At 43.3% G+C, this 60,948-nt stretch overlaps 4 protein-coding genes and 1 pseudogene across 5 annotated transcripts in view; 2 read left to right on the plus strand and 3 right to left on the minus strand.

The window, feature by feature from the left end:
- The window catches only part of LOC115150003 (L-rhamnose-binding lectin CSL3-like), a 3,048-nt gene extending 25 nt beyond the window's left edge, over positions 1–3,023 (plus strand). Inside the window, exons 1-9 of the mRNA XM_029692864.1 lie at positions 1–49; positions 342–377; positions 458–502; positions 650–785; positions 913–1,031; positions 2,300–2,344; positions 2,455–2,590; positions 2,668–2,775; positions 2,854–3,023. The exon at positions 1–49 is cut by the window's left edge and continues 25 nt beyond it. Of these exons, the coding sequence (XP_029548724.1) occupies positions 19–49; positions 342–377; positions 458–502; positions 650–785; positions 913–1,031; positions 2,300–2,344; positions 2,455–2,590; positions 2,668–2,773 (654 nt within the window). The 5' untranslated portion in view covers positions 1–18 and the 3' untranslated portion in view covers positions 2,774–2,775; positions 2,854–3,023. The remainder of the gene's footprint in view (positions 50–341; positions 378–457; positions 503–649; positions 786–912; positions 1,032–2,299; positions 2,345–2,454; positions 2,591–2,667; positions 2,776–2,853) is intronic.
- Positions 3,024–7,166: 4,143 nt separating this feature from the next.
- Positions 7,167–10,236, minus strand: LOC115150012 (L-rhamnose-binding lectin CSL3-like). The gene is made up of 9 exons (XM_029692873.1): positions 10,174–10,236; positions 9,846–9,881; positions 9,721–9,765; positions 9,427–9,562; positions 9,166–9,284; positions 7,846–7,890; positions 7,598–7,733; positions 7,413–7,520; positions 7,167–7,333 (listed from the first exon to the last, which is right to left on the minus strand). The coding sequence occupies exons 1-8, from the start codon at positions 10,202–10,204 to the stop codon at positions 7,415–7,417; spliced, it is 654 nt and encodes a 217-aa protein (XP_029548733.1). The 5' UTR covers positions 10,205–10,236; the 3' UTR covers positions 7,167–7,333; positions 7,413–7,414.
- A 5,198-nt stretch (positions 10,237–15,434) lies between these two features.
- Positions 15,435–45,633, plus strand: LOC115150002 (L-rhamnose-binding lectin CSL3). Of its 2 annotated transcripts, XM_029692862.1 has the most exons (13): positions 15,435–15,508; positions 15,801–15,836; positions 15,917–15,961; positions 16,109–16,244; positions 16,372–16,490; positions 17,767–17,811; positions 17,922–17,974; positions 43,305–43,387; positions 43,515–43,633; positions 44,910–44,954; positions 45,065–45,200; positions 45,278–45,385; positions 45,464–45,633. In XM_029692862.1, exons 1-12 carry the CDS (start codon positions 15,478–15,480, stop codon positions 45,381–45,383), a joined length of 954 nt encoding a protein of 317 aa, XP_029548722.1. In that variant the 5' UTR covers positions 15,435–15,477; the 3' UTR covers positions 45,384–45,385; positions 45,464–45,633. The 2 variants fall into 2 exon arrangements, with proteins under 2 accessions (XP_029548722.1, XP_029548723.1); XM_029692863.1 differs by lacking the exons at positions 15,435–15,508; positions 15,801–15,836; positions 15,917–15,961; ... (2 more) ...; positions 17,767–17,811; positions 17,922–17,974 and adding exons at positions 42,556–42,640; positions 42,957–42,992; positions 43,073–43,117 and having other exon boundaries at positions 43,252–43,387.
- LOC115150013 (L-rhamnose-binding lectin CSL3-like) lies at positions 24,128–27,342 on the minus strand (annotated as a pseudogene).
- A 6,971-nt stretch (positions 45,634–52,604) lies between the features above and the next one.
- Positions 52,605–55,674, minus strand: LOC115150010 (L-rhamnose-binding lectin CSL3-like). Its single transcript, XM_029692871.1, has 9 exons — positions 55,612–55,674; positions 55,284–55,319; positions 55,159–55,203; positions 54,865–55,000; positions 54,604–54,722; positions 53,284–53,328; positions 53,036–53,171; positions 52,851–52,958; positions 52,605–52,769 (listed from the first exon to the last, which is right to left on the minus strand). The coding sequence occupies exons 1-8, from the start codon at positions 55,640–55,642 to the stop codon at positions 52,853–52,855; spliced, it is 654 nt and encodes a 217-aa protein (XP_029548731.1). The 5' UTR covers positions 55,643–55,674; the 3' UTR covers positions 52,605–52,769; positions 52,851–52,852.
- Positions 55,675–60,948: the final 5,274 nt, after the last annotated feature.

Below are 60,948 nucleotides of genomic sequence, written 5' to 3' on the forward strand. Positions count from 1 at the left end.
ACTCCTGTACCCGGCATCATGCACATGTTCAGACTGACGGTGGTCACATGTGAGTATACATTTAAATATATATGACCAAATGTTTGTATTTGAGAGTAATGGAAGTACATATCATATATGACTTGCGGGACATTACATGTCTATTGTTAAAAACAAATTTGTCTAACAAACTGTCACATTGCATGCATGGAATAAGAGACCAAATTCTTAACTTGATGACTACAGTACACTTAGTATAACTCAAATGCTGGAGTATAGAGTCAAATGCTAAATTCTAGCTTCATGGTCCAAGTGCATATGATGTGGAATGTTGCTGAACTAGCTGTGTGATGTTGTTTCAGTGCTGGCTGCAGCTTGCTGTACACTAACAGATGGAGGTACTGTATGTAGTAATGATGATACTACTTAACCAAGCTAATGTGAGTGGTGTGTAATTCCTGTTTATTTGTCCTGGCAGCAATCAGCATCACGTGTGAAGGCTCTGATGCTTTACTGCAATGTGGTAAGCTAGTCAACACTACTGTATAGTCACCTATGATATTTTCTACTGTAGATTAGCGTCACTGGCCCACACCAGTCTTCGCTCTCCTTCATCCCTCACCTTTCTCCTTTTCTTTGTCTCTCTTCCCCCCCCCCCCATCTCCCTCAGATGGAGGTAAGATTCAAATCAAGCGTGCCAACTATGGTCGTCGTAAACACGATGTGTGTTCCATTGGGCGCCCCGATAACCAACTCACCGACACCAACTGCCTCAGCCAATCCACCACCAGCAAGATGGCAGAAAGGTACTAGAACCTGTGGTGTTTACCTGTAGGAACTCCTTGGCTGTGGTGTTAACAACCACCAGCTGCAAGAACCTGTAGTGTTTACCTGTGGGAACTCATGACCTCTACCTGTCTTTGACACAAACAGGTGCGGTGGGAAGAGCCAGTGTATTGTCCCGGCATCCAATTTGGTTTTTGGAGACCCCTGTGTCGGGACTTACAAGTACCTGGACACCAAATACTCCTGTGTCCAACAGCCCGAAACAAGTCAGTCTCTGAATGTGTGCTAATAATAGTTAGTGGTGGGCACCAATAGCCATAATTTAATTCCACATACTATCGGTATGACTGGCATGTTGGGATATTGTTTAATACTCCTACCCATTTTACTCTTTTGTAAAAGAGTGCACTCTGCTGATTGCTAGAAAAGGAATAGAATGGGTTGGTTCCCCTACAGTACCAGCTTGCTAACTTTGTTTTATTAAATGCTGCCTTATGGCCACAACATGTTTCATACATGCATTTGTTTCTCCAAGTGTAAACCACCTCACCTTCTAACTAACACTAGCTGGCACACAACCTGTGGTTATGGAACAATGTAGCCGGCAACAACTTTATTTAGCGTAGGGATGTCGGAGACCAGGCAGTGTGGTGCCAAGATGGACTAAGGAACTGCTTGTGGACTACAGGAAACAGAGGGCCAAGCCCCTCCCTACCAGGAGGCTAAAAAGATTTATCAGCCCTCCGATCCTCAAATCTACAGCTGCATCCTTTGAGAGCTTTTTGACTGGCTGCATCACCACTAGGTATGGCATCTGTCCGCAAAGTGCTACAGAGTAGTGCGTACGGCCCAGTACATCACTGAGGCCGCGCTCCCTGCAATCAGGACCTCGACACCACGTGTGTCGGAAGGCCCTACATTGTCAATGCCTCAAGTCATACTGTCCTGTTACTCCATGACAAATGGTACGGATGCACCAAGTCTGGAACCAACAGGACCCTGAACGGCTTCTACTTCCCCCAAGCCATAAAACTGCTGAATGACTACCCCTGACTATCTGCATTGCTTTTTTTAAATTACTTTTTTGACATATGCTGCTGCTCCTTGTTATATGTACATATCTAGCTCAATTAGCAAGCAAGAACATCGCAGGGAAGTGGCTGAAGCTTGCTACCTAGCGCTACTCCCACAGATTTGTAAGGTATACAGCTAATCTGGCACGGCATAGAAATACAGATGTGGTGTAGTGGGTCGACTTTATTTTTAACCAGCTTAGAGCTAGCCAGCCAGTTTACTTAAAATGTTAGCATTTTTGAGGACTGCTCATAAGGAAGTGGAACTACAAGGGAACGTTGGAAGATGACGCGTCAAACTGTTTATACTTTAGTTCACGCTAACACATTTATAATGACTTTAAACAAATGAGCCTGAAATCAACATTCCCTGTTAGTGCCCATCCCTAACACTTCACCAGGCTAATGTATGTCTTAATTTGTCTGGCCAGTGTGGTGTAACTCCTGTGTTGTCCTTGCAGTAAGCAGCATCATATGTGAAGGCTCTGATTCCCAACTACTATGTGGTAAGCTGGTTAGCACTACCGTACGGTATAATCATGTGGTGATGTATATTAGTCACTAGCCCACACAAACACCCAGATTTGGCCATCCTTTTCTTCTTTCTCTTCCTCAGATCGGGGTGAGATCCATATTCAGCGTGCCAACTATGGTCGTCGTCAACACGATGTGTGTTCCATTGGGCGCCCACACAAACAACTCAAAAACACCAACTGCATCAACCAATCCACCACCAGCACAATGTCAGAAAGGTAGTGAAACCTTTAGTGTGCATTTACCTGTAGGCACTCATTGGCTGTGGTGTTAACCTCTACCTGTTGACACACAGGTGTGATGGAGAGCGCCAGTGTATCGTCAAGGTATCCAACTCCGTGTTCGGCGACCCCTGTGTTGGAACTTATAAGTACTTGGATGTGGCTTACACCTGTGACTGAATGTGAGTTTGTGTGTGTATATATGTGCATGCACACATGACTGGGAACTAGAATGCTGGTGCTGACAATATGCCTTGCAGGAGTTCTTCCTGTGGAACCTGAAGATGTACAAGGCTTCTGGGATATCTTCATCAGGTTGTGCTGTTTTCTGCCAAATCAACTTCAATGACCATTGGGAACCTGTGTATTTTGTGTGGAAGCATTTCTGAACTGTGGTTGGTCTGAATTAAATGAAGTGTCAAAGACGAGACTGGTTGCCTCTTGTATGTTACTAAATGTCACACCAATATTTCTGAACATGTGTCCTTTATTCTTGCCTTTCACCGGACTCATTTGTACCTGGCGCTAACGTGCTTTTGTCTTGCTGTCTGTATTGTGTGCCCACCTTTATGCAGTTGTAAAATATTCATTGTGCTCTGGCCGGGCAAACTATTTTTAAACAATTGTACCTGCCTCTCAAATCACTGACAGGTAGTACTTATGACATCAGCAGGCTTACTTGATCTAATGTGTACACAAAGCAGACCTGGACCGTTAACCTTACAATGTGTAGACCCTACAAACCCTGATCATTAAGTGATTGGCTCAGATCATGAGCCAAACAATACCGGGACGTGGACATTAAGCTTGAGGCTATTTCTAAGGCTGCTTTTGCTTGTCAGATTTTTAGAGAACAATAGGAGAGCTTCAATTGGCTAATGAATGGAGAAATGTATAACGCCCCACAGAATTTATGGGTCATAATGCGTCACACGGTTGCTAAGCTAATCATCATGCAATGCCTTCTCAAAGTCGAGAAACCTGCCTATTTTCCTCGCATACATAATGCCACTATTCCAAAGCAATACGATAATATCAAACATCTCGGCTTAGTTGCAATTTTGTACTTCCCAGAATTCATGCTAAAGTTGGGTTTTTTGAGCTAGTGCCCAATTGGCCCCAGAATGCACTGCGCAGCCCATGGGCAACATACAAAATGGGCGTTAATATGATGCCAGTGGAGTTTCCCCATCTCAATGTATCTCTGGCACTGTCCCACACATTTCGGCGATGCACCAACATTGATCTGTCCATTGAAATCAAGTCTAAGTGGTAGATCTGTAGAGCGCTATTTCTACTGAGGTACGTTATTGTCGAACAGCTGAAAATAGTACTTTTGGTCTGAAAATATATTTTGCAGTTTAGATGGTATAATGATGCAACACTACTTTTGTCGAAATTATGTGAACCAGAATTTCAGCAACCAGGAAATGGCAGCGTGATCTGCATAGTGCATTTTTATTTCTATTATACCATCAATATGTCCTGTGGTACTGCTGTACTCATCCCAAATAAAACCAATGGGCAATAAGAGACAGAATGCGATTGGATCATCTAATTGGCTTTCACAACTCTTGTAGAATTTCCACGTGGATGGGGATATTGTGTATTTAATCAAAGTCCACTGGAGGAAAATCTATTTTTAACTAAGACAATTTAACAGAATTTTTCCAGTACAATAGAGGTTCAGTAAATCCCCTTATTGTTTGGGATACCTTTAAATGTACCTTCAGAGGTCATTCAATTCAATTTTCAACAACAATGAAAAGCAGTTTCTGGCTAAAGAGAAGACTAACAAGGGAAATACATTCACTAATAGTACAGGTAGATAGCAATAAAAACGAAACTATAGAGATACAAAATAAATTAGAGGAAAAACAAGATTTAGAGGAACAACAAGAGAGGAACTTATTCAAGAACCAACTAATATAATCTATTACCAAATGAAAGTAATCTGTGAGGAAGCTAAATGATCTCAAGATAGCGCAGACAGAGATGGTCGCCTCGCTTCAAGTCCTTAGGAAATTATGCAGTTATTTGTGTCCAACATTAGGGCACGAGTTGCCTTCCAGAGAGACAGAGATTGTAACATTCTCTGATTCACGGAAACATGGCTCACTCGGGATATGTTATCAAAGTCGATACAACCATCGGGTTGCTTCATGCGTCGCGCCGACAGAAACAAACATCTCTCTGGTAAGTGGAAGGCTGGGGGTTTATGCCTCATGATTAATGACTCATGGTGTAACAATATCAACATACAGTAACTCATGTCCTTTTGTTCACCTGACTTATATATCGCAAAACTCGGGCAAAACTGAATGCGCGAACCACCGCATTCAACCATGGAAAGAGGTCGGGGAATATAGCTGAATATAAACAGTGTAGTTATTCCCTCCGCAAGGCAATCAAACAAGCAGAATGTCGGTATAGGGAGAAAATGGAGTTGTAATTCAACGGCCAAGACACGAGACGTATGTGGCAGGGTCTACAGGAAATTACGGACTACAAATTTGTTCATAAAATGCCTGGAATTTTACAATTTTGGTGATTCTCTTTTAAAATGGGTAAAAGTACTGTATAGGTGTAAAATAGTAAATAGCGGCTACTTTTCAGAGAGTTTTGAATCATCAAGAGGACTTAAACAAGGGTGTCCGCTGTCACCATATCTATTCGTTATGGCCATCGAAATGCTAGCTACTAAAATCAGATCAAATAACAACATTAGAGGATTAGAAATCCAAGGTTTAAAAACAAAGGTGTCCATGTATGCCGATGACTCAAGTTTTTATTAAGTCCGCAAGCTAGATCCCTACAATGTCTCATTGAAGGTCTAGACACATTTTCTGGACTCTCTGGACTAAAACCTGTGTACAATGTTAGGTATTGGATCTTTAAAAAATACAACTTTTACATTAATATGCAGTTTATCTTTAAAATTGACTGATGGTGAAATAGACATACTTGGTATTCATATAAAAAATATTACATGAGCCCTACAAAATTAATTTCAATAGAAAACAGACAAGGTCCTGCAACCATGGAGAGGTAAATTCCTGTCTATTTATATCAAATTTGCCCTGATTAACTCCTTAGTCATATCACAGTTTACTCACTTTCATATGGCGCTGCCTACTCCTGATGATTTGTTTTTCAATTCATATGAGCAAAAAATATTTATCTTAATTTGGGACGCTAAACCAGACAAGATACAGTGTGCCTATCTATATTTATTAATGTGTTTATTTTTATTTAACCAGGTAAGTTGACTGAGAACACATTCTCATTTACAGCAACAACCTGGGGATTAGTTAGAGGGGAGAGGATGGGAGATGAAGTAGCTAATTGTACACCGGCGATGATTAGGTGGCCATGATGGTAAGAAGGACAATTTGGGAATTTAGCCAGGACACTGGGGTTAACACCCCTACTCTTGCGATCAGTGCCATGGGATCTTTAGTGATCACAGAGAGTCAGGACAGCCATTTAACATCCCATCCAAAAGACGGCACCCTACTGCCCTGGGTCAATGGGATATTTTTTAGACAAGACAGAAGGGTGCCTCCTACTGGCCTTCCAACACCACTTCGAGAAGCATCTGTTCTCCCATCCAGGGACTGACCAGGACCAATCCTGCTTAGCTTAAGAAGCAAAGCAGCAGTAAAATGCAGGGTGGTATGCAGGCCTAGCTCGCTATATAATGAATATGAATTGGGTGTGTTGCGATTATTAAATATAAAAGCACTAAACTTCTCTCTAAAAGCTTCACTTATTCAAAAGTTCTACTTGAACCCTAAATAATCCTCAAGTAGATTACTAAAAAAAGCTAATCCATTGACTAAGATAGACTTTTTGGCCTGTGTACAGATTTCCATGTCTCATTTTGATTAATTGCAAATTAGACTTTTTTCAAAGTATTTCTCTTTTTCAAACAAGCATTGCAGAACTGACTACAATTTCAATTTCATCCCCCTGAAAGGATGAATTGAATCTGATGGTTGAGGGGCTGCTCTTGGAACAGTGTTGGACCACGTTTTTGACATTGTGGAGATCTGTCGATGTGCCCTTGAGCAGGGCGTTGACCCTGTTTGCGTGTGTGTGTTTACGTGTCTTTGGATCAGAGGCTGTTAGATGACTAATGTGATGTAGTTGGCCAGCTTCCCTGCAAGTATGATTAAGAGCAGAAACAGCCTCTAGCTTAATTTACACATCACAGTAACATTTGGTTCATGATCTGAGCCAATCACTTACTGATGTACATTTGTAGGGTCTACACATTGTATAACCTGTCCAGGTCTGCTTTGTCACCAGATTAGCTGTTGATGCATACAAATTAAGTCAAGTAAGCCTGCTGATGTAATAAGTACAACTTGTCAGTGATTTGAGAGGCATGTACAATTGATTTAAAAATAGTTTGACCATCCAGAGCATTTTACAACTGCCTAAAGGTGGGCACAGAATACAGACAAAGGCATGTTAGCGCCAGGTACAAATGAGTCCGGAGAAAGGCAACAATAAAGGACACACGTTCAGAAATATTGGTGTGACATTTAGTAATATACAAGAGGCAACCAGTCTTGTCTTTCACACTTCATTTAATTCAGACCAACCACAGTTCAGAAATGCTTCAACACAAAATACACAGGTTTACAATGGTCATTGAAGTTGGAGGAAAACAGCACAACCTGATGACGATATCCCAGAAGCCTTGTACATCTTCAGGTTCCACAGGAAGATATCCTGCAAGGCATACTGTCAGCACCAGCATTCTAGTTCCCAGTCATGTGTGCATGCACATATATAAAACTCACATTGTCACATTCAGTCACAGGTGTAAGCCACATCCAAGTACTTATAAGTTCCAACACAGGGGTCGCCGAACACGGAGTTGGATACCTTGACGATACACTGGCGCTCTCCGTCACACCTGTGTGTCAACAGGTAGAGGTTAACACCACAGCCAATGAGTGCCTACAGGCAAATGCACACTAAAGGTTTCACTACCTTTCTGACATTGTGCTGGTGCTGGATTGGCTGAGGCAGTTGGTGTTTTTGAGTTGGTTATCGGGGCGCCCAATGGAACACACACCGTGTTGACGACGACCATAGTTGGCACGCTGAATATGGATCTCACCCCGATCTGAGGAAGAGAAAGAAGAAAAGGATGGCCAAATCTGGGTGTTTGTGTGGGCTAGTGACTAATATACACGTCACCACATGATTATACCGTACGGTAGTGCTAACCAGCTTACCACATAGTAGTTGGGAATCAGAGCCTTCACATATGATGCTGCTTACTGCAAGGACAACACAGGAGTTACACCACAATGGCCAGACAAATTAAGACATACATTAGCCTGGTGAAGTGTTAGGGATGTTGATTTCAGGTGCTTTTTTTAAGTCATTTTAAACTTGTCGGCATGTACTAAAGTATAAAGGGCTATGCGCGTCATCTTTCACCGTTACCTTGTAGTGTCAGTTCCTTATGAGCAGGTCTCAAAAGGCTAATATGTTAAGCAATCGGGCTGGCTAGACTGAAACTGGTGAAAAATAAAGTCAACCCGCTACACCAAATCTGCATTTCTATGCCATGCTGTGTCAGACTAGCTGTATACCCTACAAATCTGTGGGAGTAGCGCTAGCTAGTTACCGTTCACTGAAACATATTCAGTCTAAAACCAGATTAAGTGCGCACAAGCATCAAATAAGCTTAAGCCACTTCCCGTCCGTGTTCTTGCTGGCTAATTGAGCTTGATATGTACATCTAAAAAGGAACAGCATATGAGACAAGTCAAAAAGGGTCAATGCAGATAGTCGGGGGTAGTCATTCAGGAGTTATGGCTTGGGGGAAGTAGAAGCTGTTCAGGTTCCAGACTTGGTGCATCCGTACCATTTGTCAGTGGCCAGTGTCATTGACAATGTAGGGCTTTCCGACACGTGTGGTGTCGAGATGCTGATGGCAGGGAGCGCGGCCTCAGTGATGTACAGGGCCCTACGCACTACCCTCTGGCATATGACCGCAACGTGCTACATACCTAGTGGTAATGCAGCCAGTCAAAAAGCTCTCAATGGTGCAGCTGTAGAATTGAGCATCGGAAGGCTGATAGCAAATCCTTTTAGCCTCCTGGCAGGGAGGGACTCGGCCCTCCGTTTCCTGTAGTCCACAATCATTTCCTTTGTCTTGCCGATATTGTCGTCTTGGCACCACACTGCCAGGTCTCCGACCTCCCTATAGGCTACGCTAACTAAAGATGTTGCCGGCTACATTGTTCCATAACCACAGCTTGTGTGCTAGGGTTAGTTAGCAGGTGAGGGTGGCTTAAACATGGATAAATAAATGCATGCATTTAACACGTTGTGGCCATAAAACAGAATTTAATAACAAAGCTGGTACCATAGGGGAACCAACCCATTCTAGTCATCAGCAGAGTGCACGCTTTTACAAAAGAGTAAAATGGGTAGGAGTATTAAACAATATCCCAACATGCCAGTCATACCAATAGTAGGTGGAATTCAATTATGGCCATTGGTGCCCACCACTAACTATTATTAGCACACATTCAGAGACTGACTTGTTTCGTGCTCTTGGACACAGGAGTATTTGGTGTCCAGGTACTTGTAAGTCCCAACACAGGGGTCCCCAAAAACGAAATTGGATGCCGGGACAACACACTGGCTCTTTCCATCGCACCTGTTTGTGTCAAAGACAAGTAGAGGTCATGAGTTCCCACAGGTACACACTACAGGTTCAAATATCTTTTTACCATCTTGCTGGTGGTTCTTACCACTACAGCCAAGGAGTTCCTACAGGTAAACACCACTGGTTCTAGTACCTTTCTGCCATCTTGCTGGTGGTGGATTGGCTGAGGCAGTTGGTGTCGGTGAGTTGGTTATCGGGGCGCCCAATGGAACACACATCGTGTTTACGACGACCATAGTTGGCACGCATGATTTGAATCTGACCTCCATCTGAGGGAGATGGGGGAAGAGATCAAGAAAAGTAGAAAGGCGAGGGACGAAGGAGAGTGAAGACTGGGTCTCTTTGGTGTGGGCCAGTGACGCTAATCTACAGTAGAAAATATCATAGGTAGTGTTGACAGTAGGTACAGTAGTGTTGACTAGCTTACCACATTGCAGTAAAGCATCATGGCCTTCACACGTGATGCTGATTGCTGAAAGGACAAATAAACAGGAGTTACACACCACTCACATTAGCTTGGTTAAGTAGTATCATCATTATTACATACAGTACCTCCATCTGTTAGTGTACAGCAAGCTGCAGCCAGCACTGAAACAACATCACACAGCTAGTTCAGCAACATTCCACATCATATGCACTTGGGCCATGAAGGTATACTCCAGCATTTAAGTTATACTAAGTGTACTGTAGTCATCAAGTTCAGAATTTTGTCTCTTATTCCATGCATGCAATGTGACAATTTGTTAGACAATTTTGTTTTGAACAATAGAAATTGAATGTCCCTCAGGTCATCAATGACACATACTTCCATTACTCTCAAATACAAACATTTGGTCATTTATATTCTAATCTGCATCAGATACAGATTATGTATACTCACATGCGGCCACCGTCAGTCTGAACATGCGCATGATGCCGGGTACAGGAGTGGTAATAACAGAGAAAATGCAACTGATGCTAATTAGACCCAATACACCTGGTATTTATGTTATGGGACATGTCTTAATTAACCCAGGTGTATCTATTTGTCTCCAGGTGCACCTCATTGCAATTAGGGGCCGGTGTTTGCTAGTCTATACCTGGCTATTTGTTCAGTCTCATGGAGTTAGATAGAGGACTCTGGATGGATAAAAATACATTTTGGCATTAACATTGCCATTGAGGGCGGAACATTTTAAAGTAGCCATCTAGGTGGGGCTTCTTCGTTAAGGAAGAATCACACGGGCCACGTTCAGTCTCAAAACCTTCGAGCGTTGCAGATTTCCATGTCATGAATAGAGACAACGTATTTCCTTATTCTAAATGTCGGAGAGACATATTTGTTCAACATAGCATATTTTTTATCTGAACCTTCCAAAACGTTGCATCCTGCTGAACGCACCCTATTATTCAATCCGGGTCATCAGGAGGGATCAGCCAATTAATTATACTCTTGAGCAAACATTGCATAACTGTAGGTGGCAGTAAATTGCCAGCTTTGCCTTCAAATAGTACCTTTTCAAACAACACACTCTGTGGTGGTGTGCAGCCTTTTAGATTGTTTGCCAACTCATAGAAATTATAGAAGAAAATGGACTACTTTAATAAAATGAATATTGCCTCTATTGTCTCAAATGTAATTACATTTGTTATTTGATTGATGTCCGAGCGCTCACGAATGCCATAATAGGACACATATAAAGATGATTTCCTGTGTCCATCATTCTCTATGGTCAGATCCCCATGATGTGTTGTTCTGGTGGCTATGTGTCCTCTTCCTCTCAACTTTCGATTCTCAGGGCTGCTGGACAGGTGCCTTGCCCTTCAACGTGCGAGCCCTTTGGGTGTTAAACTTATCAGGCTTCACCGCTGCGGTCCGGAAATGCTGGTCCCAGTGATTTTGTGCATTTATATGTTCCCAGTTGCCACTCCTGTGAAGGGAGACCACTGAGCTTGAAGGCAGTTTGGTGACCACAGAATCCACAGTAAAGGTAATATACTGTGAACATTATTAAAGTGAACCGTGTTGAATGACTATGTACAGTCGTGGCCAAAAGTTTTGTATGATGGCAATTTGCATATACTCCAGATCAGATGAATTGCAATTAATTGCAAAGTCCCTCTTTGCCATGCAAATGAACTGAATCCCCCAAAAACATTTCCACTGCATTTCAGCCCTGCCACAAAAGGACCAGCTGATATCATGTCAGTGATTATCTCGTTAACACACGTGTGAGTGTTGACGAGGATAAGGCTGGAGATCACTCTTTCATGCTGATTGAGTTCGCATAACAGACTGGAATATTCAAAAGGAGGGTGGTGCTTGGAATCATTGTTCTTCCTCTGTCAACCATGCTTACCTGCAAGGAAACATGTGCCGTCATCAGTGCTTTGCACAAAAAGGGCTTCACAGGCAAGGATATTGCTGCCAGTAAGATTGCACCTAAATCAACCATTTATCGGATCATCAAGAACTTCAAGGAGAGCGCTTCAAATGTTGTGAAGAAGGCTTCAGGGCGCCCAAGAGAGTTCCTCAAGCACCAGGACCGTCTCCTAAAGTTGATTCAGCTCCTGACTCAGGGCACCATCAGTACAGAGCTTGCTCATGAATGGCAGCAGGCAGGTGTGAGTGCATCTGCACGCACAATGAGGCGAAGACTTTTGGAGGATGGCCTGGTGTCAAGAAGGGCAGCAAAGAAGCCGCTTCTCACCAGGAAAAACATCAGGGACAGACTGATATTCTGCAAAAGGTACAGGGATTGGAATGCTGAGGACTGGGGTAAAGTCATTTTCCTCAGCAGCCCGCTACCTGTCTGAATCGTCGTGTCTCCAGCTCGCCAGGCTACTCACTGGACCCAATGATGATCATTCGGCTACGCATGCCTCTCCATAATGTCAATGTGCCTCGTCCATTGCTGTTTTGGTTAGTGATTATTGCCTTATTTCATTGTAGAGTCTCTAGCCATGCTCAATACGCCTTAGCTAACCTTTTAGTTCCACCTTCCAAACATGCGGTGACCTCACCTGGTTGAAATGATGTTTCTAGAAACAATATCTCTCTCATCGTCACTCAATGCATAGATTTACCTCCACTGTACTCACATCCTACCATACCTTTGTCTGTACATTATGCCTTGAATCTATTCTACCGTGCCCAGAAACCTGCTCCTTTTACTCTCTGTTCCGAACATACTAGACGACCAGTTGTTATAGCCTTTAGCCGTACACTTATCCTACTTCTACTCTGTTCCTCTGTTGATGTAGAGGTTAACCCAGGCTCTGCAGTGCCTAGCTCCACTCCCATTCCCCAGGCGCTCTCAATTGTTGACTTCTCTAACCGTACGTAAAAGCCTTGGTTTCATGCATGTTAACATTAGAAGCCCCCTCCCTAAGTTTATTATATTCACTGCTTTAGCAAACTCTGCCAACCCGGTGGTCCTAGCTGTGTCTGAATCCTGGTTTAGGAGGACCACCAAAACCCCTGAAATTTCCATCCCTAACTATAACATTTTCCGACAAGATTGAACTGCCAAAGGAGGCAGAGTTGCAATCTACTGCAGCGTTAGCCCGCAGAGTTCTGTCTTACTATCCAGGTCAAAGAATTTGACCTTGTACTTTTAAAAATCAACCTTTCCAGAAACAAGTCTCTCACTGTTGCCACTTGCTATAGACCACCTTCTGTGCCCTGGACACCATATGTGAACTGATTGCCCTCCATCTATCTTCAGAGCTCGTGCTGTTAGGTGACCTATACTGGGATATGCTTAACACCCCGGCCATCCTACAATCTAAGATTGATGCCCTCAATCTCACACAAATTATCAATGAACCTACCAGGTACAACCCCAAATCCGTAAACACGGGCACCTCATATACATCATCCTAACCAACGTGCCCTCCAAATACACCTCTGCAGTCTTCTACCAGGATGTCAGCAATCACTGCCAAATTGCCTGCGTCCGTAATGGGTCTGCGGTCAAACAACCACCTCTCATCATGTTCAAACGCTTCCTAAAACACTTCAGCGAGCAAACCGTTCTAATCGACCAGGCCCGGGTATCCTGGATGGATTTTGACCTCATTCCGACAATAGAGGATGCCTGGTTATTCATTAAAAGTGCTTTCCTCACCATCTTAAATAAGCATGCCCCATTCAAAAAATGTAAAACCAGGAACAGATATGGACCTTGGTTCACTCCAGACCTGACTGCTCTTGACCAGCACAAAAACAACCTGTGGCGTACTGCATTAGCATTGAATAGCCCCCGCGATATGCAACTTTTCAGGGAAGTTAGGAAAGCAAAGGCTAGCTTTTTCAAACGGAAATTTTCATCCTGTAACACGAACTCCAAAAAGTTCTGGGACACTTTCACCACCGATAAATCCATGATAATTGAGAATTTCAATAAGCATTTTTCTATGGCTGGCTGTGCTTTCCACCTGGCTACCCCTACCCAGGTCAACAGCCCTGCACCCCCCACATCAACTTGCCAAAGCCTCCCCATCCTTCACCCAAATCCAGATTGCTGATGTTCTAATAGTGCTGCAAAACCTGGACCCCTACAACTCAGCCGGGCTAGACAATCTGGACCGTCTCTTTCTAAAATTATCAGCCAAAATTGTTGAAACCCCTATTACTAGCCTGTTCAACCCCTCTTACGCATCGTCTGAGATCCCCAAAGATTGGAAAGCTGTCATCCCCCTCTTCAAAGGGGGAGACACTCTAGACCCATATCTATCCTACCCTGCCTTTCTAAGGTCTTTGAAAGGCAAGTTAACCTCTAGGGTAGGGGGCAGTATTTGCACGGCCGGATAAAAAACGTACCTGATTTAATCTGGTTATTACTACTGCCCAGAAACTAGAATATGCATGTCATTATTGGCTTTGGATAGAAAACACCCTAAAGTTTCTAAAACTGTTTGAATGGTGTCTGTGAGTATAACATAACTCATATGGCAGGCAAAAACCTGAGAAGATTCCTTACAGGAAGTGCCCTCTCTGACCATTTTTGTGTGAGATTGAGGGCATCAAGCTTAGATTGTAGGATGGCTGGGGTGTTAAGCATATCCCAGTTTTGGTCACCTAAGAGCACAAGCTCTGAAGATAGATGGGGGAAATCAGTTCACATATGGTGTCCAGGGCACAGAAAGTGGTCTATAGCAATTGGCAAAGATGAGAGACTTGTTTCTGGAAAGGTTGATTTTTAAAAGTAGAAGCTCATATTGTTTGGGCACAGACCAGGATAGTAAGACAGAACTCTGCAGGCTAACGCTGCAGTAGATTGAAACTTTGCCTCCTTTGGCAGTTCTATCTTGTCGGAAAATGTTATAGTTAGGGATGGAAATTTCAGGGGTTTTGGTGGTCCTCCTAAACCAGGATTCAGACACGGCTTGGACAACCATGTTGGCAGAGTGTGCTAAAGCAGTGAATAAAATAAACTTAGGGAGGGGGCTTCTAATATTAACATGCATGAAACCAAGGCTTTTAAGTCAACAAATGAGAGTTCCTGGGGAATGGGAGTGGAGCTAGGCACATACTCAGCCACCAGAACAACACATCATGGGGATCTGACCATAGAGAATGATGGACACAGGATATCATCTTTATATGTGTCCCATTATGGCATCCGTGAGCGCACGGACATGCAAATCAAATAACAAATGTAATTACATTTACATTTACATTTGAGACAACAGAGGCAATATTCATTTTATTAAAGTAGATTGAATAATAGGGTGCGTTCAGCAGGATGCAACGTTTTGGACATTTTCAGATAAAAATATGCTATGTTGAACAAATGTCTCTCCGACATGTAGAACAAGGAAATACGTTGTCTCTATTCATGAAATGTAAATCTGCAACGCTCGAAGGTTTTGCGACTGAACGTGGCCCGTGTGATTCTTCCTTAACGAACATGCCCCACCTAGATGGCTACTTTAAAATGTTGGAAGCCCTCAATGGCAATGTTAATGCCAAAATTGATTTTATCCATCTAGAGTCCTCTATCTAACTCCATGAGACTGAACAAATAGCCAGGTAAAGACCAGCAAACACCGGCCCCTAATTGCAATGAGGTGCACCTGGAGACAAATAGATACACCTGGGTTAATTAAGACATGTCACATAACATAAATACCAGGTGTATTGGGTCTAATTAGCATCAGTTGCATTTTCTCTGTTACTACCACTCCTGTACCCGGCATCATGCACATGTTCAGACTGACGGTGGTCACATGTGAGTATACATTTAAATATATATGACCAAATGTTTGTATTTGAGAGTAATGGAAGTACATATCATATATGACTTGTGGGACATTACATGTCTATTGTTAAAAACAAAGTTGTCTAACAAACTGTCACATTGCATGCATGGAATAAGAGACCAAATTCTGAACTTGATGACTACAGTACACTTAGTATAACTCAAATGCTGGAGTATAGAGTCAAATGCTAAATTCTAGCTTCATGGTCCAAGTGCATATGATGTGGAATGTTGCTGAACTAGCTGTGTGATGTTGTTTCAGTGCTGGCTGCAGCTTGCTGTACACTAACAGATGGAGGTACTGTATGTAGTAATGATGATACTACTTAACCAAGCTAATGTGAGTGGTGTGTAATTCCTGTTTATTTGTCCTGGCAGCAATCAGCATCACGTGTGAAGGCTCTGATGCTTTACTGCAATGTGGTAAGCTAGTCAACACTACTGTATAGTCACCTATGATATTTTCTACTGTAGATTAGCGTCACTGGCCCACACCAGTCTTCGCTCTCCTTCATCCCTCACCTTTCTCCTTTTCTTTGTCTCTCTTCCCCCCCCCCCCATCTCCCTCAGATGGAGGTAAGATTCAAATCAAGCGTGCCAACTATGGTCGTCGTAAACACGATGTGTGTTCCATTGGGCGCCCCGATAACCAACTCACCGACACCAACTGCCTCAGCCAATCCACCACCAGCAAGATGGCAGAAAGGTACTAGAACCTGTGGTGTTTACCTGTAGGAACTCCTTGGCTGTGGTGTTAACAACCACCAGCTGCAAGAACCTGTAGTGTTTACCTGTGGGAACTCATGACCTCTACCTGTCTTTGACACAAACAGGTGCGGTGGGAAGAGCCAGTGTATTGTCCCGGCATCCAATTTGGTTTTTGGAGACCCCTGTGTCGGGACTTACAAGTACCTGGACACCAAATACTCCTGTGTCCAACAGCCCGAAACAAGTCAGTCTCTGAATGTGTGCTAATAATAGTTAGTGGTGGGCACCAATAGCCATAATTTAATTCCACATACTATCGGTATGACTGGCATGTTGGGATATTGTTTAATACTCCTACCCATTTTACTCTTTTGTAAAAGAGTGCACTCTGCTGATTGCTAGAAAAGGAATAGAATGGGTTGGTTCCCCTACAGTACCAGCTTGCTAACTTTGTTTTATTAAATGCTGCCTCATGGCCACAACATGTTTCATACATGCATTTGTTTCTCCAAGTGTAAACCACCTCACCTTCTAACTAACACTAGCTGGCACACAACCTGTGGTTATGGAACAATGTAGCCGGCAACAACTTTATTTAGCGTAGGGATGTCGGAGACCAGGCAGTGTGGTGCCAAGATGGACTAAGGAACTGCTTGTGGACTACAGGAAACAGAGGGCCAAGCCCCTCCCTACCAGGAGGCTAAAAAGATTTGTTATCAGCCCTCCGATCCTCAAATCTACAGCTGCATCCTTTGAGAGCTTTTTGACTGGCTGCATCACCACTAGGTATGGCATCTGTCCGCAAAGTGCTACAGAGTAGTGCGTACGGCCCAGTACATCACTGAGGCCGCGCTCCCTGCAATCAGGACCTCGACACCACGTGTGTCGGAAGGCCCTACATTGTCAATGCCTCAAGCCACCCAAGTCATACTGTCCTGTTACTCCATGACAAATGGTACGGATGCACCAAGTCTGGAACCAACAGGACCCTGAACGGCTTCTACTTCCCCCAAGCCATAAAACTGCTGAATGACTACCCCTGACTATCTGCATTGCTTTTTTTAAATTACTTTTTTGACATATGCTGCTGCTCCTTGTTATATGTACATATCTAGCTCAATTAGCAAGCAAGAACATCGCAGGGAAGTGGCTGAAGCTTGCTACCTAGCGCTACTCCCACAGATTTGTAAGGTATACAGCTAATCTGGCACGGCATAGAAATACAGATGTGGTGTAGTGGGTCGACTTTATTTTTAACCAATTTAGAGCCAGCCAGTTTACTTAAAATGTTAGCATTTTTGAGGACTGCTCATAAGGAAGTGGAACTACAAGGGAACGTTGGAAGATGACGCGTCAAACTGTTTATACTTTAGTTCACGCTAACACATTTATAATGACTTTAAAGAAATGAGCCTGAAATCAACATTCCCTGTTAGTGCCCATCCCTAACACTTCACCAGGCTAATGTATGTCTTAATTTGTCTGGCCAGTGTGGTGTAACTCCTGTGTTGTCCTTGCAGTAAGCAGCATCATATGTGAAGGCTCTGATTCCCAACTACTATGTGGTAAGCTGGTTAGCACTACCGTACGGTATAATCATGTGGTGATGTATATTAGTCACTAGCCCACACAAACACCCAGATTTGGCCATCCTTTTCTTCTTTCTCTTCCTCAGATCGGGGTGAGATCCATATTCAGCGTGCCAACTATGGTCGTCGTCAACACGATGTGTGTTCCATTGGGCGCCCACACAAACAACTCAAACACCAACTGCATCAACCAATCCACCACCAGCACAATGTCAGAAAGGTAGTGAAACCTTTAGTGTGCATTTACCTGTAGGCACTCATTGGCTGTGGTGTTAACCTCTACCTGTTGACACACAGGTGTGATGGAGAGCGCCAGTGTATCGTCAAGGTATCCAACTCCGTGTTCGGCGACCCCTGTGTTGGAACTTATAAGTACTTGGATGTGGCTTACACCTGTGACTGAATGTGAGTTTGTGTGTGTGTATATATATATATATATATATGTGCATGCACACATGACTGGGAACTAGAATGCTGGTGCTGACAATATGCCTTGCAGGAGTTCTTCCTGTGGAACCTGAAGATGTACAAGGCTTCTGGGATATCTTCATCAGGTTGTGCTGTTTTCTGCCAAATCAACTTCAATGACCATTGGGAACCTGTGTATTTTGTGTGGAAGCATTTCTGAACTGTGGTTGGTCTGAATTAAATGAAGTGTCAAAGACGAGACTGGTTGCCTCTTGTATGTTACTAAATGTCACACCAATATTTCTGAACATGTGTCCTTTATTCTTGCCTTTCACCGGACTCATTTGTACCTGGCGCTAACGTGCTTTTGTCTTGCTGTCTGTATTGTGTGCCCACCTTTATGCAGTTGTAAAATATTCATTGTGCTCTGGCCGGGCAAACTATTTTTAAACAATTGTACCTGCCTCTCAAATCACTGACAGGTAGTACTTATGACATCAGCAGGCTTACTTGATCTAATGTGTACACAAAGCAGACCTGGACCGTTAACCTTACAATGTGTAGACCCTACAAACCCTGATCATTAAGTGATTGGCTCAGATCATGAGCCAAACAATACCGTGACGTGGACATTAAGCTTGAGGCTATTTCTAAGGCTGCTTTTGCTTGTCAGATTTTTAGAGAACAATAGGAGAGCTTCAATTGGCTAATGAATGGAGAAATGTATAACGCCCCACAGAATTTATGGGTCATAATGCGTCACACGGTTGCTAAGCTAATCATCATGCAATGCCTTCTCAAAGTCGAGAAACCTGCCTATTTTCCTCGCATACATAATGCCACTATTCCAAAGCAATACGATAATATCAAACATCTCGGCTTAGTTGCAATTTTGTACTTCCCAGAATTCATGCTAAAGTTGGGTTTTTTGAGCTAGTGCCCAATTGGCCCCAGAATGCACTGCGCAGCCCATGGGCAACATACAAAATGGGCGTTAATATGATGCCAGTGGAGTTTCCCCATCTCAATGTATCTCTGGCACTGTCCCACACATTTCGGCGACGCACCAACATTGATCTGTCCATTGAAATCAAGTCTAAGTGGTAGATCTGTAGAGCGCTATTTCTACTGAGGTACGTTATTGTCGAACAGCTGAAAATAGTACTTTTGGTCTGAAAATATATTTTGCAGTTTAGATGGTATAATGATGCAACACTACTTTTGTCAAAATTATGTGAACCAGAATTTCAGCAACCAGGAAATGGCAGCGTGATCCGCATAGTGCATTTTTATTTCTATTATACCATCAATATGTCCTGTGGTACTGCTGTACTCATCCCAAATAAAACCAATGGGCAATAAGAGACAGAATGCGATTGGATCATCTAATTGGCTTTCACAACTCTTGTAGAATTTCCACGTGGATGGGGATATTGTGTATTTAATCAAAGTCCACTGGAGGAAAATCTATTTTTAACTAAGACAATTTAACTGAATTTTTCCAGTACAATAGAGGTTCAGTAAATCCCCTTATTGTTTGGGATACCTTTAAATGTACCTTCAGAGGTCATTCAATTCAATTTTCAACAACAATGAAAAGCAGTTTCTGGCTAAAGAGAAGACTAACAAGGGAAATACATTCACTAATAGTACAGGTAGATAGCAATAAAAACGAAACTACAGAGATACAAAATAAATTAGAGGAACAACAAGAGAGGAACTTATTCAAGAACCAACTAATATAATCTATTACCAAATGAAAGTAATCTGTGAGGAAGCTAAATGATCTCAAGATGGCGCAGACAGAGATGGTCACCTCGCTTCAAGTCCTTAGGAAATTATGCAGTTATTTGTGTCCAACATTAGGGCACGAGTTGCCTTCCAGAGAGACAGAGATTGTAACATTCTCTGATTCACGGAAACATGGCTCACTCGGGATATGTTATCAAAGTCGATACAACCATCGGGTTTCTTCATGCGTCGCGCCGACAGAAACAAACATCTCTCTGGTAGGTGGAAGGCTGGGGGTTTATGCCTCATGATTAATGACTCATGGTGTAACAATATCAATATACAGTAACTCATGTCCTTTTGTTCACCTGACTTATATATCGCAAAACTCGGGCAAAACTGAATGCGCGAACCACCGCATTCAACCATGGAAAGAGGTCGGGGAATATAGCTGAATATAAACAGTGTAGTTATTCCCTCCGCAAGGCAATCAAACAAGCAGAATGTCGGTATAGGGAGAAAATGGAGTTGTAATTCAACGGCCAAGACACGAGACGTATGTGGCAGGGTCTACAGGAAATTACGGACTACAAATTTGTTCATAAAATGCCTGGAATTTTACAATTTTGGTGATTCTCTTTTAAAATGGGTAAAAGTACTGTATAGGTGTAAAATAGTAAATAGCGGCTACTTTTCAGAGAGTTTTGAATCATCAAGAGGACTTAAACAAGGGTGTCCGCTGTCACCATATCTATTCGTTATGGCCATCGAAATGCTAGCTACTAAAATCAGATCAAATAACAACATTAGAGGATTAGAAATCCAAGGTTTAAAAACAAAGGTGTCCATGTATGCCGATGACTCAAGTTTTTATTAAGTCCGCAAGCTAGATCCCTACAATGTCTCATTGAAGGTCTAGACACATTTTCTGGACTCTCTGGACTAAAACCTGTGTACAATGTTAGGTATTGGATCTTTAAAAAATACAACTTTTACATTAATATGCAGTTTATCTTTAAAATTGACTGATGGTGAAGTAGACATACTTGGTATTCATATAAAAAATATTACATGAGCCCTACAAAATTAATTTCAATAGAAAACAGACAAGATCCTGCAACCATGGAGAGGTAAATTCCTGTCTATTTATATCAAATTTGCCCTGATTAACTCCTTAGTCATATCACAGTTTACTCACTTTCATATGGCGCTGCCTACTCCTGATGATTTGTTTTTCAATTCATATGAGCAAAAAATATGTATCTTAATTTGGGACGCTAAACCAGACAAGATACAGTGTGCCTATCTATATTTATTAATGTGTTTATTTTTATTTAACCAGGTAAGTTGACTGAGAACACATTCTCATTTACAGCAACAACCTGGGGATTAGTTACAGGGGAGAGGAGGGGAGATGAAGTAGCTAATTGTACACCGGCGATGACTAGGTGGCCATGATGGTAAGAAGGACAATTTGGGAATTTAGCCAGGACACTGGGGTTAACACCCCTACTCTTGCGATCAGTGCCATGGGATCTTTAGTGATCACAGAGAGTCAGGACAGCCATTTAACATCCCATCCAAAAGACGGCACCCTACTGCCCTGGGTCAATGGGATATTTTTAGACAAGACAGAAGGGTGCCTCCTACTGGCCTTCCAACACCACTTCGAGAAGCATCTGTTCTCCCATCCAGGGACTGACCAGGACCAATCCTGCTTAGTTTAAGAAGCAAAGCAGCAGTAAAATGCAGGGTGGTATGCAGGCCTAGCTCGCTATATAATGAATATGAATTGGGTGTGTTGCGATTATTAAATATAAAAGCACTAAACTTCTCTCTAAAAGCTTCACTTATTCAAAAGTTCTACTTGAACCCTAAATAATCCTCAAGTAGATTACTAAAAAAAGCTAATCCATTGACTAAAATAGACTTTTTGGCCTGTGTACAGATTTCCATGTCTCATTTTGATTAATTGCAAATGATACTTTTTTCAAAGTATTTCTCTTTTTCAAACAAGCATTGCAGAACTGACTACAATTTCAATTTCATCCCCCTGAAAGGATAGAACAAATATTACAAATATTATGGCTCTACTCAAATGTGATGGTTTATAAAAGACCTATATTTATGGGAAAAAAGTTTGAAAAGTGTATTTGTTTTTAAAGATATTGTCAATTGGAATGGTAGATATGTCTTTCATGGAGTTATCAGAATTATTTGGAAAGGTCTGCTCAATCCAAGATTATAACCAATTGATTACATTACCCCAACAATGGAGGCAGGAAGAGGTAGGGAACTGGTCTGTCTGCCCAATATAAAGGACCAAAACTTGCAGAGGGAAAAAAATAGCTTAAATAGGAATGTTATAACAGTTTCATTTGAGGACCAGGATGTTGACATCTGTGCCATACAGACTGCAAAATTGTTGGGAAGAAATTTTTGACCCTACTGCCCTTTGTTTGGTTTTTTTCAGAAGGGGTGCAACTCTCGCTCTCTTGAAGACGGAAGGGACGTAGCCAGCGGTCAAGGATGAGTTGATGAGCGAGGTGAGGTAGGGGTCAAGCGGGCAGGTTGTTGGGCGGCCGGCCGTCACAAGACGCAAGATTTCATCTGGAGAGAGAGGGGAGAAAGAGGTCAAAGCACAGGGTAGGGCAGTGTGAGCAGGACCAGCGGTGTCGTTTGACTTAGCAAACGAGGATCGGATGTCGTCGACCTTTTCAAAATGGTTGACGAAGTCATCCGCAGAGAGGGAGGAGGGGGGGGGGAGGGGGAGGAGGATTCAGGAGGGAGGAGAAGGTGGCAAAGAGCTTCCTAGGGTTAGAGGCAGATGCTTGGAATTTAGAGTGGTAGAAAGTGGCTTTAGCAGCAGAGACAGAAGAGGAAAATGTAGAGAGGGAGTGAAAGGATGCCAGGGAGGCGATTTTTCCTCCATTTCCGCTCGGCTGCCCGGAGCCCTGTTCAATTTTAGCTAAAAAGACTTGTGCTTTTCAGCTAAAATTGTATAGAATTCTTGCCAACAAAACGCTGAATATTTGGGGCATACAAAGTTCTGCATATTTTGTTGTGAGGATACAGAATTGACCATTTATTTTGGTATTGTCTTCAAGCAGCCTGTCAGGAATGGCTGAAAATGTATAACATAGATCTGAAATGGACCCTAGAAATACTGGAGATCTCGTCAATTACTAACGCTCATAGTAAAAGATTATATCTAATTGAATAGACTCTAGACTGAGTTAAACTGTATTGTTGAAAGATATGCTGCATAGAAATCCGAAGGGTTGCCAGTAGAGACAGGCGGGATGGGCTAAGGGAACTGTGATGTGGAATTGGAGACAAGTGGGAGTGGAGTTGCTGGGCGAAGGATAGAATGACAGATCTAAATTATATATAAAAGGTAAATACTTTGACACTGAGGGGCTGTGTTGATATAGTTGAGGCTGATGCCATGCAGGTGTTTGAATGCATTTGTACACTCATTCAAATGCACCAAGATGGACATGGTGCCATACATGCACTCAAACATTGGCCTTGCTGTTGTATTGTCCTGGATGTTTGTTTTGTTTGTGGTGCAGGGAATGGAATTCTATTTATTCTCTGGCTGGAATCTGATGGTTGAGGGGCTGCTCTTGGAACAGTGTTGGACCACGTTTTTGACATTGTGGAGATCTGTCGATGTGCCCTTGAGCAGGGTGTTGACCCTGTTTGCGTGTTTACGCGTCTTTGGATCAGAGGCTGTTAGATGACTAATGTGATGTAGTTGGCCAGCTTCCCTGCAAGTATGATTAAGAGAAGAAACAGCCTCTAGCTTAATTTACACATCACAGTAACATTTGGTTCATGATCTGAGCCAATCACTTACTGATGTACATTTGTAGGGTCTACACATTGTATAACCTGTCCAGGTCTGCTTTGTCACCAGGTTAGCTGTTGATGCATACAAATTAGGTCAAGTAAGCATGCTGATGTCATAAGTACAACTTGTCAGTGATTTGAGAGGCAGGTACAATTGATTTAAAAATAGTTTGACCATCCAGAGCATTTTACAACTGCCTAAAGGTGGTACAAATGAGTCCCGAGAAAGGCAACAATAAAGGACACACGTTCAGAAATATTGGTGTGACATTTAGTAATATACAAGAGGCAACCAGTCTTGTCTTTGACACTTCATTTAATTCAGACCAACCACAGTTCAGAAATGCTTCAACACAAAATACACAGGTTTACAATGGTCATTGAAGTTGGAGGAAAACAGCACAACCTGATGACGATATCCCAGAAGCCTTGTACATCTTCAGGTTCCACAGGAAGATATCCTGCAAGGCATACTGTCAGCACCAGCATTCTAGTTCCCAGTCATGTGTGCATGCACATATATAAAACTCACATTCAGTCACAGGTGTAAGCCACATCCAAGTACTTATAAGTTCCAACACAGGGGTCGCCGAACACGGAGTTGGATACCTTGACGATACACTGGCGCTCTCCGTCACACCTGTGTGTCAACAGGTAGAGGTTAACACCACAGCCAATGAGTGCCTACAGGCAAATGCACACTAAAGGTTTCACTACCTTTCTGACATTGTGCTGGTGCTGGATTGGCTGAGGCAGTTGGTGTTTTTGAGTTGGTTATCGGGGCGCCCAATGGAACACACATCGTGTTGACGACGACCATAGTTGGCACGCTGAATATGGATCTCACCCCGATCTGAGGAAGAGAAAGAAGGATGGCCAAATCTGGGTGTTTGTGTGGGCTAGTGACTAATATACATCACCACATGATTATACAGTACGGTAGTGCTAACCAGCTTACCACATAGTAGTTGGGAATCAGAGCCTTCACATACGATGCTGCTTACTGCAAGGACAACACAGGAGTTACACCACACTGGCCAGACAAATTAAGACATACATTAGCCTGGTGAAGTGTTAGGGATGGGCACTAACAGGGAATGTTGATTTCAGGTGCATTTTTTAAGTCATTTTAAACTTGTCGGCATGTACTAAAGTATAAAGGGCTATGCGCGTCATCATTCACCGTTACCTTGTAGTGTCAGTTCCTTATGAGCAGGTCTCAAAAGGCTAATATGTTAAGCAATCGGGCTGGCTAGACTGAAACTGGTGAAAAATAAAGTCAACCCGCTACACCAAATCTGCATTTCTATGCCATGCTGTGTCAGACTAGCTGTATACCCTACAAATCTGTGGGAGTAGCGCTAGCTAGTTACCGTTCACTGAAACATATTCAGTCTAAAGCCAGATTAAGTGCGCACAAGCATCAAATAAGCTTAAGCCACTTCCCATCCGTGTTCTTGCTGGCTAATTACATTTACATTTTAGTCATTTAGCAGACACTCTTATCCAGAGTGACTTACAGTAGTGAATGCATACATTTCTTTTTCTGTGCTGGCCCCCCGTGGGAATCGACCCCACAACCCTGGTGTTGCAAACACCATGCTCTACCAACTGAGCTACAGGGAAGGCTAATTGAGCTTGATATGTACATCTGAAAAGGAACAGCATATGAGACAAGTCAAAAAGGTTACTGCAAAAAGGGTCAATGTAGATAGTCGGGGGTAGTCATTCAGGAGTTTTATGGCTTGGGGGAAGTAGAAGCTGTTCAGGTTCCAGACTTGGTGCATCCGTACCATTTGTCAGTGGCCAGTGTCATTGACAATGTAGGGCTTTCCGACACGTGTGGTGTCGAGATGCTGATGGCAGGGAGAGCGGCCTCAGTGATGGACAGGGCCGTACGCACTACCCTCTGGCATATGACCGCAACGTGCTACATACCTAGTGGTAAATGCAGCCAGTCAAAAAGCTCTCAATGGTGCAGCTGTAGAATTGAGCATCGGAAGGCTGATAGCAAATCCTTTTAGCCTCCTGGCAGGGAGGGGCTCAGCCCTCCGTTTCATGTAGTCCACAATCAGTTCCTTTGTCTTGCCGATATTGTCGTCTTGGCACCACACTGCCAGGTCTCCGACCTCCCTATAGGCTACGCTAACTAAAGATGTTGCCGGCTACATTGTTCCATAACCACAGCTTGTGTGCTAGGGTTAGTTAGCAGGTGAGGGTGGCTTAAACATGGAGAAATAAATGCATTTAACACGTTGGGGCCATAAAAAAGAATTTAATAACAAAGCTGGTACCATAGGGGAACCAACCCATTCTAGTCATCAGCAGAGTGCACGCTTTTACAAAAGAGTAAAATGGGTAGGAGTATTAAACAATATCCCAACATGCCACAGTCATACCGATAGTAGGTTGAATTCAATTATGGCCATTGGTGCCCACCACTAACTATTATTAGCACACATTCAGAGACTGACTTGTTTCGTGCTGTTGGACACAGGAGTATTTGGTGTCCAGGTACTTGTAAGTCCCGACACAGGGGTCCCCAAAAACGAAATTGGATGCCGGGACAACACACTGGCTCTTTCCATCTCACCTGTTTGTGTCAAAGACAGGAAGAGGTCATGAGTTCCCACAGGTAAACACTACAGGTTCTTGCTGCTGGTGGTTGTTACCACTACAGCCAAGGAGCTCCTACAGGTAAACACCACTGGTTCTAGTACCTTTCTGCCATCTTGCTGGTGGTGGATTGGCTGAGGCAGTTGGTGTCGGTGAGTTGGTTATCGGGGCGCCCAATGGAACACACATCGTGTTTACGACGACCATAGTTGGCACGCTTGACTTGAATCTTACCTCCATCTGAGGGAGATGGGGGAAGAGATCAAGAAAAGGAGAAAGGTGAGGGACGAAGGAGAGCGAAGACTGGTGTGGGCCAGTGACGCTAATTTACAGTAGAAAATATCATAGGTGACTATACAGTAGTGTTGACTAGCTTACCACATTGCAGTAAAGCATCATGGCCTTCACACGTGATGCTGATTGCTGCCAGGACAAAAACAGGAATTACACACCACTCACATTAGTTTGGTTAAGTAGTATCTTCATTACTACATACAGTACCTCCATCTGTTAGTGTACAGCAAGCTGCAGTCAGCACTGAAACAACATCACACAGCTAGTTAGGCAACATTCCACATCATATGCACTTGGACCATTAAGGTATACTCCAGCATTTGAGTCATCAAGTTCAGAATTTAGTCTCTTATTCCATGCATGCGATGTGACAATTTGTTAGACAATTTTGTTTTGAACAATAGAAATTGAATGTCCCTCAGGTCATATATGACACGTACTTCCATTACTCTCAAATACAAACATTTGGTCATTTATATTTAAATTCTAATCTGCATTAGATACAGATTTTGTATACTCACATGCGACCACCGTCAGTCTGAACATGCGCATGATGCCGGGTACAGAAGTGGTAGTAACAGAGAAAAGGCAACTGATGCTAATTGGACCCAATACACCTGGTATTTATGTTATGGGACATGTCTTAATTAACCCAGGTGTATCTATTTGTTTCCAGGTACACCTCATTGCAATTAGGGGCCGGAGTTTGCTGGTCTATACCTGGCTATTGGTTCAGTCTCATCTCATGGAGTTAGATAGAGGACTCTAGATGGATAAAATCAATTTTGACATTAACATTACCATTGAGGGCTTCCAACATTTTAAAGTAGCCATCTAGGTGGGGCTTCTTCGTTAAGGAAGAATCACACGGGCCACGATCAGTCTTAAAACCTTTGAGCGTTGCAGATTTACCATATGCGTTCTGTTATACTCACAGACACCATTCAAACAGTTTTATAAACATCAGAGTGTTTTCTATCCAAATCTACTAATTATATGCATATTCTCGTTTCTGGGAAAGAGTAGTAACCAGTTTAAATCGGGTACTTTTTTATCCGGCCGTGACAATACTGCTCCCTAGCGCAGACAGGCTCTTACATCTACACGTTCCGCTAGCGGAACGTCTGCTCCAATATCCAATGATGGGCGGGGCGCGAAATACAAACTCCTCTAAAATCCGAAAACTTCCATTTTTCAAACATATGACTATTTTACAGCTATTTAAAGACAAGACTCTCCTTTATCTAACCACACTGTCCGATTTCAAAAACGCTTTACAGCGAAAGCAAAACATTAGATTATGTCAGCAGAGTACCCAGCCAGAAATAATCAGACACCCATTTTTCAAGCTAGCATATCATGTCACATAAACCCAAACCATAGCTAAATGCAGCACTAACCTTTTATGATCTTCATCAGATGACACACCTAGGACATTATGTTATACAATACATGCATGTCTGTTCAATCAAGTTCATATTTATATCAAAAACCAGCTTTTTACATTAGCATGTGACGTTCAGAACTAGCATTCCCACCGAACACTTCCGGTGATTTTACTAAATTACTCACGATAAACGTTCACAAAAAGCATAACAATTATTTTAAGAATTATAGATACAGAACTCCTCTACGCACTCGATATGTCCGATTTTAAAATAGCTTTTCGGATGAAGCACATTTTGCAATAATCTAAGTACATAGCCCGGCATCACAGGGCTAGCTATTTAGACACCCTGCAAGTTTAGCCTTCACCAAAATCACATTTCCTATAAGAAAAATGTTCTTACCTTGCTTGTTCTTCGTCAGAATACACTGCCAGGACTTCTACTTCAATAACAAATGTAGGTTTGGTCCCAAATAATCCATCGTTATGTTCCGTCAAGACGTTTTGTTCGTGCGTTCTAGACACTATCCCAACGCTAAATCTCGGCCATGAGCATGACGCAGAATGTGACAAAAAAATTCTAAATATTCCATTACCGTACTTCGAAGCATGTCAACCGCTGTTTAAAACCAATTTTTATGCAATTTATCTCGTAGAAAAGCGATAATATTCCGACCGGGAATCTGCCTGTCTGTATACTGAGGGAAAAACCGAAAGCCGGGGGCGGGGCGGGTCGCGAGCGTAAGGCTTAGTCCACTGAGTGACCACTTAGCTTTTGCTCTCGTGTGCTTCAGCCAGGGCTTTGAATTACGTCATTCCTGTTTTTCCCGGGCTCTGAGACTCCATTGGAGACGTGGGAAGTGTCACGTAAGAGCAGAGATCCTTTGTAAAAGATAGAGAGAATCAACAAGGGCAAGAAATGTTCAGACAGGGTACTTCCTGAAAAGAACCTTGTCAGGTTTTTGCCTGCCATAGGAGTTCTGTTATACTCACAGACACCATTCAAACAGTTTCAGAAACTGTGGAGTGTTTTCTCTCCAAAGCTAATAATTATATGCATATTCTAGTTTCTGGGCAGGACTAATAATCAGATTAAATCGGGTACGTTTTTTATCCAGCCGTGAAAATACTGCCCCCTAGCCATAAGAGGTTATTGGAATTTTTATGATTAAGGTTTTGACTAAATGATTCCACTCCGAAAATGTATAACTGAATGATTAGAAAACTAATTCTATAAATGTGTGTGCATAGGACAAGCTAAGACTTTACTATTTGGCAATGGAAGTAAGACATTCAAGGAAAAGGGGAACTGTTAACTTCTCGGGGCTGCGTGGGACGCTACCGTCCCACCCACAGTTCACACTATTCAACAGCCAGTGAAATATCAGGGCGCCAAATTCAAAACAACTATTTTAAACCATTTGAAAGATAAACCTCTCCTTAATCCAACCACATTGTCCGATTTCAAAAAGGCTTTACGGAGAAAGCACATTGTTCAATATTCTGAGTACAGAGCTCGGCCATCAATGCAAGCTATACAGTTAGCCGTCAAGCCACAGCTTCGTCAAAACTCCAAAATACTGTTATAAATATTTTCTTACCTTTGCTGATCTTCGCCGGAATGCACACGGAAGGACTCCCACTTCCACAAGAAATGTTGATTTTGTTCGATAAAGTCCATCATTTATGTCCAAATAAATCCATTTTGTTCGTGCGTCCAGATCACTATTCCAAAAGGCATGATGCGCGTACATCCATCATAGACGAAAAGTTATAAAGTTCCCTTCGCGTTTGTAGAAACATGTCAAACCATGTTCACAATCAATCTTTAGGGTGTTAACATAAAACTTTGATAATATTCCAACCGGACAATAGCGTATTCATTACAGAAGAAAAATAAAAATGGCTAGCCCTGCGTGACCGCGCATGAGGTAACTAAGTGACCCCAGCCAGACCACTTATTGTTCCAGTTGTTATTCAATCAAATTGCATAGTAGAAGCTTCAAACAAGGTTCTAATGAAAAGACTACAAGCCTCAGAGTTCCCACTTCCTGGTTGGATACCTATTAGGTTTTTTCCTGCCATATCAGTTCTGTTATATTCACAGACATCATTCAAAAAGTTTTAGAAACTTTAAAGTGTTTTCTATCCAAATCTACTAATGATATGCAAATATTTGACTCTGGGCCCGTGTATTAGGCAGTTTACTCTGGGTACGCTTTTCATCCAAAAGGGAAAATACTGCCCCCTATACCTCAACAGGTTAACAGACAGCAGACAACTTGTGACCACTGTGAAACTGATAACAGGAAGAAGGTCTCCCCACCCAGGGAGGGGAGAAACCTTTAGGCTTGCAGTAGATTATGTAACATGGGGCAGGATATGATAAGCAATGTATGTGATGGAGAAGACTTGTAAACAAGCATTGACAGTGTTAAAGAAGAGGAGGGGCATTTGTAAGGGGTATGACATATGGTATGACCAAAGGTTAGGTATAAAAGGCTGTGTACATTGTATGATATTCAGAGCCCTCATGAAAAAACATTGTTGACTATTGTAGGCTGGGCCTCCGTCTGTGTCATTGAACCAGAATCTTACAAACTCTGAATGCTCTGAGTGCAGACTGAGTAGTTTAATTGAAGTTCAGTTTATGTACATTGGGAACATAATAGTGCCCTCCAATCTCATCACTTTTTTAAAAAAAATTATTTTATATTTCACCGTTACTTAACCAGTTTGGCCAGTTGAGAACAAGTTCTCATTTACAACTGCGACCTGGCTAAGATAAAGCAAAGCAGTGCGACACAAACAACAACACAGACTTAAACATGGAATAAACAAACATGCAGTCAATAATACAATATACTGCATGTGCAAATGAGGTAGAATAAGGGAGGTAAGGCATTAAATAGGCCATAGTGGCTTAATAATTACAGTAGAGCAAATAAACACTAGAGTAATAGATGTGCCGAAGATGAGTGTGCAAGTAGAGATACTGGGATGCAAAGGAGCAAAATAAATCAAATAAATTACAGTATGGGGGATGAGGTAGTTGGATGGGCTATTTACAGATGGGCTACGTACAGGTGCAGTGATCTGTGAGCTGCTCTGACAGCTGATGCTTAAAGTTAGTGAAGGAGATATGAGTCTCCAGCTTCAGTGATTTTTGCAGTTCGTTCCAGTCATTGGCAGCAGAGAACTGGAAGGAAAGTTAGCCAAAGTAGGAATTGGCCTTGGGGGTGACCAGTGAGATATACCTGCTGGAGCTCGTGCTACGGGTGGGTGCTGCTATGGTGACCAGTGAGCTGAGATAAGGTGGCACTTTACCTAGCAAAGACTTATAGATGACCTGGTTTGGCGATGAATATGAAGCGAGGGCCAGCCAACGAGAGCATGCAGTGGTGGTTAGTATATGGGGTTTTGGTGACAAAACGGATGGCACTGCGATAGACTGCAATAAATTTGTTGAGTAGAGTGTTGGAGGCTATTTTGTAAATGACATCGCCGATTTCAAGGATCGGTAGGATTGTCAGTTTTACGAGGGTATGTTTGGCAGCATGAGTGAAGGATGCTTTGTTGCGAAATAGGAAGCCGATTCTAGGTTTAATTTTGCATTGGAGATCCTTAATGTGAGTCTGGAAGGAGAGTTTACAGTCTGACCAGACACCTAGGTATTTATAGTTGTCCACATATTCTAATTCAGAACCGTCCATAGTAGTGATGCTGTACGGGCGGGCAGGTGTGGGCAGCGATCGGTTGAAGAGCATAAACTTAGTTTTACTTGCATTTAAGAGCAGTTGGAGGCCACGGAAGGAGAGTTGTATGGCATTGAAGCTCGTCTGGAGGTTAGTTAACCTGTTTGGGATAGGGGGCAGTATTGAGAATTTTGGAAAAATTATGTGCCCATTTAGAATATGCATATTATTGTTCAGGTTTGGATAGAAAACACTCTGAATTTTCTAAAACTGTTTGAATGGTGTCTGTGAGTATAACAGAACTCCTATGGCAGGCAAAAACCTGACAAGGTTTCAAGCAGGAAGTACCCTGTCTGACAAGGAGTCGTGCGTCTTGCATCTTTTTATTGAAAAGTAAGGATCTTAGCTGTAAAGTGACAATTCCCAGGGCTCCAATAGGCTCTCAGAACCCGCGAAAAACCTGAAGGTTTACGAGGGAGCCTCAGGCTGAAACACATTATCACCTTTTGTAAGTGGCTGCTCAGAGGACCTTTGAATGAGGCGCGTGCACAATTTGCTCCTGAGGAGAAATTTTATTCGGCTGTTTAGGCTCAATGCATATTCCCGGTCGGAATATTATCACTTATCTACGAGATAAATGGCATAAAAATTGGTTTTAAACAGCGGTTGACATGCTTCGAAGTACGGTAATGGAATATTTAGACATTTTTGTCACGCCAATGCGCCATGCGCGACACCGTGATGAAGCATTCTGATAGTGTCTAGAACTCACGAACAAAACGTCGCTGTTTGGATATAACGATGGATTATTTGGGACCAAACCAACATTTGTTATTGAAGTAGAAGTCCTGGCAGTGTATTCTGACGAAGAACAAGCAAGGTAAGAACATTTTTCTTATAGGAAATGTGATTTTGGTGGAGGCTGACCTGGGTGGGTATCTAAATAGCTAGCCCTGTGATGCCGGGCTATGTACTTAGATTATTGCAAAATGTGCTTCATCCGAAAAGCTATTTTAAAATCGGACATATCGAGTGCATAGAGGAGTAATGTATCTATAATTCTTAAAATAATTGTTATGCTTTTTGTGAACGTTTATCGTGAGTAATTTAGCAAACTGTTAGTAAATTCCCCGGAAGTTTGCGGGGGTTATGCTTTTTCTGAACGTCACATGCTAATGTAAAAAGCTGTTTTTTGATATAAATATGAACTTGATTGAACAGACATGCATGTATTGTATAACACAATGTCCTAGGTGTGTCATCTGATGAAGATCATAAAAGGTTAGTGCTGCATTTAGCTGTGGTTTGGGTTTATGTGACATGATATGCTAGCTTGAAAAATGGGTGTCTGATTATTTCTGGCTGGGCACTCTGCTGACATAATCTAATGTTTTGCTTTCGTTGTAAAGCCTTTTTGAAATCGGACAGTGGGGTTAGATTAACGAGATTCTTGTCTTTAAATAGCTGTAAAATAGTCATATGTTTGAGAAATTGAAGTAATAGTATTTCTAACGATTCAAAAATCGCGCCACTGGATTTCAGTGGCTGTTACGTAGGTGGGACGAGTTCGTCCCACATGCGCCAGAGAGGTTAATACATTGTCCAAAGAAGGGCCAGAAGTATACAAATTGGTGTCGTCTGCGTAGAGGTGGATCAGAGAATCACCAGCAGCAAGAGCAACATCATTGATGTATACAGAGAAAAGAGTCGGCCCGAGAATATAACCCTGTGGCACCCCCATAGAGACCGTCAAGTCCTCCTATTGTTCACCATCCAAAGGACACAGGGACAACTCAATTTTCCGACTCAATCTTTTTTATTTTTAGTTTGCCTTCAGTTGATTGGTCTGTCCAGTAATTTAGCCAGTAAATTAGCCAGTAAATTAGCCAGTAAATTAGGTTGTAAACCTTTAAAGACAGAACAAAAGTTACCATTAAACATTTTAATGAACTTAAATTAGTTTAAACATTCTAAATAACATTCTAAATAACTAAGATGAATTAACCATTTAAGCCTTTTACCATTGGCGTCTTTGGACTGAACCTGTGAGTGAACTTGGAGTTTTCCCTCTGAATGCCTTCCTCTGGAGCTTGTTTACACTCTCCCTGGCATGAGCTGCAACCTCTCCAGCTGATTTTATAGGCCACTCCTCCACTGGCCACTTTAGGAACTCTGGTCCCTCTTGCCATGTGGAATTCTCCTTCAAATCTTCAGGAGCACCCCCTCTTGTTATGATGTCAGCTATGTTTAGATTCCCACGGATCCACCACCAGTCTTGCACTTGTCCAGCCTTCTGGATTTCACCCCTTCTGTTTGCAAAGAAGGTTTTGTACCCATAACTGACTCTTTGAATGGCTCCCAAGACCGTTTGACTGTCAAGTAGATGGAACCATCTCTCGATCTTCATTCGAGCATGCTTTTCCACGTACTTCCTGATCCTGGCTGCAACGACAGCACCACAGATCTCAGCTTTTACAGCGTCTCCCTTCTGATCCAGGGGTGTCAGCTTGGCTTTTGATTCAACAAATCGAACTTTAGTGCCTTGACTTGTCTCCCATCTTAAGTACATCACAGCTCCATAGGTTTTATCACTTCCATCAGAGAATGTGATGCCCCACGGTTTCCCTTCCCAGCCAGCTGGTGTGAGGCTCCTGTGGAATTTCACCTCTCCAAGCTGCACATATTCTTCAAAAAGCTGGATGGCTTCTTCCCTGAGGCTTTCTGAGAGAGGTTGGTCCCAGGTTTCTTGGGTTAGTTTCCCACCCCCTCCTTCTTGGAATGCTTTTCGAACAAGAATTGCTCCCTTCTGTTTGGCAGGTGTAACTAAGCCAATTGGGTCGTACAGTCCAGCCACTTGGCTTAAGAGGGCCCTCCTAGTCAGTGGGTTAGGTGTCTCAGTTCTCACCTCCTCCTTGATAAGATTTTTCCCAACTCTCATCTTCTTTTTCCTTTTTGAAAAGTTAACTGAGGTTAACATCAAATCAAATCAAATTTATTTATATAGCCCTTCGTATATCAGCTGAAATCTCAAAGTGCTGTACAGAAACCCAGCCTAAAACCCCAAACAGCAAGCAATGCATGTGAAAGAGGCACGGTGGCTAGGAAAAACTCCCTAGGAAAAACTCCCTAGAAAGGCCAAAAACCTAGGAAGAAACCTAGAGAGGAACCAGGCTATGAGGGGTGGCCAGTCCTCTTCTGGCTGTGCCGGGTGGATATTATAACAGAACATGGTCAAGATGTTAAAATGTTCATAAATGACCAGCATGGTCAAATAATAATAATCATTGTAGTTGTCGAGGGTGCAACAAGCACGTCCGGTGAACAGGTCAGGGTTCCGTATCCGCAGGCAGAACAGTTGAAACTGGAGCAGCAGCATGGCCAGGTGGACTGGGGACAGCAAGGAGTCATCATGCCAGGTAGTCCCGAGGCATGGTCCTCATGTAGAGCTTGTCTTCATCCATTCGGTAGCCGATACCCAAGGCTTTGTTGTCTTCGTCCCTCATTTGATTTGGAAGAATTAAGGTTTTACTTTGTGCCTTTGATAGACCATCCACCTCCATTCCTTGCCTCCCACTTTGCCCTGACCGGACCCATGGTTTGAGGAAGAACCCTCCAGCTTTCAAGATCTCTTCTACATTTGCTGTGATTTTGTCAAGTTTATCCAGGTCATTTTGGGAGGTTAAGAGGTCATCCACATAACTGTCCTCTTCAATGACTCTGCGCTCATCCTCCAAGTGAAGAAAGTTGGGCAGGCGTGCTGTTTCCCTCATAGCCAACTGAGCAATGCAACCAGCAGGTCTGTCCCCAATGTTGACTCTGGTTATTGCATATTCACTTATCTCTTCAACTGGGCTGTCCCTCCAGAGGAACCTGTGAAGATGCATCTCACGCTCCTCCAGCCATACAGAGTTGTACATCTTTTGATGTCTCCTAGAGATGCATACGTCCCCTCTCTGAACCTCAACAAGACAGCTCTTATAGGGTTGAGAACGTCTGGTCCCTTCAGAAGGAGATCATTCATACTCACGCCTTTGTATTTCTGGCTACTATTCCATACAATACGAACCGGTGTTGTTACCGAATGAGGGTTTGGTGCCACCAGGTGGCTTACGTACCACATTGGTCCATTCCACTCGTCCATGATTTTGTTGGTGAGTTTTATGGATGCGCCTCGCTCGACCATTTCATGGATTTGGGTAGCATATGCGACTTTCCAGTCTGGCTCTCTGCTTAGTTGTTTTTCCATCCTTAAGAAACAAGCCTGGACTGCACTTTTGTTATTCGGGAGAGAGGCTGGATCTACCGTCCAAGGATACTTTGCATCCCAATGTGGAGCCGGTGTGTGCGCATCCCCCTTCTCGTAGGTGAGGCCTCCTTTAATGATCTCCAGTTCCCTCTCCTCTGCCAGGGTCATTTCTTTTCCTCCCGGTGGACAGTTTCCACATCGGCATCCTCCACATCTTGGCTCACATGCAGCTCCGATGCTGTCCCAGTGCCACCACTCAAGGAACTCACGGTTACTGGCAGCTGTAAATTTGGTCAGAGTCACATCCTCCTGCTGTAGCTGGGCTGTGTCAGTTGTTGGACTTGTGATTTCTTGATATTTGACAGCTGCTGTCCTCATGGAGCGAGCAAAGTGTGTTTTGGACTCATATAGTGCAACCTCCACTTCTTCAAATAAGTCGGGATGTGCTCCACCCACTGTTTTTCCCAATGGACCCTCTCACAAGACGAGGTCTCCCATGATTTTTACCCTCTGGGGAGCGAGTCTTCCCTCTCGGTGGCTAATGAGAAGTTCGACCTCTTCTGGCCTTTCCAATTCTGTAAGTTTGACTTCTGGGAAGAATTTTTTCAACTTCTCAGGTTCAATTACTTGATGCACTCTGGCGATTTCATCCAAGCCGTAGCAGACCATTTCATGAGCTCTCTCTGTCCCTTTAGGTGTCTTGACTCTGACTTTGAGTAGATACCTTAGTGTGTTCACTTTCATGGTCATACCACCAACCCCATGAACAACTAAAGTTATCTTCTCATGTCTTAACCTCAGTCTTTCAGCAGCCTTATGGGTAATGTAGTTTGTGTCTGAAGCAAGGTCAATTAAAGTCCCAATCTTCTGCCCTGCGTTCGCCGTGACTTGCATCAACATCATGATGACAGGAAGTTCAGTGAGCCCATTTCTCTGCAGTAGCTCAGACTGGCCTGAAGCATCGTGTGTCACTGTGGTTTTGTTGGTGTTGGTGAAAGCCTTTCTGCATCCATCTGCCATTTCCTGTGAAAGTTCAGACAAGATCTTCTCTTGTTCCTCCTTTAGCTTGCTTTCACCTTTGCCATCTCTTCCACTCTTTCTCTCTTCCCCTCTTTTGACTTCTCCTTTTGGGCAGAGGAAAAAATGGTGGTCTGGGGCACCACCTTCCCTTTTACAGTCTTTGTTTCTGCATAGGAAAGTGTCTCTGCAGTATCCATCTTCATCATGGCATCCGAGACATTTTCTGCATGCTACCAGCTTTCTTAATACAGTTTTCTTTTCAGGTAGCTTAAGTCTTTTGAACTTTCTACAGAAGAATATCTTGTTGTTGTGCCCACTATCACCACATACACCACATACCTCATCAAGCTCTTCTTTCCTTGTGGTTTTTGTTGAGGCAATCTTTCTGTCATACTTCTTGTCCAAACGATCCAATTTTTCCACCTTCTCCTCAGTTCTGAGCTGTTCGAGTCTCTCCAGTATTCCTTCTTGACTTTTCAGGAACTTCAAGAGCATGACAAAGTGGTTGTCTGATGTGACATCGTTTCTGGGTTCAACCATGAACATAACCCAGTGTCTTTTAATGAAGTCAGGCAACTTGCTTTCAATGGATCTAATTACCAGTGGGTTATTTATGGCTCCAGAGTTTCCTAACTCTGTGAGATCTGCTAGAGCCTTCTCCACTGACTGTATGAGATCAATGACCTTTCTTGGTTGGTTCCCTTTCACATGTGGCATCTTCTCCAGCTCTTCCAGGATTTCCACTATGATGGTTGACTTGTTGCCATACCTGTTCTCCAGGACTCTGAACATGTCATCGGCAGTGGTGTAGGTTGAAAGTCTGAGGTCTTTTGAGATTTTGTCATCCATACTCTCCAGGAGTTGAATTTTCTTAACTTCAGTTGATCCGGATGGCTCTCCCTGCTTTTGCAGGCTTTCCCAGTCTTTCCTCCATCTGTGATATTCTCTCCTGCTTCCATTGAAGATAGGTAGAGAGATTGGCTTGATGCTCACTATTGGTGTGGATGTTGCCGGTTGGGGTAGTAGTTTCACTCCTGTGCCTCACTCATTGGTCGTCCGTGCAGTGGCAAATTCAGGTCTCCTTAACTCAAGCCTGTAGTAGAATGCTCTTCCGTCCTTGACTCTTCCATCTAATTCGTTCTTTAATTCTACAGGGATCCATCGCTCCCATGATGACATTGCTGAGATGGCCTCTCTTATCCTCTTGTCCAAGAGAGCGAGGTGCACTTCATAGCCCTCTAAATTGGCACTTTCCACTGGTACATAAGCCGCTTTATCATTGGCTTTTTCTGCTTCCAGGATTGCCACAAGAAGTTCACTCCTTCCATACCTCGACCAGAGGTCCGGGCAACAGGCCCTCCGATTTGACCCACTGAACTCTGTCTGAGAAGAAGTTGGTGAACCAGGCTAGGCAGTCATTTGAGAAACCAAGGTTGTTGAGTCTGCCGATAAGAATGTGGTGATTGACAGAGTCAAAAGCCTTGGCCAGGTCGATGAATACAGCTGCACAGTATTGTCTCTTATCGATGGCGGTTGGTGATCTGTTTGTTAACTTGACTTTCGAAGACCTTAGAAAGGCAGGGTAGGATAGATATAGATTTGTAGCAATTTGGGTCTAGAGTGTCTCCCCCTTTGAAGAGGGTGATGACCTTGAAGAGGGGGGTGACAGCTTTCCAATCTTTGGGGATCTCAGACTATGCGTAAGAGGGGTTGAACAGGCTAGTAATAGGGGTTTCAACAATTTTGGCTGATAATTTTAGAAAGAGACGGTCCAGATTGTCTAGCCCGGCTGAGTTGTAGGGGTCCAGGTTTTGCAGCACTATTAGAACATCAGCGATCTGGATTTGGGTGAAGGATGGGGAGGCTTTGGCAAGTTGATGTGGGGGGTGCAGGGCTGTTGACCTGGGTAGCGGTAGCCAGGTGGAAAGCACGGCCAGCCATAGAAAAATGCTTATTGAAATTCTCAATTATCATGGATTTGTCCCAGAACTTTTTGGAGTTCGTGTTACAGGATGAAAATTTCCGTTTGAAAAAGCTAGCCTTTGCTTTCCTAACTTCCCTGAAAAGTTGCATATCGCGGGGGCTATTCAATGCTAGTGCAGTACGCCACAGGGTGTTTTTGTGCTGGTCAAGAGCAGTGAGGTCTGGAGTGAACCAAGGTCCATATCTGTTCCTGGTTCTACATTTTTTGAATGGGGCATGCTTATTTTAGATGGTGAGGAAAGCACTTTTAATGAATAACCAGGCATCCTCTATTGTCGGAATGAGGTCAAAATCCATCCAGGATACCCGGGCCTGGTCGATTAGAACGGTTTGCTCGCTGAAGTGTTTTAGGAAGCGTTTGAACATGATGAGATGTGGTTGTTTGACAGCAGACCCATTACGGACGCAGGCAACTTGGCAGTGATTGCTGACATCCTGGTAGAAGACTGCAGAGGTGTATTTGGAGGGCACGTTGGTTAGGATGATATATATGAGGTGCCCGTGTTTACGGATTTGGGGTTGTACCTGGTAGGTTCATTGATAATTTGTGTGAGATTGAGGGCATCAATCTTAGATTGTAGGATGGCTGGGGTGTTAAGCACATCCCAGTATAGGTCACCTAACAGCACGAGCTCTGAAGATAGAAGGCGGGCAATCAGTTCACATATGGTGACCAGGGCACAGAAGGTGGTCTATAGCAAGTGGCAACAGTGAGAGACTTGTTTCTGGAAAGGTTGATTTTTAAAAGTACAAGGTCAAATACTTTGACCTGGATAGTAAGACAGAACTCTGCGGGCTAACGCTGCAGTAGATTGTAACTCCTCCTCCTTTGGCAGTTCTATCTTGTCGGAAAATGTTATAGTTAGGGATGGAAATTTCAGGGGTTTTGGTGGTCCTCCTAAACCAGGATTCAGACACAGCTAGGACCACCGGGTTGGCAGAGTGTGCTAAAGCAGTGAATATAATAAACTTAGGGAGGGGGCTTCTAATGTTAACATGCATGAAACCAAGCCTTTTACGTACGGTTAGAGAAGTCAACAAATGAGAGCGCCTGGGGAATGGGAGTGGAGCTAGGCACTGGAGGGCCTGGGTTAACCTCTACATCAACAGAGGAACAGAGTAGAAGTAGGATAAGTGTACGGCTAAAGGCTATAACAACTGGTCGTCTAGTACGTTCGGAACAGAGAGTAAAAGGAGCAGGTTTCTGGGCACGGTAGAATAGATTCAAGGCATTATGTACAGACAAAGGTATGGTAGGATGTGAATACAGTGGAGGAAAACCTATGCATTGAGTGACGATGAGAGAGATATTGTCTCTAGAAACATCATTTCAACCAGGTGAGGTCACCGCATGTTTGGAAGGTGGAACTAAAGGGTTAGCTAAGGCGTATTGAGCAGGGCTAGAGACTCTACAATGAAATAAGGCAATAATTACTAACCAAAACAGCAATGGACGAGGCAAATTGACATTATGGAGAGGCATGCGTAGCCGAGTGATCATCATTGGGTCCAGTGAGTAGCCTGGCGAGCTGGAGACACGATGACTCAGACAGGTAGCAAGCTGCTGAGGAAAATGACTTTACCCCAGTCCTCAGCAGTCCAATCCCTGTACCTTTTGCAGAAAATCAGTCTGTCCCTGATGTTTTTCCTGGTGAGAAGCGGCTTCTTTGCTGCCCTTCTTGACACCGGGCCATCCTCCAAAAGTCTTCGCCTCATTGTGCGTGCAGATGCACTCACACCTGCCTGCTGCCATTCATGAGCAAGCTCTGTACTGATGGTGCCCTGAGTCAGGAGCTGAATCAACTTTAGGAGACGGTCCCGGTGCTTGAGGAACTCTCTTGGGCGCCCTGAAGCCTTCTTCACAACAACTGAAGCGCTCTCCTTGAAGTTCTTGATGATCCGATAAATGGTTGATTTAGGTGCAATCTTACTGGCAGCAATATCCTTTCCTGTGCGCCCTGAAGCCTTCTTCACAACAATTGAAGCGCTCTCCTTGAAGTTCTTGATGATCCGATAAATGGTTGATTTAGGTGCAATCTTACTGGCAGCAATATCCTTGCCTGTGAAGCCCTTTTTGTGCAAAGCACTGATGACGGCACATGTTTCCTTGCAGGTAAGCATGGTTGACAGAGGAAGAACAATGATTCCAAGCACCACCCTCCTTTTGAAGCTTCCAGTCTGTTATGCGAACTCAATCAGCATGAAAGAGTGATCTCCAGCCTTATCCTCGTCAACACTCACACGTGTGTTAACGAGATAATCACTGACATGATATCAGCTGGTCCTTTTGTGGCATGGCTGAAATGCAGTGGAAATGTTTTTGGGGGATTCAGTTCATTTGCATGGCAAAGAGGGACTTTGCAATTAATTGCAATTCATCTGATCTGGAGTATATGCAAATTGCCATCATACAAAACTTTTGGCCACGACTGTACATAGTCATTCAACACGCTTCACTTTAATAATGTTCACAGTATAGTACCTGTACTGTGGGTTCTGTGGTCACCAAACTGCCTTCAAGCTCAGTGGTCTCCCTTCACAGGAGTGGCAACTGGGAACATATAAATGCACAAAATCACTGGGACCAGCATTTCCGGACCGCAGCGGTGAAGCCTGATACGTTTAACACCCGAAGGGCTCGCACGTTGAAGGGCAAGGCACCTGTCCAGCAGCCCTGAGAATGGAAAGTTGAGAGGAAGAGGACACATAGCCACCAGAACAACACATCATGGGGATCTGACCATAGAGAATGATGGACACAGGATATCATCTTTATATGTGTCATATTATGGCGTTCGTGAGTGCTCGGACATCAATCAAATAACAAATATAATTACATTTGAGACAATAGAGGCAATATTCATTTTATTAAAGTAGTCCATTTTCTTCTATAATTTCTATGACTTGGCAAATAATCTAAAAGGCTGCACACCACCACAGAGTGTGTTGTTTGAAAAGGTAATATTTGAAGGCAAAGCTGGCAATTTACTGCCACCTACAGTTATGCAATGTTTGCTCAAGAGTATAATTCATTGGCTGATCCCTCCTGATGACCCGGATTGAATAATAGGGTGCGTTCAGCAGGATGCAACGTTTTGGAAGGTTCAGATAAAAATATGCTATGTTGAACAAATATGTCTCTCCGACATTTAGAATAAGGAAATACGTTGTCTCTATTCATGACATGGAAATCTGCAACGCTCGAAGGTTTTGCGACTGAACGTAGCCCGTGTGATTCTTCCTTAACGAAGAAGCCCCACCTAGATGGCTACTTTAAAATGTTCCGCCCTCAATGGTAATGTAAATGCCAAAATGTATTTTTATCCATCCAGAGTCCTCTATTAACTCCATGAGACTGAACAAATAGCCAGGTATAGACCAGCAAACACCGGCCCCTAATTGCAATGAGGTGCACCTGGAGACAAATAGATACACCTGGGTTAATTAAGACATGTCACATAACATAAATACCAGGTGTATTGGGTCTAATTAGCATCAGTTGCATTTTCTCTGTTACTACCACTCCTGTACCCGGCATCATGCGCATGTTCAGACTAACGGTGGTCGCATGTGAGTATACAAAATCTGTATCTGATGCAGATTAGAATTTAAATATAAATGACCAAATGTTTATTTGAGAGTAATGGAAGTACGTGTCATATATGACTTGAGGGACATTACATTTCTATTGTTAAAAACAAAGTTGTCTAACAAACTGTCACATTGCATGCATGGAATAAGAGACCAAATTCTTAACTTGATGACTACAGTACACTTAGTATAACTCAAATGCTGGAGTATAGAGTCAAATGCTAAATTCTAGCTTCATGGTCCAAGTGCAAAAGATGTGGAATGTTGCTGAACTAGCTGTGTGATGTTGTTTCAGTGCTGACTGCAGCTTGCTGTACACTAACAGATGGAGGTACTGTATGTAGTAATGATGATACTACTTAACCAAGCTAATGTGAGTGGTGTGTAATTCCTGTTTATTTGTCCTTTCAGCAATCAGCATCACGTGTGAAGGCTCTGATGCTTTACTGCAATGTGGTAAGCTAGTCACCGACCACCTATGACATTTTCTACTGTAGATTGGCGTCACCGGCCCACACCAAAGAGACCCAGTCTTCACTCTCCTTCGTCCCTCACCTTGCTCCCTTTGTCTCTTCCCCTATCTCCCTCAGATGGAGGAAAGATTGAAATCAAGCGTGCCAACTATGGTCGTCGTAAACACGATGTGTGTTCCATTGGGCGCCCCGATAACCAACTCACCGACACCAACTGCCTCAGCCAATCCACCACCAGCAAGATGGCAGAAAGGTACTAGAACCTGTGGTGTTTACCTGTAGGAACTCCTTGGCTGTGGTGTTAACAACCACCAGCTGCAAGAACCTGTAGTGTTTACCTGTGGGAACTCATGACCTCTACCTGTCTTTGACACAAACAGGTGCGGTGGGAAGAGCCAGTGTATTGTCCCGGCATCCAATTTGGTTTTTGGAGACCCCTGTGTCGGGACTTACAAGTACCTGGACACCAAATACTCCTGTGTCCAACAGCCCGAAACAAGTCAGTCTCTGAATGTGTGCTAATAATAGTTAGTGGTGGGCACCAATAGCCATAATTTAATTCCACATACTATCGGTATGACTGGCATGTTGGGATATTGTTTAATACTCCTACCCATTTTACTCTTTTGTAAAAGAGTGCACTCTGCTGATTGCTAGAAAAGGAATAGAATGGGTTGGTTCCCCTACAGTACCAGCTTGCTAACTTTGTTTTATTAAATGCTGCCTCATGGCCACAACATGTTTCATACATGCATTTGTTTCTCCAAGTGTAAACCACCTCACCTTCTAACTAACACTAGCTGGCACACAACCTGTGGTTATGGAACAATGTAGCCGGCAACAACTTTATTTAGCGTAGGGATGTCGGAGACCAGGCAGTGTGGTGCCAAGATGGACTAAGGAACTGCTTGTGGACTACAGGAAACAGAGGGCCAAGCCCCTCCCTACCAGGAGGCTAAAAAGATTTGTTATCAGCCCTCCGATCCTCAAATCTACAGCTGCATCCTTTGAGAGCTTTTTGACTGGCTGCATCACCACTAGGTATGGCATCTGTCCGCAAAGTGCTACAGAGTAGTGCGTACGGCCCAGTACATCACTGAGGCCGCGCTCCCTGCAATCAGGACCTCGACACCACGTGTGTCGGAAGGCCCTACATTGTCAATGCCTCAAGCCACCCAAGTCATACTGTCCTGTTACTCCATGACAAATGGTACGGATGCACCAAGTCTGGAACCAACAGGACCCTGAACGGCTTCTACTTCCCCCAAGCCATAAAACTGCTGAATGACTACCCCTGACTATCTGCATTGCTTTTTTTAAATTACTTTTTTGACATATGCTGCTGCTCCTTGTTATATGTACATATCTAGCTCAATTAGCAAGCAAGAACATCGCAGGGAAGTGGCTGAAGCTTGCTACCTAGCGCTACTCCCACAGATTTGTAAGGTATACAGCTAATCTGGCACGGCATAGAAATACAGATGTGGTGTAGTGGGTCGACTTTATTTTTAACCAATTTAGAGCCAGCCAGTTTACTTAAAATGTTAGCATTTTTGAGGACTGCTCATAAGGAAGTGGAACTACAAGGGAACGTTGGAAGATGACGCGTCAAACTGTTTATACTTTAGTTCACGCTAACACATTTATAATGACTTTAAACAAATGAGCCTGAAATCAACATTCCCTGTTAGTGCCCATCCCTAACACTTCACCAGGCTAATGTATGTCTTAATTTGTCTGGCCAGTGTGGTGTAACTCCTGTGTTGTCCTTGCAGTAAGCAGCATCATATGTGAAGGCTCTGATTCCCAACTACTATGTGGTAAGCTGGTTAGCACTACCGTACGGTATAATCATGTGGTGATGTATATTAGTCACTAGCCCACACAAACACCCAGATTTGGCCATCCTTTTCTTCTTTCTCTTCCTCAGATCGGGGTGAGATCCATATTCAGCGTGCCAACTATGGTCGTCGTCAACACGATGTGTGTTCCATTGGGCGCCCACACAAACAACTCAAAAACACCAACTGCATCAACCAATCCACCACCAGCACAATGTCAGAAAGGTAGTGAAACCTTTAGTGTGCATTTACCTGTAGGCACTCATTGGCTGTGGTGTTAACCTCTACCTGTTGACACACAGGTGTGATGGAGAGCGCCAGTGTATCGTCAAGGTATCCAACTCCGTGTTCGGCGACCCCTGTGTTGGAACTTATAAGTACTTGGATGTGGCTTACACCTGTGACTGAATGTGAGTTTGTGTGTGTATATATGTGCATGCACACATGACTGGGAACTAGAATGCTGGTGCTGACAATATGCCTTGCAGGAGTTCTTCCTGTGGAACCTGAAGATGTACAAGGCTTCTGGGATATCTTCATCAGGTTGTGCTGTTTTCTGCCAAATCAACTTCAATGACCATTGGGAACCTGTGTATTTTGTGTGGAAGCATTTCTGAACTGTGGTTGGTCTGAATTAAATGAAGTGTCAAAGACGAGACTGGTTGCCTCTTGTATGTTACTAAATGTCACACCAATATTTCTGAACATGTGTCCTTTATTCTTGCCTTTCACCGGACTCATTTGTACCTGGCGCTAACGTGCTTTTGTCTTGCTGTCTGTATTGTGTGCCCACCTTTATGCAGTTGTAAAATATTCATTGTGCTCTGGCCGGGCAAACTATTTTTAAACAATTGTACCTGCCTCTCAAATCACTGACAGGTAGTACTTATGACATCAGCAGGCTTACTTGATCTAATGTGTACACAAAGCAGACCTGGACCGTTAACCTTACAATGTGTAGACCCTACAAACCCTGATCATTAAGTGATTGGCTCAGATCATGAGCCAAACAATACCGTGACGTGGACATTAAGCTTGAGGCTATTTCTAAGGCTGCTTTTGCTTGTCAGATTTTTAGAGAACAATAGGAGAGCTTCAATTGGCTAATGAATGGAGAAATGTATAACGCCCCACAGAATTTATGGGTCATAATGCGTCACACGGTTGCTAAGCTAATCATCATGCAATGCCTTCTCAAAGTCGAGAAACCTGCCTATTTTCCTCGCATACATAATGCCACTATTCCAAAGCAATACGATAATATCAAACATCTCGGCTTAGTTGCAATTTTGTACTTCCCAGAATTCATGCTAAAGTTGGGTTTTTTGAGCTAGTGCCCAATTGGCCCCAGAATGCACTGCGCAGCCCATGGGCAACATATGGGCAACATACAAAATGGGCGTTAATATGATGCCAGTGGAGTTTCCCCATCTCAATGTATCTCTGGCACTGTCCCACACATTTCGGCGATGCACCAACATTGATCTGTCCATTGAAATCAAGTCTAAGTGGTAGATCTGTAGAGCGCTATTTCTACTGAGGTACGTTATTGTCGAACAGCTGAAAATAGTACTTTTGGTCTGAAAATATATTTTGCAGTTTAGATGGTATAATGATGCAACACTACTTTTGTCGAAATTATGTGAACCAGAATTTCAGCAACCAGGAAATGGCAGCGTGATCTGCATAGTGCATTTTTATTTCTATTATACCATCAATATGTCCTGTGGTACTGCTGTACTCATCCCAAATAAAACCAATGGGCAATAAGAGACAGAATGCGATTGGATCATCTAATTGGCTTTCACAACTCTTGTAGAATTTCCACGTGGATGGGGATATTGTGTATTTAATCAAAGTCCACTGGAGGAAAATCTTTTTAACTAAGACAATTTAACTGAATTTTTCCAGTACAATAGAGGTTCAGTAAATACCCTTATTGTTTGGGATACCTTTAAATGTACCTTCAGAGGTCATTCAATTCAATTTTCAACAACAATGAAAAGCAGTTTCTGGCTAAAGAGAAGACTAACAAGGGAAATACATTCACTAATAGTACAGGTAGATAGCAATAAAAACAAAACTACAGAGATACAAAATAAATTAGATGAAAAACAAGATTTAGAGGAACAACAAGAGAGGAACTTATTCAAGAACCAACTAATATAATCTATTACCAAATGAAAGTAATCTGTGAGGAAGCTAAATGATCTCAAGATAGCGCAGACAGAGATGGTCGCCTCGCTTCAAGTCCTTAGGAAATTATGCAGTTATTTGTGTCCAACATTAGGGCACGAGTTGCCTTCCAGAGAGACAGAGATTGTAACATTCTCTGATTCACGGAAACATGGCTCACTCGGGATATGTTATCAAAGTCGATACAACCATCGGGTTTCTTCATGCGTCGCGCCGACAGAAACAAACATCTCTCTGGTAAGTGGAAGGCTGGGGGTTTATGCCTCATGATTAATGACTCATGGTGTAACAATATCAACATACAGTAACTCATGTCCTTTTGTTCACCTGACTTATATATCGCAAAACTCGGGCAAAACTGAATGCGCGAACCACCGCATTCAACCATGGAAAGAGGTCGGGGAATATAGCTGAATATAAACAGTGTAGTTATTCCCTCCGCAAGGCAATCAAACAAGCAGAATGTCGGTATAGGGAGAAAATGGAGTTGTAATTCAACGGCCAAGACACGAGACGTATGTGGCAGGGTCTACAGGAAATTACGGACTACAAATTTGTTCATAAAATGCCTGGAATTTTACAATTTTGGTGATTCTCTTTTAAAATGGGTAAAAGTACTGTATAGGTGTAAAATAGTAAATAGCGGCTACTTTTCAGAGAGTTTTGAATCATCAAGAGGACTTAAACAAGGGTGTCCGCTGTCACCATATCTATTCGTTATGGCCATCGAAATGCTAGCTACTAAAATCAGATCAAATAACAACATTAGAGGATTAGAAATCCAAGGTTTAAAAACAAAGGTGTCCATGTATGCCGATGACTCAAGTTTTTATTAAGTCCGCAAGCTAGATCCCTACAATGTCTCATTGAAGGTCTAGACACATTTTCTGGACTCTCTGGACTAAAACCTGTGTACAATGTTAGGTATTGGATCTTTAAAAAATACAACTTTTACATTAATATGCAGTTTATCTTTAAAATTGACTGATGGTGAAATAGACATACTTGGTATTCATATAAAAAATATTACATGAGCCCTACAAAATTAATTTCAATAGAAAACAGACAAGATCCTGCAACCATGGAGAGGTAAATTCCTGTCTATTTATATCAAATTTGCCCTGATTAACTCCTTAGTCATATCACAGTTTACTCACTTTCATATGGCGCTGCCTACTCCTGATGATTTGTTTTTCAATTCATATGAGCAAAAAATATTTATCTTAATTTGGGACGCTAAACCAGACAAGATACAGTGTGCCTATCTATATTTATTAATGTGTTTATTTTTATTTAACCAGGTAAGTTGACTGAGAACACATTCTCATTTACAGCAACAACCTGGGGATTAGTTAGAGGGGAGAGGATGGGAGATGAAGTAGCTAATTGTACACCGGCGATGATTAGGTGGCCATGATGGTAAGAAGGACAATTTGGGAATTTAGCCAGGACACTGGGGTTAACACCCCTACTCTTGCGATCAGTGCCATGGGATCTTTAGTGATCACAGAGAGTCAGGACAGCCATTTAACATCCCATCCAAAAGACGGCACCCTACTGCCCTGGGTCAATGGGATATTTTTTAGACAAGACAGAAGGGTGCCTCCTACTGGCCTTCCAACACCACTTCGAGAAGCATCTGTTCTCCCATCCAGGGACTGACCAGGACCAATCCTGCTTAGCTTAAGAAGCAAAGCAGCAGTAAAATGCAGGGTGGTATGCAGGCCTAGCTCGCTATATAATGAATATGAATTGGGTGTGTTGCGATTATTAAATATAAAAGCACTAAACTTCTCTCTAAAAGCTTCACTTATTCAAAAGTTCTACTTGAACCCTAAATAATCCTCAAGTAGATTACTAAAAAAAGCTAATCCATTGACTAAGATAGACTTTTTGGCCTGTGTACAGATTTCCATGTCTCATTTTGATTAATTGCAAATTAGACTTTTTTCAAAGTATTTCTCTTTTTCAAACAAGCATTGCAGAACTGACTACAATTTCAATTTCATCCCCCTGAAAGGATAGAACAAATATTACAAATATTATGGCTCTACTCAAATGTGATGGTTTATAAAAGACCTATATTTATGGGAAAAAAGTTTGAAAAGTGTATTTGTTTTTAAATGATATTGTCAATTGGAATGGTAGAATTGTCTTTCATGGAGTTATCAGAATTATTTGGAAAGGTCTGCTCAATCCAAGATTATAACCAATTGATTACATTACCCCAACAATGGAGGCAGGAAGAGGTAGGGAACTGGTCTGTCTGCCCAATATAAAGGACCAAAACTTGCAGAGGGAAAAAATAGCTTAAATAGGAATGTTATAACAGTTTCATTTGAGGACCAGGATGTTGACATCTGTGCCATACAGATTGCAAAATTGTTGGGAAGAAATTTTTGATTTACCGATTCCATGGTACAGGGTGTACGAGTTGATTCAACATTTACATTTAAGTCATTTAGCAGACGCTCTCATCCAGAGCGACTTACAAATTGGTGCATTCACCTTATGATATCCAGTGGAACAACCACTTTACAATAGTGCATCTAAATCTATTAAGGGGGGGGGTTAGAAGGATTACTTTATCCTATCCCAGGTATTCCTTAAAGAGGTGGGGTTTCAGGTGTCTCCGGAAGGAGGTGATTGACTCCGCTGTCCTGGCGTCGTGGGGGAGCTTGTTCCACCATTGGGGTGCCAGAGCAGCGAACAGTTTTGACTGGGCTGAGCGGGAACTGTGCTTCCTCAGAGGTAGGGAGGCGAGTAGGCCAGAGGTGGATGAACGCAGTGCCCTTGTTTGGGTGTAGGGCCTGATCAGAGCCTGAAGGTCCGGAGGTGCCGTTCCCCTCACTGCTCCGTAGGCAAGCACCACGGTCTTGTAGCGGATGCGAGCTTCAACTGGAAGCCAGTGGAGAAAGCGGAGGAGCGGGGTGACGTGACAGGGTCGTGGGGTGACGTGACCGTCAACGACAGGGTGTTGTCCAGGGTCACGCCAAGGTTCTTAGCACTCTGGGAGGAGGACACAAGGGAGTTGTCAACCGTGATGGCGAGATCATGGAACGGGCAGTCCTTCCCCGGGAGGAAGAGCAGCTCCGTCTTGCCGAGGTTCAGCTTGAGGTGGTGATCCGTCATCCACACTGATATGTCTGCCAGACATGCAGAGATGCGATTCGCCACCTGGTTATCAGAAGGGGGAAAGGAGAAGATTAATTGTGTGTCGTCTGCATAGCAATGATAGGAGAGACCATGTGAGGATATGACAGAGCCAAGTGAGTTGGTGTAAAGCGAGAATAGGAGAGGGCCTAGAACAGAGCCCTGGGGGACACCAGTGGTGAGAGCGCGTGGTGCGGAGACAGATTCTCGCCACGCCACCTGGTAGGAGCGACCTGTCAGGTAGGACGCAATCCAAGCGTGGGCCGCGCCGGAGATGCCCAGCTCGGAGAGGGTGGAGAGGAGGATCTGATGGTTCACAGTATCAAAGGCAGCCGATAGGTCTAGAAGGATGAGAGCAGAGGAGAGAGAGTTAGCTTTAGCAGTGCGGAGAGCCTCCGTGACACAGAGAAGAGCAGTCTCAGTTGAATGCCCAGTCTTGAAACCTGACTGATTAGGATCAAGGTCATTCGGAGAGCGATAGCAGGAGAGCTGGCCAAGGACGGCACGTTCAAGAGTTTTGGAGAGAAAAGAAATAAGGGATACTGGTCTGTAGTTGTTGACATCGGAGGGATCGAGTGTAGGTTTTTTCAGAAGGGGTGCAACTCTCGCTCTCTTGAAGACGGAAGGGACATAGCCAGCGGTCAAGGATGAGTTGATGAGCGAGGTGAGGTAGGGGTCAAGCGGGCAGGTTGTTGGGCGGCCGGCCGTCACAAGACGTAAGATTTCATCTGGAGAGAGAGGGGAGAAAGAGGTCAAAGCACAGGGTAGGGCAGTGTGAGCAGGACCAGCGGTGTCGTTTGACTTAGCAAACGAGGATCGGATGTCGTCGACCTTCTTTTCAAAATGGTTGACGAAGTCATCCGCAGAGAGGGAGGAGGGGGGGAGGGGGAGGAGGATTCAGGAGGGAGGAGAAGGTGGCAAAGAGCTTCCTAGGGTTAGAGGCAGATGCTTGGAATTTAGAGTGGTAGAAAGTGGCTTTAGCAGCAGAGACAGAAGAGGAAAATGTAGAGAGGGAGTGAAAGGATGCCAGGGAGGCGAGTTTCTCCATTTCCGCTCGGCTGCCCGGAGCCCTGTTCAATTTTAGCTCAAAAGACTTGTGCTTTTCAGCTAAAATTGTATAGAATTCTTGCCAACAAAACACTGAATCTTTGGGGCATTCAAAGTTCTGCAGATTTTGTTGTGAGGATACAGAATTGACCATTTATTTTGGTATTGTCTTCAAGCAGCCTGTCAGGAATGGCTGAAAATGCATAACATAGATCTAAAATGGACACTAGAAATACTGGAGATCTTGTCAATTACTAACGCTCATAGTAAAAGATTATATCTAATTGAATAGACTCTAGACTGAGTTAAACTGTATTGTTGAAAGATATGCGGCATAGAAATCCGAAGGGTTGCCAGTAGAGACAGGCGGGAGGGGCTAAGGGAACTGTGATGTGGAATTGGAGACAAGTGGGAGTGGAGTTGCTGGGCGAAGGATAGAATGACAGATCTATATATAAAAGGTAAATACTTTGACACTGAGGGGCTATGTTGATATAGTTGAGGCTGATGCCATGCAGGTGTTTGTACACTCATTCAAATGCACCAAGATGGACATGGTGCCATACATGCACTCAAACATTGGCCTTGCTGTTGTATTGTCCTGGATGTTATGGTTGTTTTGTTTGTGGTGCAGGGAATGGAATTCTATTTCTCTGGCTGGAATCTGATGGTTGAGGGGCTGCTCTTGGAACAGTGTTGGACCACGTTTTTGACATTGTGGAGATCTGTCGATGTGCCCTTGAGCAGGGCGTTGACCCTGTTTGTGTGTCTTTGGATCAGAGGCTGTTAGATGACTAATGTGATGTAGTTGGCCAGCTTCCCTGCAAGTATGATTAGAGAAGAAACAGCCTCTAGCTTAATTTACACATCACAGTAACATTTGGTTCATGATCTGAGCCAATCACTTACTGATGTACATTTGTAGGGTCTACACATTGTATAACCTGTCCAGGTCTGCTTTGTCACCAGATTAGCTGTTGATGCATACAAATTAAGTCAAGTAAGCCTGCTGATGTAATAAGTACAACTTGTCAGTGATTTGAGAGGCATGTACAATTGATTTAAAAATAGTTTGACCATCCAGAGCATTTTACAACTGCCTAAAGGTGGGCACAGAATACAGACAAAGGCATGTTAGCGCCAGGTACAAATGAGTCCGGAGAAAGGCAACAATAAAGGACACACGTTCAGAAATATTGGTGTGACATTTAGTAATATACAAGAGGCAACCAGTCTTGTCTTTCACACTTCATTTAATTCAGACCAACCACAGTTCAGAAATGCTTCAACACAAAATACACAGGTTTACAATGGTCATTGAAGTTGGAGGAAAACAGCACAACCTGATGACGATATCCCAGAAGCCTTGTACATCTTCAGGTTCCACAGGAAGATATCCTGCAAGGCATACTGTCAGCACCAGCATTCTAGTTCCCAGTCATGTGTGCATGCACATATATAAAACTCACATTCAGTCACATTCAGTCACAGGTGTAAGCCACATCCAAGTACTTATAAGTTCCAACACAGGGGTCGCCGAACACGGAGTTGGATACCTTGACGATACACTGGCGCTCTCCGTCACACCTGTGTGTCAACAGGTAGAGGTTAACACCACAGCCAATGAGTGCCTACAGGCAAATGCACACTAAAGGTTTCACTACCTTTCTGACATTGTGCTGGTGCTGGATTGGCTGAGGCAGTTGGTGTTTTTGAGTTGGTTATCGGGGCGCCCAATGGAACACACATCGTGTTGACGACGACCATAGTTGGCACGCTGAATATGGATCTCACCCCGATCTGAGGAAGAGAAAGAAGAAAAGGATGGCCAAATCTGGGTGTTTGTGTGGGCTAGTGACTAATATACACGTCACCACATGATTATACCGTACGGTAGTGCTAACCAGCTTACCACATAGTAGTTGGGAATCAGAGCCTTCACATATGATGCTGCTTACTGCAAGGACAACACAGGAGTTACACCACAATGGCCAGACAAATTAAGACATACATTAGCCTGGTGAAGTGTTAGGGATGTTGATTTCAGGTGCTTTTTTTAAGTCATTTTAAACTTGTCGGCATGTACTAAAGTATAAAGGGCTATGCGCGTCATCTTTCACCGTTACCTTGTAGTGTCAGTTCCTTATGAGCAGGTCTCAAAAGGCTAATATGTTAAGCAATCGGGCTGGCTAGACTGAAACTGGTGAAAAATAAAGTCAACCCGCTACACCAAATCTGCATTTCTATGCCATGCTGTGTCAGACTAGCTGTATACCCTACAAATCTGTGGGAGTAGCGCTAGCTAGTTACCGTTCACTGAAACATATTCAGTCTAAAACCAGATTAAGTGCGCACAAGCATCAAATAAGCTTAAGCCACTTCCCGTCCGTGTTCTTGCTGGCTAATTGAGCTTGATATGTACATCTAAAAAGGAACAGCATATGAGACAAGTCAAAAAGGGTCAATGCAGATAGTCGGGGGTAGTCATTCAGGAGTTATGGCTTGGGGGAAGTAGAAGCTGTTCAGGTTCCAGACTTGGTGCATCCGTACCATTTGTCAGTGGCCAGTGTCATTGACAATGTAGGGCTTTCCGACACGTGTGGTGTCGAGATGCTGATGGCAGGGAGCGCGGCCTCAGTGATGTACAGGGCCCTACGCACTACCCTCTGGCATATGACCGCAACGTGCTACATACCTAGTGGTAATGCAGCCAGTCAAAAAGCTCTCAATGGTGCAGCTGTAGAATTGAGCATCGGAAGGCTGATAGCAAATCCTTTTAGCCTCCTGGCAGGGAGGGACTCGGCCCTCCGTTTCCTGTAGTCCACAATCATTTCCTTTGTCTTGCCGATATTGTCGTCTTGGCACCACACTGCCAGGTCTCCGACCTCCCTATAGGCTACGCTAACTAAAGATGTTGCCGGCTACATTGTTCCATAACCACAGCTTGTGTGCTAGGGTTAGTTAGCAGGTGAGGGTGGCTTAAACATGGATAAATAAATGCATGCATTTAACACGTTGTGGCCATAAAACAGAATTTAATAACAAAGCTGGTACCATAGGGGAACCAACCCATTCTAGTCATCAGCAGAGTGCACGCTTTTACAAAAGAGTAAAATGGGTAGGAGTATTAAACAATATCCCAACATGCCAGTCATACCAATAGTAGGTGGAATTCAATTATGGCCATTGGTGCCCACCACTAACTATTATTAGCACACATTCAGAGACTGACTTGTTTCGTGCTCTTGGACACAGGAGTATTTGGTGTCCAGGTACTTGTAAGTCCCAACACAGGGGTCCCCAAAAACGAAATTGGATGCCGGGACAACACACTGGCTCTTTCCATCGCACCTGTTTGTGTCAAAGACAAGTAGAGGTCATGAGTTCCCACAGGTACACACTACAGGTTCAAATATCTTTTTACCATCTTGCTGGTGGTTCTTACCACTACAGCCAAGGAGTTCCTACAGGTAAACACCACTGGTTCTAGTACCTTTCTGCCATCTTGCTGGTGGTGGATTGGCTGAGGCAGTTGGTGTCGGTGAGTTGGTTATCGGGGCGCCCAATGGAACACACATCGTGTTTACGACGACCATAGTTGGCACGCATGATTTGAATCTGACCTCCATCTGAGGGAGATGGGGGAAGAGATCAAGAAAAGTAGAAAGGCGAGGGACGAAGGAGAGTGAAGACTGGGTCTCTTTGGTGTGGGCCAGTGACGCTAATCTACAGTAGAAAATATCATAGGTAGTGTTGACAGTAGGTACAGTAGTGTTGACTAGCTTACCACATTGCAGTAAAGCATCATGGCCTTCACACGTGATGCTGATTGCTGAAAGGACAAATAAACAGGAGTTACACACCACTCACATTAGCTTGGTTAAGTAGTATCATCATTATTACATACAGTACCTCCATCTGTTAGTGTACAGCAAGCTGCAGCCAGCACTGAAACAACATCACACAGCTAGTTCAGCAACATTCCACATCATATGCACTTGGGCCATGAAGGTATACTCCAGCATTTAAGTTATACTAAGTGTACTGTAGTCATCAAGTTCAGAATTTTGTCTCTTATTCCATGCATGCAATGTGACAATTTGTTAGACAATTTTGTTTTGAACAATAGAAATTGAATGTCCCTCAGGTCATCAATGACACATACTTCCATTACTCTCAAATACAAACATTTGGTCATTTATATTCTAATCTGCATCAGATACAGATTATGTATACTCACATGCGGCCACCGTCAGTCTGAACATGCGCATGATGCCGGGTACAGGAGTGGTAATAACAGAGAAAATGCAACTGATGCTAATTAGACCCAATACACCTGGTATTTATGTTATGGGACATGTCTTAATTAACCCAGGTGTATCTATTTGTCTCCAGGTGCACCTCATTGCAATTAGGGGCCGGTGTTTGCTAGTCTATACCTGGCTATTTGTTCAGTCTCATGGAGTTAGATAGAGGACTCTGGATGGATAAAAATACATTTTGGCATTAACATTGCCATTGAGGGCGGAACATTTTAAAGTAGCCATCTAGGTGGGGCTTCTTCGTTAAGGAAGAATCACACGGGCCACGTTCAGTCTCAAAACCTTCGAGCGTTGCAGATTTCCATGTCATGAATAGAGACAACGTATTTCCTTATTCTAAATGTCGGAGAGACATATTTGTTCAACATAGCATATTTTTTATCTGAACCTTCCAAAACGTTGCATCCTGCTGAACGCACCCTATTATTCAATCCGGGTCATCAGGAGGGATCAGCCAATTAATTATACTCTTGAGCAAACATTGCATAACTGTAGGTGGCAGTAAATTGCCAGCTTTGCCTTCAAATAGTACCTTTTCAAACAACACACTCTGTGGTGGTGTGCAGCCTTTTAGATTGTTTGCCAACTCATAGAAATTATAGAAGAAAATGGACTACTTTAATAAAATGAATATTGCCTCTATTGTCTCAAATGTAATTACATTTGTTATTTGATTGATGTCCGAGCGCTCACGAATGCCATAATAGGACACATATAAAGATGATTTCCTGTGTCCATCATTCTCTATGGTCAGATCCCCATGATGTGTTGTTCTGGTGGCTATGTGTCCTCTTCCTCTCAACTTTCGATTCTCAGGGCTGCTGGACAGGTGCCTTGCCCTTCAACGTGCGAGCCCTTTGGGTGTTAAACTTATCAGGCTTCACCGCTGCGGTCCGGAAATGCTGGTCCCAGTGATTTTGTGCATTTATATGTTCCCAGTTGCCACTCCTGTGAAGGGAGACCACTGAGCTTGAAGGCAGTTTGGTGACCACAGAATCCACAGTAAAGGTAATATACTGTGAACATTATTAAAGTGAACCGTGTTGAATGACTATGTACAGTCGTGGCCAAAAGTTTTGTATGATGGCAATTTGCATATACTCCAGATCAGATGAATTGCAATTAATTGCAAAGTCCCTCTTTGCCATGCAAATGAACTGAATCCCCCAAAAACATTTCCACTGCATTTCAGCCCTGCCACAAAAGGACCAGCTGATATCATGTCAGTGATTATCTCGTTAACACACGTGTGAGTGTTGACGAGGATAAGGCTGGAGATCACTCTTTCATGCTGATTGAGTTCGCATAACAGACTGGAATATTCAAAAGGAGGGTGGTGCTTGGAATCATTGTTCTTCCTCTGTCAACCATGCTTACCTGCAAGGAAACATGTGCCGTCATCAGTGCTTTGCACAAAAAGGGCTTCACAGGCAAGGATATTGCTGCCAGTAAGATTGCACCTAAATCAACCATTTATCGGATCATCAAGAACTTCAAGGAGAGCGCTTCAAATGTTGTGAAGAAGGCTTCAGGGCGCCCAAGAGAGTTCCTCAAGCACCAGGACCGTCTCCTAAAGTTGATTCAGCTCCTGACTCAGGGCCCCATCAGTACAGAGCTTGCTCATGAATGGCAGCAGGCAGGTGTGAGTGCATCTGCACGCACAATGAGGCGAAGACTTTTGGAGGATGGCCTGGTGTCAAGAAGGGCAGCAAAGAAGCCGCTTCTCACCAGGAAAAACATCAGGGACAGACTGATATTCTGCAAAAGGTACAGGGATTGGAATGCTGAGGACTGGGGTAAAGTCATTTTCCTCAGCAGCCCGCTACCTGTCTGAATCGTCGTGTCTCCAGCTCGCCAGGCTACTCACTGGACCCAATGATGATCATTCGGCTACGCATGCCTCTCCATAATGTCAATGTGCCTCGTCCATTGCTGTTTTGGTTAGTAATTATTGCCTTATTTCATTGTAGAGTCTCTAGCCATGCTCAATACGCCTTAGCTAACCTTTTAGTTCCACCTTCCAAACATGCGGTGACCTCACCTGGTTGAAATGATGTTTCTAGAAACAATATCTCTCTCATCGTCACTCAATGCATAGGTTTTCCTCCACTGTATTCACATCCTACCATACCTTTGTCTGTACATTATGCCTTGAATCTATTCTACCGTGCCCAGAAACCTGCTCCTTTTACTCTCTGTTCCGAACATACTAGACGACCAGTTGTTATAGCCTTTAGCCGTACACTTATCCTACTTCTACTCTGTTCCTCTGTTGATGTAGAGGTTAACCCAGGCTCTGCAGTGCCTAGCTCCACTCCCATTCCCCAGGCGCTCTCAATTGTTGACTTCTCTAACCGTACGTAAAAGCCTTGGTTTCATGCATGTTAACATTAGAAGCCCCCTCCCTAAGTTTATTATATTCACTGCTTTAGCAAACTCTGCCAACCCGGTGGTCCTAGCTGTGTCTGAATCCTGGTTTAGGAGGACCACCAAAACCCCTGAAATTTCCATCCCTAACTATAACATTTTCCGACAAGATAGAACTGCCAAAGGAGGCAGAGTTGCAATCTACTGCAGCGTTAGCCCGCAGAGTACTGTCTTACTATCCAGGTCAAAGAATTTGACCTTGTACTTTTAAAAATCAACCTTTCCAGAAACAAGTCTCTCACTGTTGCCACTTGCTATAGACCACCTTCTGTGCCCTGGACACCATATGTGAACTGATTGCCCTCCATCTATCTTCAGAGCTCGTGCTGTTAGGTGACCTATACTGGGATATGCTTAACACCCCGGCCATCCTACAATCTAAGATTGATGCCCTCAATCTCACACAAATTATCAATGAACCTACCAGGTACAACCCCAAATCCGTAAACACGGGCACCTCATATATATCATCCTAACCAACGTGCCCTCCAAATACACCTCTGCAGTCTTCTACCAGGATGTCAGCAATCACTGCCAAATTGCCTGCGTCCGTAATGGGTCTGCGGTCAAACAACCACCTCTCATCATGTTCAAACGCTTCCTAAAACACTTCAGCGAGCAAACCGTTCTAATCGACCAGGATGGATCCTGGATGGATTTTGACCTCATTCCGACAATAGAGGATGCCTGGTTATTCATTAAAAGTGCTTTCCTCACCATCTTAAATAAGCATGCCCCATTCAAAAAATGTAGAACCAGGAACAGATATGGACCTTGGTTCACTCCAGACCTGACTGCTCTTGACCAGCACAAAAACAACCTGTGGCGTACTGCATTAGCATTGAATAGCCCCCGCGATATGCAACTTTTCAGGGAAGTTAGGAAAGCAAAGGCTAGCTTTTTCAAACGGAAATTTTCATCCTGTAACACGAACTCCAAAAAGTTCTGGGACACTTTCACCACCGATAAATCCATGATAATTGAGAATTTCAATAAGCATTTTTCTATGGCTGGCTGTGCTTTCCACCTGGCTACCCCTACCCAGGTCAACAGCCCTGCACCCCCCACATCAACTTGCCAAAGCCTCCCCATCCTTCACCCAAATCCAGATTGCTGATGTTCTAATAGTGCTGCAAAACCTGGACCCCTACAACTCAGCCGGGCTAGACAATCTGGACCGTCTCTTTCTAAAATTATCAGCCAAAATTGTTGAAACCCCTATTACTAGCCTGTTCAACCCCTCTTACGCATCGTCTGAGATCCCCAAAGATTGGAAAGCTGTCATCCCCCTCTTCAAGGTCATCACCCTCTTCAAAGGGGGAGACACTCTAGACCCAAATTGCTACAGATCTATATCTATCCTACCCTGCCTTTCTAAGGTCTTCGAAAGTCAAGTTAACAAACAGATCACCGACCGTTTCGAATCCCACCGTAATTTCTCCGCTATGCAATCTGGTTTCCGAGCTGGTCGTGGGTGTACCTCAGCCACGCTCAAGGTCCTAAAATATATCATAACCGCCATCGATAAGAGACAATACTGTGCAGCTGTATTCATCGACCTGGCCAAGGCTTTCGACTCTGTCAATCACCACATTCTTATCGGCAGACTCAACAACCTTGGTTTCTCAAATGACTGCCTAGCCTGGTTCACCAACTTCTTCTCAGACAGAGTTCAGTGGGTCAAATCGGAGGGCCTGTTGTCCATACCTCTGGCAGTCTCTATGGGGGTGCCACAGGGTTATATTCTCTGGCCGACTCTTTTCTCTGTATACATCAATGATGTTGCTCTTGCTGCCGGTGATTCTCTGATCCACCTCTACGCAGATGACACCATTTTGGATACTTCTGGCACTTCTTTGGACACTGTGTTAATCTAAGCACACTGTCCAATTTCAAAAAAGCTTTACAACGAAAGCAAAACATTAGATTATGTCAGCAGAGTACCCAGCCAGAAATAATCAGACACCCATTTTTCAAGCTAGCATATAATGTCACAAAAACCAAAACCACAGCTAAATGCAGCACTAACCTTTGATGATCTTCATCAGATGACACTCCTAGGACATTATGTTATACAATACATGCATGTTTTGTTCAATCAAGTTCATATTTATATCAAAAACCAGCTTTTTACATGTGACTAGCATGTGACTAGCATTCCCACCGAACACGTCCGGTGAATTTACTAAATTACTCACGATAAACGCTAAAAAAAAAAAACAATTATTTTAAGAATTATAGATACAAAACTCCTTTATGCAATCGCTATGTCCGATTTTAAAATAGCTTTTTGGTGAAAGCACATTTTGCAATATTCTGAGTAGATAGCCTGGCCATCACAGGTTTGCTATTTTGACACCCACCAAGTGTGGTACTCACCAAACTCAGATTTACTATAAGAAAAATTGGATTACCTTTGCTGTTCTTCGTCAGAATGCACTCCCAGGACTTCTACTTCAATAACAAATGTTGGTTTGGTTCCAAATAATCCATAGTTATGTTCAAATATCCTCTGTTTTGTTCGTGCGTTCAAGACACTATCCGAAGGGTGACAAAGGGTGACGCGCCCGACGCGTTTCGTGACAAAAAAATCTAAATATTCCATTACCGTACTTCGAAGCATGTCAACCGCTGTTTAAAAATCAATTTTTGTGCAATTTTTCTCGTAAAAAAGCGATAATATTCAGACCGGGAAACCCTGTTTTCGTTCAAAGACGAAAAAATAAAAACATGCTGTCGTCTCGTGCACGCACCCCCAGTCTCATTGTTCTCTGATCGACCACTATCCAAATGCGCTACTGATTTTCAGCAATGGCCTGCAAAGTCAT

Source organism: Salmo trutta, chromosome 16 (assembly GCF_901001165.1).
Source record: "Salmo trutta chromosome 16, fSalTru1.1, whole genome shotgun sequence".
Taxonomy (NCBI): Eukaryota; Metazoa; Chordata; class Actinopteri; order Salmoniformes; family Salmonidae; genus Salmo; species Salmo trutta.

Excerpts from the sequence above, each read along its gene's own strand:
- LOC115150012 (XM_029692873.1), bottom strand. The coding sequence starts at position 10,204 with ATGCGCATGTTCAGACTGACGGTGGCCGCAT. Across the intron at positions 7,734-7,845 it reads TGATTCCCAACTACTATGTG|ATCGGGGTGAGATCCATATT; the intron begins GTAAGCTGGTTA and ends TCTCTTCCTCAG. Across the intron at positions 7,521-7,597 it reads ACCAGCACAATGTCAGAAAG|GTGTGACGGAGAGCGCCAGT; the intron begins GTAGTGAAACCT and ends GTTGACACACAG.
- LOC115150002 (XM_029692862.1), top strand. The coding sequence starts at position 15,478 with ATGCACATGTTCAGACTGACGGTGGTCACAT. Across the intron at positions 43,388-43,514 it reads ACCAGCAAGATGGCAGAAAG|GTGCGGTGGGAAGAGCCAGT; the intron begins GTACTAGAACCT and ends TGACACAAACAG. Across the intron at positions 44,955-45,064 it reads TGATTCCCAACTACTATGTG|ATCGGGGTGAGATCCATATT; the intron begins GTAAGCTGGTTA and ends TCTCTTCCTCAG.
- LOC115150010 (XM_029692871.1), bottom strand. The coding sequence starts at position 55,642 with ATGCGCATGTTCAGACTGACGGTGGCCGCAT. Across the intron at positions 54,723-54,864 it reads ACCAGCAAGATGGCAGAAAG|GTGCGATGGAAAGAGCCAGT; the intron begins GTACTAGAACCA and ends TGACACAAACAG. Across the intron at positions 53,172-53,283 it reads TGATTCCCAACTACTATGTG|ATCGGGGTGAGATCCATATT; the intron begins GTAAGCTGGTTA and ends TCTCTTCCTCAG.